Source organism: Panicum hallii, chromosome 5 (assembly GCF_002211085.1).
Source record: "Panicum hallii strain FIL2 chromosome 5, PHallii_v3.1, whole genome shotgun sequence".
Taxonomy (NCBI): Eukaryota; Viridiplantae; Streptophyta; class Magnoliopsida; order Poales; family Poaceae; genus Panicum; species Panicum hallii.
The window spans coordinates 43,042,049-43,113,410 of NC_038046.1; the positions used below are offsets into that span (position 1 = coordinate 43,042,049).

At 45.4% G+C, this 71,362-nt stretch overlaps 2 protein-coding genes and 1 long non-coding RNA gene across 28 annotated transcripts in view; all 3 read left to right on the forward strand.

The window, feature by feature from the left end:
• The first annotated feature begins 12,909 nt into the window (after positions 1-12,909).
• Positions 12,910-26,377, forward strand: LOC112895159 (tRNA (guanine(37)-N1)-methyltransferase 1). Of its 25 annotated transcripts, XM_025963062.1 has the most exons (17): positions 12,910-13,801; positions 14,340-14,438; positions 17,303-17,422; positions 17,505-17,671; positions 18,722-18,795; positions 19,554-19,696; positions 20,092-20,203; positions 20,728-20,840; positions 20,957-22,068; positions 22,194-22,398; positions 22,498-22,582; positions 23,247-23,290; positions 23,678-23,764; positions 23,975-24,093; positions 24,403-24,459; positions 24,803-24,868; positions 25,325-26,377. In XM_025963062.1, exons 1-9 carry the CDS (start codon positions 13,034-13,036, stop codon positions 21,101-21,103), a joined length of 1,743 nt encoding a protein of 580 aa, XP_025818847.1. In that variant the 5' UTR covers positions 12,910-13,033; the 3' UTR covers positions 21,104-22,068; positions 22,194-22,398; positions 22,498-22,582; positions 23,247-23,290; positions 23,678-23,764; positions 23,975-24,093; positions 24,403-24,459; positions 24,803-24,868; positions 25,325-26,377. The 25 variants fall into 25 exon arrangements, with proteins under 25 accessions (XP_025818847.1, XP_025818850.1, XP_025818828.1 ...); XM_025963065.1 differs by lacking the exon at positions 24,403-24,459 and adding an exon at positions 20,454-20,497 and having other exon boundaries at positions 24,803-26,377; XM_025963043.1 differs by lacking the exon at positions 24,403-24,459 and adding an exon at positions 22,967-23,131 and having other exon boundaries at positions 24,803-26,377.
• Positions 26,378-35,561: 9,184 nt separating this feature from the next.
• Positions 35,562-41,043, forward strand: LOC112895179 (G-protein coupled receptor 1). Of its 2 annotated transcripts, XM_025963087.1 has the most exons (9): positions 35,563-35,930; positions 36,801-36,832; positions 37,170-37,339; positions 37,750-37,844; positions 38,467-38,568; positions 38,704-38,760; positions 39,418-39,561; positions 40,328-40,398; positions 40,523-41,043. In XM_025963087.1, exons 1-9 carry the CDS (start codon positions 35,736-35,738, stop codon positions 40,620-40,622), a joined length of 966 nt encoding a protein of 321 aa, XP_025818872.1. In that variant the 5' UTR covers positions 35,563-35,735; the 3' UTR covers positions 40,623-41,043. The 2 variants fall into 2 exon arrangements, with proteins under 2 accessions (XP_025818873.1, XP_025818872.1); XM_025963088.1 differs by lacking the exons at positions 39,418-39,561; positions 40,328-40,398; positions 40,523-41,043 and adding an exon at positions 38,871-39,411 and having other exon boundaries at positions 35,562-35,930.
• Positions 41,044-71,056: 30,013 nt separating this feature from the next.
• Positions 71,057-71,362, forward strand: part of LOC112894167 — a 2,070-nt gene continuing 1,764 nt past the window's right edge. Inside the window, exon 1 of the long non-coding RNA XR_003228962.1 lies at positions 71,057-71,362. This exon is cut by the window's right edge and continues 742 nt beyond it. This is a non-coding gene — a long non-coding RNA (uncharacterized LOC112894167).

Genomic DNA, 71,362 nt, shown 5'->3' on the forward strand with positions numbered 1-71,362 from the left:
ACGCCACACAACAATCGCCCAAGCCACTTGATGCCTTCCACCTATCCTCTTGCCATCGCAGCAACAAGTGAGGAAGAGTAGGATGATGAAACTGACGATGATTGCCCCTTGTCTGAGGTGATCAAGGGCTAATCCATGAAGACCTCCCAGGAAAGCGCAAGCTCTCCTGGTGGTGCTTTCTTGCCAGATCACCCTAAGGGACCAAGGGCCACCACCCAAAAGCGCGGGGCTAGTGCTTCTCCAGGTAGCACTAAAGTGTGACGCCCTGAAAATCCACCAAATTAAGTCACGCACTAGAGTGCTTTGTTTAAAAGCCGTTCGACGTCGAAACCCTAGCCCTAACCCTTTCTGACCGGCACCGAACCTGACCGCTGTCCCATCCCGCACCGCTCGGCGGCCGACGACCACGCGCGACTGCTTTTCCGCGATCGGCGCCGGCGCGATTCTTTTCGTCTCGCGCAGCGCGCGTGGCCGACCGACCACGGTCGCCGCCGCGATCGGCGCCGACGCGACCCCCCCTTCCCTTTCTTTTCTCTCTTGCTCTCTCCTTTTTCCTTTCCCTTTTTCTCTCTCCCATTTCTTCTCCCTACTTTCTTTCCTTTTTCCTCTCTCTCTTTTTCTCCTCTCTTCTCCTCCCTTCCCTTCTCCCCTCCTCTGCTCCTGAGCGCCGCTCAGCCCGCGCCACCCCCCCTCTGGACAGGTATATAGAATTCGTCATCGACCTTGTCCCCGGAACCTCCCCTATAGCCAAGAGACCCTATAGGATGGCGGCCTCTGAGTTGACGGACTTAAAGAAGCAACTAGAAGAACTGCAACGAATTGGCTTCATCAGACCAAGCTCGTCGCTGTGGGGAGCTCCAGTTCTGTTTGTCAAGAAGAAAGATGGGAGTATGAGGTTGTGCGTGGATTACCGGGCATTGAATGAGGTCACCATCAAGAATAAGTACCCACTCCCCAGGATTGATGACCTTTTCGATCAGCTAAAAGGGGCCAAGTATTTTTCCAAGATCGACCTGAGGTCAGGATATTTTCAGCTCAAGATTAGAAAAAGTGACATCCCTAAGACAGCTTTTGTCACCCGTTATGGGCAGTTTGAGTTCACCGTAATGTCCTTCGGACTAACCAATGCCCCTGCCTATTTTATGAATCTCATGAACAAAGTATTTATGGACGAGCTGGATAAGTTTGTCGTAGTCTTTATCGACGACATACTTATCTACTCCAAGAGTATTCAGGAACATGAGCAACATCTGCGGGTAGTATTGGAAAAGCTGAGGACACATAGGCTATATGCCAAGTTTAGCAAGTGTGAATTCTGGCTGGAGAGAGTAGCTTTCCTTGGTCACATTCTGACCGCGGAAGGTGTAGCAGTGGACCCAGAGAAGGTTGAAGCAGTTTCCAACTGGCAGCGACCGACTAATGTTAGTGAAATCAGAAGTTTTCTTGGATTAGCTGGGTACTATTGAAGATTTATTGAGGGATTCTCTAAGATAGCCCGACCCATGATGGAACTTCTTAAGAAGGAGAAGAAGTTCGCCTGGACAGAATCTTGTGAAAGAAGTTTTCAAGAATTGAAGCAAAAGTTGACAACCGCCCCAGTGCTGACCCTACCGGACATTCATCGGGAATTTGTCATTTATTGTGACGCATCCCGACAAGGATTAGGGTGTGTGCTGATGCAAGACGGGAAGGTCGTTGCATATGCTTCCCGCCAACTCAGGACTCGTGAGCAGAATTATCCGACCCATGATTTGGAATTGGCAGCCGTAGTGCATGCCCTTAAGATTTGGAGACACTACCTGATTGGAAATAAGTGTGAGGTTTACACCGACCACAAGAGTCTGAAGTATATCTTCACCCAGCCGGATTTAAACCTAAGGCAAAGAAGATAGTTGGAGTTGGTCAAGGACTACAATTTGGAAATTCAGTATCCCCCGGGAAAGCAAACGTAGTAGCCGATGCCTTAAGTCGGAAATCCTATGGGCTCAAAAATGACCATCTGCGCGAGGAAATGGCACGATTAAATGTGCACATGGTTCCTCGAGGTTCCAGCCAAGTGCTAAATGTCCAATCGACACTAGAGGATAGGATTAGAGAGGCCCAAAGCTCGGATCAGGAGTTAATGAAGATCTGCAAACAAACTGGAGAAAACAAAGCACCGGGCTTCAGAGTAGACGATAAGGGAACGTTATGGTACGAGGATAGGATTTGTGTACCCCAGAATGGAGACTTCCAGCAGATAATCATGGACGAAGCCCATAATTTGGCCTACTCCATCCACCCAGGATCCACCAAAATGTATATGGACATAAGGCAAAAATATTGGTGGAATGGAATGAAAGCGGATATTGCACGATTCGTGGCACATTGTGATACGTGTCAAAGGATCAAGGCCGAACATCAAAAGCCAGCAGGGTTATTGCAACCCTTACCCATTCCGGTTTGGAAATGGGATGAGATAGGAATGGACTTTGTAGTGGGTCTACCTAGAACGCAGAAGGGACACGATTCCATATGGGTAATAGTAGACCGACTCACTAAATCGGCTCATTTCATACCCGTACGGACCACTTATGGTGGAGAAAAGCTGGCAAAGCTTTATGTGGAGAACATAGTAAAGTTACATGGAGTGCCTAGCAGAATTGTCTCAGATAGAGGAACCCAATTCACCTCTAAGTTTTGGAAAAGCCTGCATAAAGCCATGGGCACTAAGTTAGATTTCAGCTCCGCATACCACCCACAGACGGATGGTCAAACCGAAAGGGTAAACCAGGTCATGGAAGATATGCTGAGAGCATGCATCCTGACCTATGGGAATGATTGGGAGCAAAGCCTACCTTACGCAGAATTCTCATACAACAATAGCTACCAAGCCAGCTTGGGCATGTCGCCGTTCGAAGCCCTCTATGGGAGAAAGTGCAAAACTCCCCTAATGTGGTCGGAAGTTGGAGAACGTGCAGTAGTAGGACCGGCGCTCATAAAAGAAGCGGAAGAAAAAGTAGCAGAGATCCACGAGAAATTGAAAGCAGCTCAATCGCGACAAAAGAGCTACACAGACAAGAAGAGGCGGGAAATAAGTTTCAACCCCGGAGATTTTGTTTACCTCAAGGTCTCACCTATTCGTGGGACCCGAAGGTTTCAGGTACAAGGAAAGTTGGCCCCTCGATACATCGGACCATATCGGGTTCTAAAGAGAGTCGGAGCCGTGGCATACCAACTGGAGTTACCAGAAGAAATGTCAGATATACACCCAGTGTTTCATGTTTCGCAATTAAGAAGGTGTTTGAGAGTACCTGAGGGAGAACATGTGCCGGTGGAAACAATAGATCTACAGCCGGATCTGCGATACCAGGAAGTACCGGTCAAAATTCTGGACACTGTCACTAGAAGGACAAGAAACTCCGAGGTACGGATATGCAGAGTTCAATGGAGCAGACACGGAGTAGAGGAAGCAACCTGGGAACGCGAGGAGGCTTTAAAGAAGGAATTTCCCCATCTGTTTAGGAGCCAGCCAAATCTCGAGGACGAGATTCATTTAAGTGGGGTAGGTTTGTGACGCCCTGAAAATCCACCAAATTAAGTCACGCACTAGAGTGCTTTGTTTAAAAGCCGTTCGACGTCGAAACCCTAGCCCTAACCCTTTCTGACCGGCACCGAACCTGACCGCTGTCCCATCCCGCACCGCTCGGCGGCCGACAACCACGCGCAACCGCTTTTCCGTGATTGGCGCCGGCGCGATTCTTTTCATCTCGCGCAGCGCGCGTGGCCGACCGACCGCGGTCGCCACCGCGATCGGCGCCGACGCGACCCCCCTTCCCTTTCTTTTCTCTCTTGCTCTCTCCTTTTTCCTTTCCCTTTTTCTCTCTCCCATTTCTTCTCCCTTCTTTCTTTCCTTTTTCCTCTCTCTCTTTTTCTCCTCTCTTCTCCTCCCTTCCCTTCTCCCCTCCTCTGCTCCTAAGCGCCGCTCAGCCCGCGCCACCCCCCCTCTGCTTGGCTCCCGCACGCACGCAGCCTGGTCGCGCCTCGCCGCGACAGGCACTGGCCGCCTTCCCCCCCCCCCTCGCACGCACCGCGCTCCCGCGCTCGGCCACGCCCACGCGCACGCCCCGCGCGTGCACCACGCGCCGCACCGCCCGCCGTGCCGCCCGCGCACGACCGGACCGCGACGCCGCGCCGTCCGCCGCTGGCGCCCGGCCCAGCCACTGCTCCCACGTGCGCGCGCCGCGGTGTGCGCCGTCCCGCCCCCTGGCCCGCGCCTCACCGCACCGTGCGCGCACGCGCGCGTGGCTGTGCTGCCGCCACTACCGCACCCCTCCCTCGCCGCTCGCGCCATCACCTGTGCTTGCACAGCCCCCTTCCCCACGTGCTTGACGACGCCTCGACGACCCCGCCGCCCGCACGTCGCTCCGTGACGGCCGCAAGCGGCCGAAGCGCCATTAATGGCGCTCCGCACCGGCCACCGTCGCGGCCGCCTCCCCACCACCTCATTCCGCCTATAAATAGGCCCCCACCCCGCCTTCCCTTTCCCCACGGCCTCCACCGCCACCCCCAGCTTGCCTCGAGCCCGCAGCGCCGCCGCCGCCCGCAGCTCCACCGCCGCCCGTTGCCCATCGTGGGCGCGCCTCCTCGCTCCGCTCGGCCCCGAGGTGAGGCCGGGAACCGGTTCCCCTCGCGCTCCCCTCCCTTTTCCCCCACCCTCGGGGCCGCCATCGAGCCCGGGCCGCCGGGGACGGCCGGCGCCGGAGCTCCCCTCCCCTCTCCTCTGTTTTCCATGAGGGGAGGAGGAAGAAGGTGGCCCTTTGACGCAAAACCCCCTGGCCTTCCCCTTTTTCCCAAAAGAATCCCCTCCCTTGTGCCACTTTTAGCTGTAGGAACCCCTGCTCTTAGTTAATTAGAAAAATAACCCCCGCCGTGTAAACCTAATATCAAATAAACCCCTACACCTTCCTAACATACCCCAAAAATAGTTCGAGAAATTATAATCAAGTCCTTTCTATAGCACAACTGTTTACGAACGAGTCCCTGAACCCTGTTTAACCCCTGAAACCCCCTTCACCTCGTCATTTTATGCGCCAAACGACCTCCGATCGACCCGAAACTTTACCACGCCCTTTCTAGTATAGTTCCAACCATGCCATTACGAAACCACCCGAAAATATTAACCCTATCTCTGTAACTAAAGTATTTCCGATACAAGCTCAACGATAAAAGCTTTTAGTTCTTCCGATTGATTGTGTGCTTGCTTGTTTGTGCCGTAGGACCCGGAGTAAACGAGGAAGGTCCCGACTGTGACCAAGCGAGCGAGGACCAGCTCTGCGACCCCGAACCCGAGGGACGGTGCTTCGATCAGGACCTCCCGCAAGGCTTTAATGATGGCAAGTTTAATCCCGCCCTTTGATGCATGTTTTTGTCCTAGTTTTTATAAACACAACCCAGTGGCCTGTTTTATAAAATTGCATGGTTTTGCTTGCTGAAAACATGGTAGGATAGCCACCCTTGTTTATGATAACCATACCTTGACCACCTGGTTTTATAAAGAAATGTGTACGTGTGGGAAGGGATAAAACGTGGTTTTGAAAGACGAGTTAGACGGGATGAATGGCATTTCTATGTGAATTGCCGTTGGTGTGCTCGTACCTGTGTGGTTGAGCGAGGAAGGGAGATATCCATCTTGTCACTCCTAAGGACCGAGTTGATGTGTCGTCTCACCTAGCTTCCTGTCGTGCAAACCACTTGACTGTTGTATGGGCAACGGCTTAGCCTAACCCCACTAGTTAATCTGATAGCCATCAGGAGAGCTGGAAGCAACGGGTGATCAAGGAGACGGGATAAGCTCTGTGCGACTTATGCCCCGGTTAAACCTCGATGGTAGGTCGAATGACCCCTTGATAGATCCCGCGGTGGCTAGCCAGGTCTAGCTAAGGTGGGTAAGGGCTTTGATGGGATCTGCACCGGCACTAAGGTGTTCGTGCTGTGGTACCCCACCTGTGGGTAAAGTTGCACACCTCTGCAGAGTTAAAATCTATTCGAATAGCCGTGCCCACGGTATTGGGCAAGTTACGGTGTGGTCACATAACTAGTGTTTCTCTCTGGGAATGGTTGGACTGGTGTGGGTTGTTTGGGAAGTGTCCGGCAGTTGTGCCGTGTGCTACGGCGGACGGGGAGTCCGGTAGCAGTTTAAAACCTGGATCCTGTGTGGATCAACACCATGTGCTCCTTGATGCTTAACAACTTGTTTTGAGAATGTTTTAAACGAACCTTTGCATAAAATCGAGTTTTTCCGCAAATAAAACCATAACCTTATCCTTGGAATAACTTGTGCATTTATTTCTGTTATACCCCCTCCGCGGGTGTGATTGGACTTGCTGAGTACGTTCGTACTCACCCCGTTCTTACTTTTACAGTGCAAGATCCAGACTACATCCCCGAAGACGTCGAGTAGGGTTCCGTCCTGCACCCAGTCTTGCCTGTGGTTGAGGCCACCGTTGGAATCCCGCATGGCGCAAGACTCTGATGATCCTCTTTTCGTGGCTAGCGTAGTAGTGTGGGTTTTAGTTGTAATCCTCGCGATAGTGGCGCTTCACTGCCCATTACCGCGAAGAGTTGTACGGTGATGTACCATCAGATGTAATAAAAGTGTTATCAGACTCCTGGGACTGATAAAGTAACACTTTTAAGTCTTCCCTGATGGGGGACGCTTCATAAAGATGAATTACCCAAGTGAGAATTCTTTCCTTGACCTTGGCTAGTACTTTTGCACGATGTGCAGTTGATGAGTTTGGTTGAATTTTTACATTTTCTTGATTCCATTTGGTAGCTCCTCAAACCCCAAGCACTCAAAGCAAAGGGTTGAGGATGCAGCCGAGGATCATACTATGAGCGAGAAAAGCATGCCCTCCACCACAGTGGACCCGTCATCGTATTCTGCTGGGGCCGTGTCGGGGCAATCACTGCCTGCGGCTGGTTTAAGCTCAATGGTGACCATTGCGGTTGCCCCACCAAAGTAGACTCTGCCCTTGGTTGGTGAAGCCACGCTGGCGAGTGCTTTAGGTACTGTCCCAGCACATAGACAACTCAGAAAGAAGAAGTTAAGAATAAAGAAGTCCGCACTGTAAGTATCCGAGTGCTTTCACTTGTAAATTGTAGGTTTGTTGTTGTGAATGATAGAACATGTTGCTGCTTTTTGTATGTAGCCCTTCCTCTGCTCTGGCTTGGAGGAGCCTAGCAATGCCACGGAAACCCCAGCCCTCGAGCTAGAGAAGGAGTCGGATGTCGCAGCATTGAGTGCGGTACCGGCGACAACCATGCTCGTTGAGTCATTCGTGCTAGAGGAGCCCCTAGAATCTATCATCACAGAAGCTAGAAGGGCCGACCTTGGAGATGAAACAACGATAGGTGAGAAGACCGAAGTTGAAGAGGAGTCCCTAGAAATTCCCACAGGTAAGTTGATGAAGCCGCCCTCACCCATATGATCTTCTTTGCCTGAGTTCTGCTAATCACTACGGGTCACTACGAGTGAGGTGACAGAGATCCCGCAGCAGCAGCCTGCAGCTCAGGGACAAGGAGTTGCGAGTACTTCTTCGGGCGGCATATTGGTCACTCCGCTGAAGTGGCAGTATGCCATTCCACGTGAGCTGCTTGAAGACCCGATGCTTACATCGGCAACCCTGAAGCAATTCCAGCATACCTTCAAAGATCTGTATAAGTTTTCCACAGTAAGTGTCCTAGACTAGAGATGACTGCCTTTGCCAGCTAGCTTAATCCTTACGCGGGAATTGGCCAACCGCTCCAAGAAGAAGTCAGACAAGCTCCGAGCTGTCGAAGATGGATTCCACTAGTTGCAAGAGAAAGATCGCCAAATTGGCGAGCAAATTTACATGAATATCGAGTTGAGGAATCAACTCAACACCCTCAAACAAGAGCATACCTGAGAAGTCTGGTTGCTGAAGAAAGAAATTGAAGCCAAGACCCACTGAGGTAATACTGTGATGACTAGTTTATCTGATTTTTGAAATACGTGTAGAGTAGCATCTGAACTTGTACGGGTACTTCTTCATCTCCTTTTGCTTGCAAAACTTAATAATATCATAAGAAATAAGGATGACGAGATCACTGACTTGAAGAATCTTGTATACCGTCATTCAAATGATGTAGAGAAGCTGATCAAAGCGCTCCAAGATGCAGACATGCAACTCGTAGAGTGTGCGACATAGATTCGGGACATGGCTACTGAGAAGGAGCTGAAAGATAAAGAACTTGAAGAGCTCAAGAGTGCAGTGCAAAGTAGTCATAGACATGGTGGATCCTCCAGAAGGTGAAGTAATCAACGGGAGGACGACATTGTAGTGACTCCGTGAAGCCCCACATAAAGTTTCTGGGTACATCACGGAGACCACCAAAACTTATGTAGTGCACATTCTTGGGCTTGTAAAATCCTACTAGCCGAAGGCCAATCTGAGTCCACTAGCAGATGGCATGGCAGCCAACTGTTCTGAGGAGAAATTCTCAGAATTTGTCGAAGAAGCAAAGCCAGTGGCTCAAAGGTAGATAGATAGCTTGGAGCAGGAGTAAACATGATATGTAATCACTGAACAACCTTTCCGTGTATGTAAAACATGTATATGTGTTTTATTTTTTGTTGCCTATTGATGTGTTTGGTGTGCTTACTCGTAGAGCAATACCAAAAATCATAGGACTTAGATAAAGAAATATGGGACGCCCAACACAGAACCACTCAGAAGGCCATGCTTCTGGAGGTAGTCGATGACTTGGTGTCCAGCATAAAGTCCCATACAGGGAGAATAAGCAAATCAGAATTTACTCACACCGTGCGATACTCTAGATTGCTTTTATAGGCGTGGGAGCCTCTTTGACTTTTTCGCGGTGACTCATGCCATTGGTTCCTACAAACCATTAGGCTAGTACTCGAAGTAGTCGGATTTAGTCGCAACGAATCCTTGCGCTTCGGCCCGTAGGGCAAGTGTGGAAGTAGTCATTCAGAAAGGACTCATGGCGACAGCCCCCGAGTACTTCTGGTGACTAGGCGTAGTTAACGCGTTGTTAGTACTCGTGGCCGAAGTACTCATGGCCAAAGCCCCCGAGTTAAGTAGTCTAGCTTAGAGATAGAAAGTAGTCATTTGAAGAACAAACCCAATCTTTATTGATAACAGATGTTGTACTGCACCTGACAACTTTGGATGCAAGTTATCTAGGGATAGAAAAGTTGTAAGAGCTCGATATTCCAGGAGTTTGGGACCTCCTACCATCAAGGTATAGTAGTTGATACGACCCTAGTCTTGTAACTTTAGCGACGATGAAGGGCCCTTCCTATCGCGAGTTGAGCTTGGTGAAGCCCTATCTCGTCTTGGATGCGATAGAAGACTAAATCACTGATGCTGAATGACCTCCCCTGCACATTACGGTCGTGGTAGCATTGGATGCCTTGTAGATAGCGAGCTGACTGTAGCAGGGCGTTACATCTAACTTCTTCTACCGAGTCAAGCTCCAGATATCTTGTCTGATCGGCTTCGCCTTCTTCATACATCTCCAGTCTTTGAGATTTCCACATGATGTCCGCAGGGAGGATAGCTTCTGACCCAAAGATGAGAAAGAATGGCGATTGACCCGTGGCTTTGCTTGGTTGAGTGCGAAGCCCCCAGACAACTGAAGAGAGCTCATGAATACACTTGCCCCTTTTTTGCTATTCTCATCGTAGAGTCTTTTCTTCAGCCCATCGAGGATTAAGCAGATGGCACGCTCAACCTGGCCATTGGCCCGCGGGTGAGCAACTGACACGTATTTTACCTCAATGGCACTATTCTCGTAGAATTCCCAAAACTCATGTGAGTGGAAATTAGATCCCAGATCTATGATGGTAGTATTGGGAAAGCCAAAGTGGTGGAAGATGTCGCAAGTGAAACTGACTACTCGGTCCGCAGAGATCTTTGTAATCGGCTTGTACTCGATCCACTTTGTAAACTTGTGGATGGCTACCAACACATGGGTAAATCCTCCTGCAATCATAGTCAAAGCCCAATCATGTTCAGGCCCCAGCAAGCAAAAGCTTAGGATGGTGGTATGGTGATGAGGTTATATGCCGGAACATGGGCCTATCTGCCGAAGAACTGCAATTTGTACACCAACGAACGAGATCTTCGGCGTCGGCCAAAGCTGTTGGCCCATAATACTCAGACCTAAATGCTTTCCCGACTAGCGTCCTTGATGCTACATGATTGTCGCAGACTCCTTCATGAATTTCTTGTAGTATCTTTTTGCCTTCCTCGATTGGAACGCATTTCATAAGGATGCTTGATGCTGAACCACACTTGTACAATTTGTCGCCGACCAGAACATAACCCTTGCTTCGCCTGACGATGCGTGCAGCCTCGGCGCTTTTTGCATCAACTCCAGGGGGTAGCTTTTGATCTTTGATGAAATCGATGAATGGTGTCCGCCAGTCAGCCTCAATCATCATGTCCTCTCGGTCAGGCTCAGAAGAGCTCGGAATGATGGTGCTTTGATCTAGTGCCTTGATGGACGAATGATGTAACTCGTGAATGAATACTCCTGGTGGGACATTTGCTCGATCAGACCCTAGCTTCGAGAGCACATCCGCCCCAACGTTGTTGTCCCAAACCACATGATGGATCTCGAGTCTTGAGAACTTGTTCTCAAGCTTGCGTATTTCCATGACATATGCGTCCATGGTGTCCTTGTTGATGTCCCACTCCTTGTTGACTTGTTAGACCACCAGCAAGGAGTCGCCGTAGAAAAGTAATAGCTTGATGCCGAGGGAAACAGCCAGGCGTAGCCCGTACAGTAACGCCTCATACTCGGCTTTGTTGTTGGAGACCTCAAATAATATCCGGAACATATATTTGAGTTATTCACCCTTAGGTGAGATGAAAAAAACTCCTGCGCCACCGCCTCCGAGCTTGAGAGAATCGTCGAAGTACATAACCCAATGCTCTAGCATGTTGGCTGGAGCTGTAACTCTATTTTCTCGGCACTCTGCCATAAAATCGACTAGTGCTTGTGATTTGATAGCGATGCGCAGCTTGAAATCGATGCTGAGAGCTCCTAGTTCCACTGCCCACTTGGAGATACATCCAGTGTCGTCCTGATTGTGGAGTATATCTACCAATGGAAAATCAGTGACAACCGAGATCTTGTATTCATTGAAGTGGTGGCGAAGCTTCTTGGAAGTGATGAGTATAGCATAGAGAAATTTCTGAATTGACTGGTGATGAACCTTAGATTCAAAGAGCACTCCAAATGCTGGTCTTCCTCCGGGCGCTCCACCACGATGGTTGTACTAATGGCGTGAGTAGTCGCGGCGATGTAGAGCAGCAGGTTCTTGCCCGGCAATAGGGCGGTGAGGATAGGGGGCGACTAGAGATGATGCTTGAGACCTTCCAATGCCTATGCCTCCTTCTCTGTCCACTGGAACTTGTCTTGCCGCTTCAGAAGCTTGAAGAAAGGTAACCCTCTTTTCCCCAAGTCAGTAGATGAATCTATTAAGAGCTGCCATACACCCTGTGAGCTTCTGGACGTATTTGATCGTCTATGGGGCCCCCATGTCGGTGATGGCGATGATCTTCTCCGAGTTGGCTTCAATTTCCCGGTGGCTGACGATAAACCCGAGTAGTTTCCCTTGCAGTACGCTGAAGCCGTACTTGGTCGGGTTGAGCTTCCTCCGGAACTTGCGCAAGCTGTTGAAAGTTTCCTCGAGGTTAGAGATGAACTCATCGCGGTTTCTAGTCTTGATGACCACGTCATCCACGTAAGCTTCAACATTGTGGTGTAGCTGATCAGCGAGGCAAAGCTGGATGGCTCGCTGATTTGTAGCCCCTGCATTCTTCAGCCCGAAGGACATAGTTTTGTAAGCATATGCTTCAAATAGGGTGATGAACATTGTCTTCATCTGATCTTCTTCCTTGTAAGTGATCTGACGGTAGCCCGAGTAGCAGTCAAGGAAAGAGAGCGGGACGCAGCCAGCCGTTGAGTCGATGACTTGGTCGATGCGTGGGGAGGCCGAAAGGATCCTTCGGGTAGTGCCTATTGAGATCAGTATAATTCACGCATATTCTACATTCATTATTGTTATTTTTCGAAACAAGTACAGGATTAGCTAGCCACTCTGAATGGTAGACTTCTTTAATGAAACCAGCTGCAAGTAGTTTTGCTAACTTCTTTTTTATGGCCACTCTCTTGTCGGGAGAGAAACGACGCAGTCGTTGCTTCTTAGGGGTGGCTTTCGGATCAACTCCTTGAGTACCTGGCATATCTGCTAGTTTCCACGTAAATATATCTCGGTTAGCCCTAAGAAAGTCGACGAGCTACGGTTCCTATTTGTCGTCCAGCCCGGCACTGATGAGTGCTGTCTTAGACGAGTCGCCCTCTAGCAATTGGATGGTCTTCACGCCGACGTCGTTGGTATTGGGCTTCACCATTGACTAGCCCAGCTTCTTCTGTGGAGGTACGGTTGGAATCACCATCTCCGACTGGGAGAGCTGCTGTGCGGCCGCGAATACTTCAGATGAAGGTTCTGGCACGCGTCTAGTCGAGGCGTATTCGATTGCCTCCTGATCACGGTCGTAGGACTTCTTCAAGTCGCCACGAAAGGTGAGGACCTGTCTTGCCTGTCATCTTGAGGAGTATGTAGACGTAACGGGGTACGACCATGAATTTGGCCAGACCAGGTCCGCTGAGGATGGTACGGCATGAGGACTCAAACCTCAAATTTGATGTACTACGTACCATCGGGTGTAGCAGTATTTTCTGAAATAATGCCGTAAACTGAAGTTTTCTACCACACTTTAGATTCCTTCTGAGCATCTTACAGACAACAGATGTCTAGTCCCATCTTTTTTAAGAAGGTTGGGACTTTTTCGCCGAGGAAGCCCACCAATGAACAAAACAGACCAACCTCTTATCCCGTAATCCTCTAGAACGGTGCCCGCTTTCACCATTAGCCATGGCTGCACACTAGGTTGGGCTGCCGTCGCCGCTCGTCCTACGTCGCGCCTCACCCATGGTGCCGCCGCTCCTCCACCTCCGCATCCATCCCCATCCTCACTGCCTCCTCCTCCCCCGCATACGCCGCCACGCCCCCATCCGCCTCAGCCTCAAACCCCTCTGCTCCTCTTCATCGGATTCTCCAGCGCGGGCCCGGCCTCCCCTCCACGGCCCCTCGCTCCGCCGCGGCCGCGCCCCGCCGGACCACCCGGATCCCTTCGCCCGCGCCTTCGACCTCGCCGCGCTACGCGTCCCCGCCCCCGCATGCGCGCCCCTCGAGCGCCGCCTCCGGGGCCACCTCCTCAACTGGCCTCGCGTTCGCAACGTCGCCCGCCTCCCAAACGACCAGGGCCTCCTTGCCCTCGGCCTCTCCTTGCCATCTGCTCCCCCGCGCCACCCCGCCTCGGAGGAACCGGGCGGCCCCGCCCCGCCGGCCGCCGCGGTGGCGCGGCGGGAGAAGCTGGCCCGCCAGTTCAACGCCCGGGGCTTCCTGCGGTTCCCCAACCTCGCCCGCCTCTCGCGGCCCAGTCCCGCCGCGCGGAAAAGGAGGGAGAGGAAGGGAGACGGCGGCGACGAGGAGGCGACGCGGGAGCGCGACAGAGACAAGGTGTATGTGGTAGAGGTGGTCGGGGAGCGAACGGAGGACGACGACGACGAGTGGAAGGGGCTAGTCGGGGAGGAGGGCTTCGGGAGAGGCGCGTGGCGGATGGGCCCCACCCGGCTGCTGCTGCTGGACGAGAGTTACGCGGAGAGGAGGGTCGATGAGCTGCCGGAGGCTGTCAAGGTGCTGATTTCTTCTGGTGCATTCTCTGTAGTATCAGTTTTGTAAATTTAAAATGGCATCCAATGGAGGGTTCCCTGTTGAATGTTATTCTGGTTAATGTTCTCAGAACTTAATCTGACATTCCTAACTTCTAAAATGAGACACTGCATCTCTTCAAGATGAATCAGTAAAAGACCTTACAGTTGCAGTACTATGTTTCCGGTGAGGTTAAATACATGAATCATCGTACTTGTTTTGAACCAAAGATCTGATTATATTTTCCAAATCAACTTCAATGCTATAGGAAGCTCCACTGGAATGCTGTATCATGAGGGAGAGTTAAAAGAAATGATGAATATTTTACTTCTATGCCAGATTTCCTCTGAAAATTCTGGTGCATTTTTTCATGATGAGTAGAATTTCGATGACAGTTTTCTATTATCTGTAAGAATTTAATTCCGTCACGTAATTTACACCTATAATCTTCTCCCTCAGTAATAGTTCATCTTGCATTGTTCTTTTGGAGATTTGTTTATTGATTTATTCACTTCTTTTTCAGGATGTGTTAGACCATGAAACTCAACAGGATGGATCATCTACTTATGAGCTTATACGCTGTCAGCTAACCTTGTTCTATAGTTACTGGCCAATGAATGAGGTACCTTTAACTTTCCTGTGATCTAAGCACCATTTGCTTCCCATTTTATTTTACTGAATCCTGATAGATTGCTGGTTGTTTCATGCATTTCCTATTGAGGATACCATACAAGTTGCTTCCCTTTTCCCTGGAGAGCTCACTCATAACATCATGACCATCAAAGTGGACTCTGCAATATTAACTGAATAAACTAATTCAATCAGAAGTAGTAAATGATGACTCTCTTCTCTTATCTCTATGTTTGATTTAGGAAATCTTAAATGCTATTATATTGTGAGAACCTAATGTAAATTCCAACAATATAGTTTGTTCTAGATGGGAACCCTATTGTTGGTATTATTCCTGCCATTCCACAAGGTTTGTCTACGGCCTTGGGAGAAAATGTTCCACAATGTTTGTCCATTGAGGATGTAGTTATTGTACTATCACTACCCCTAATTAAATTCTCCACTAGAAAAGAAATTGTTGTATTATGACATTTTATAGGGTCATGGTTGTGTGTTGTACTCAGGGTTCTACTGTTTTATTCTTCTTTAATATAATGAGATGCAGCTCTCCTGCTTTTTCAAGAAAAAAAATAATAGGGTCATGGATGGTGATTTCACATTGAATTTTATTTAAACTAGTACTTCCTTGGTCTGCACATGGTGTACTATGGACAAATATAGTACAACGGAGGGAGTAAAACTAATGAAACCAGATCAAGAAAGCTGTTGCATCCCACTTCTCCACAGAGTTTGAAGGTTTTCAAGCCATGTGGGTTAAAACTGATAATCTTGCTCTACAGCAAATGGTTATACCCATGCAAAATTAGTTCGTGCATGCAGTACTTCCTTTCTTGTTTGTCGCAAGAAACATTTAGCCATTATTTTAGCTATTAAGATGGTAAGAAAGTTGACCTTGTGAACTACTTCTGTTCTAGAGTAAGATTTTCCTGTTCAATAAAGGTTAAAGGATGAATTCCGTTTTTGACCATTAAACCCAAGTCTGGTTTTAGCCGTTGAACTCCCATACCATATAACTTTCGCCCATCAAATGTTAAAATCAGATTTTTTTTTTGGCCATTCACTCAATACTTCCCAGTTTTAGGTGTAGATGTGGCAGTAGAGGCCACCCATCAGCTATCCTTTTGGTAAGCTTAGGCTGAGTGAGCACTAAAACAACTAAGAAAATACAATGGCCCACCTGTGATCCTATATCGTTTTTCTTTCTCTTCTGGCTCCGTTTCTCTCCCTTGGCATCTTGTCCATTATAGGCTACTACGGCATGGACACCAGCTTCCAAACGTTTTGCCAATTGAATCCACATGACCCCAAATCATGTTCCTTGCAGTCCAAATTGAGCTCACTGGTTGCGAATTGAGCCTACACACCAGCCAAATCGAGCTCCCACGCTACCAAATCAAGAAAAGGAAGGGGGTATGTGGTGTTCGGTGATACTGGAGCATGGAGGTTTTCCCAGCCATGGTGGCACTCAGCTTCCTCCTGCGGTTCATCATCATCTTGCTTGCTGGGGTTTTCCAAGTAGGCTGCCTGAAAGGGTTGATCTTTTTTTTTTCTTTTTTGTTCCTTTCCTTTCCTTTTCATTTTCTGTCGGTAGATTTGATCTGAGAATGTGTAGATGATTCCGCTCCTGCATCTGCGTTCAGCGGGAACCTTTAGGCAACCCAACGATTTATGCAAGGACAGAAGAGGGACGAAGGAGATGAGGCTGACAGACCTCGGACAGTTAGGCGTGCTCTCATTTTCTGTTGGAGCCTGGCATATCAGAGGTGCTGCTGCTGCTTGGAGTGGACCTGCCGTCGCTTAAGTTGTCCTCGAGGAGCAGGCATGGCATGTGTTCTTGCAGATGGCCACCACGTTCGTCTGCGTTTGCGGCAGCATGCTCTACTACATAGCTGAGTCAGCAGCAGTCAACTATGATGCCTCAGTCATTGTTAGTGTGGACAGGTGACATGGGAGAAAACAGGATGGTAACGGCGCAAGGGCTGATAATATCTGGTATGAACAGTTGGACGGACGGTCCAAATTGTCAGGCATTTGAGTGCAGTGGCAAAAATCAGACTCCAGCAATAGTTTGAAGGCCAAAATTGAGCTTCTTCCATTATAATGAAAATTGTTCTATGAAACTATGAATAGTGGGCACTTGGTTTCATAGACGTGACGGATACTTCATATTCTATAGGGTACATGGGTGTTACAGAAAAGGGAATGTAGAAATTAGATGTTGCTGGACATTACCTTTTTTTTCTAGTTTACTCTATTGATTTCAATTTATTGAAACGTTAGATTATTTTAGAACATCTTCAAACACCTGCTTTGGGAGATCTCTAATTTGTGTAAGTGTCTAACGCTTGCGCATTGTCCAATGTCCAGGTAACACTGCCTTTGCAAATTCAGGATTCAGACAAAAGGTTCAGTCTGTCCAGGTCAGATTGAATTGTCTCAACATCTGGTCTATCCTAGTTTTCTTGTAGACCGTCGATTAACTCTCGCTTCAAAGATGTGGCATGGAGAAAAATGCACTTTGATAGCTACCTGATCACACACTGACAACACACACCCATAAAGTGTTGATTTGCTAGCATTTAGTTCAATGCATGTCACAAGTTTGCAGTATTATTTTTCTTTCCAAAATGCTTTGTGATGGGTTAACTTAGGAACTTTTCTCTGGCAATGCAATTTGATTTTTGTGGAGGTAGGAATGCGTTAACATGTTATCACACCATTAGTTGTGCAGCCCATTAGATATGTGATGCCAAGTTGTCTAACTTACATCAGTTTGGAAAGTTATGGACAGCTTATACACTGGTATCTTTTTTATTTAATGTTTTTAACTATTTGATTCTTGCTAATCTTTTGTAGGTTTTAGAGGCATTACTCCCTGAAGGCATAATAATTCCTACAGGTTTTGAAACAGTAGGGCACATTGCACACTTGAACTTGCGGGATGAGCATCTACCTTACAAGAAACTTATCGCTCAGGTAATTGTGGTATGAGATATGTTGGTGTCCAACATTATTTTGAGTACGTTCATTCCATCCAGTACCTTGATTTGAATTGCAGGTGGTTCTGGACAAAAACAAGCCAAAAATCCAAACTGTTGTCAATAAGACAGATGCTATTCAAAATGACTATAGAACTATGCAGCTTGAAGTCTTAGCTGGTAATGATTCCCTTCGTACGATGGTCATTGAGAGCGGCCTCCGTTTTCAAGTTGATCTGGGTGCAGTGTATGTTCTTGTTCTCACCTGGCTCATATTTTGGATTCCTGGATGTTACTAAGATGATTCCATTTAGTAGCACCATAGGATGGCACAGTCGTAACGCTAATATCAAGCTTCAATATAGACAGGAAAGGTTAGAGAGCTGCACAATAATCCAAGGTGTTGATTCCCAAATAGATCAAATTTTCATTGTTTTATTGAGTTCTTCATTATAAAAGCAGCTACGCATATTTGCCCACTATAGGATAAATTGTTCATATTTATTATGGAAAATCCTTTTACAAAGAAGATATGTTAGTTGCATTTATATATCTGAAAAGCCAAGATCTACTGATATAAAGCAAGATCATAGCACACTTCTCCAGATTACATGTTTCTGTAAAATGAGCAAAAGAAATTGAAGATATATTTTCATTTATAGTTTGTGTGTGTGCGAGGCCTTGATACCCTGCTTTCTCCATAATGTTGTCCACCGAAAGGTCTGCCTGTATATTGTTTTCTTTTTCTTACATACATTTATCAATATAGTCATTTGTTCATCATATTTAGTGCCCCTGTATCATATGGCTTTAGGCACAGAAATCCTGTGCCTGCAGTCCCCATGGCACTGGATAGCTTGCAGGCTGATGTGTATATGATAGAAAATCGGACAAACCTTAGTGCCTCAGGGAAAACACACACAAAATCATAGGGTTTGGAGATGAAACTAACCACCTTTTTTATATTATTACATGGGAGAGAAATAGTATTCAATTGTATGAAGGGGTGTGATTATCAAAGTTTATGGATGGAACTGAAGTATCAACTCCCTTTTTGCTTATGGACTAAAAAGTTAAATTCCACTTTGCTTGAAGGGTGAATACAATGCTGCCTGAAAAAAAATATATCTTAACACATGATGATGCTCGAATGACTACTTTTTGTTGGTTTTTTATGCCCAGTTTCTAGAACTAAATAGATTACTCACTCTTTCTTAAGCATGCCTTATGTATATTTTCAAAATTTCACCTGTATGTTTGGTTTCCTATCCTAATACTCAATGATGATCTGGTGCAGCTATTGGAATTCTAGATTAGCCACAGAGAGGCAGAGGCTTATCAACAATATCTTTAGAGACTCTGATGTTGTTTGTAAGTTACAACCTTGCATGTTGTTTAGCACTGTAAGATTATTGCTGCTTGTAGAATCAGGCCCAGTCATATACTTTGCTGAAGTTGCGTTGTTGCATATATAATCAGGCCAACCATGAGCCCTACTCCTTTTGGTTGCTATTGGTCTTGTCCACTCCATAATAACAGTCTGACTAAGCAACGTCTTTGCTGAAAGTTTTGTAGGACAATGCCTTTTGTTGAAGTTGAAATATTGTATCTTTGCAGTGCTTTTCGTTAATTAATTTCTATTTTATTCAGTCTGAGAACTTGTCTAAACAATACTCAGTTATCATGCTATTCCTTCCTATGGTTCTTCTCCGCTGCATATGATAAGCCTATACAGCCGCCGTTGTCCTAGCTGTCCTAATCTGTCCGACACATATTTATTTGTCATATCCATCTTATGCAAACAGCGTTACATACCTGAAAGAACTAGCGCGCACAACAATTTCAGATGTGCTCTTGATAATCACATACATCAATATTGGTGTCTACTTACAGAAAATCATGGAATCTCATATCTTTAGTAATCCCTTGGGATTCCAGGCCATGGGATGTTAATGCATGCGTTACACCAAAATAAGGATCGGTGTCAGATGTGAATAACTGGAACATTTAAACTTACTCTGTTGTTTGTTTGAAATTTATTGGGCGTGGACTTGGAAGTGTGTACTTCACCCATACCCTTATCTTAATTCGTAACTAAACCAATTATTGATTTTCTCAACCTGATGCAGGTGATATGTTCTCTGGGATTGGCCCCCTAGCAATTTCAGCTGCAAAAAAGGTCAAATATGTCTATGCAAATGACATAAACCCTACTGCAGTGGAATACCTCGAGAGAAACATGGTTCTTAACAAACTTGAAAGGAAAATAGAGGTATTGACTCTGAGATATGCAAGAAAACATACCATCTATTTCTTTTTATTAATGTTTATCCTGTGGCTTCTAGCTTGAAGGGTAAATTGCATAAATAAATAAAATACTGGCAGCCTGTCATCAATATTGGTACTGTTACAGGCAAGAAAACCTTTGATTGAAGATGTTATGCTTGTACGGTGTATGTTTAATTACAGTGTAGTGCAGTTCCTAAAGCTTATTACTACTGTAAGATGCTTTTTAAAGTAATTACCTGTGGAAATATACCATTTCAATTTTCAATAATCTTGTTTTTATGTTTTGACCTTCATAGAACGTGTTGGATAAGTATAGTGTTCAGTTCATTTGCCAGCCATCTTCATGATATTTAGTGAATTTTTTTTTTTGCTGGATAGGTTTTTAACATGGATGCTAGAAGGTTTATCAGTTCAATATATTCAAGCCAGCATGTGCATCCAGTCACACAAATAGTAATGAATTTGCCCAATGATGCTGCCGAATTTTTAGGTGGGTATTTCCAAATTCCTTTTGTGAGTTGTCAATTGGAAAGTAGTAATTTTAATTGGTTTTTTCCTCTTTTCTCCTGAATGAAGCCTCCATTAATGCAACCGTTTAATTTTAGAAAGTACAGTACACTGAACTGTCCGAACGTATGCATGATTAGGCCTCCTCCCTTGCTTTATTTCCTTCTCATGGTCTTACTCTAGTCTGAGAATCATCAGATTTTATTGAAATTGTATTTTGTTTGGACTTTTAGAGGACATCCACATTTGCAAGAGTTCTCCGGATTCTGGAGGACAGGTAAATACAGATTGTAGTACTAGAGCATCACATGCAATTATCATTTGAGATTGTCCCAAGTTCAATTCATAGTGGACCTATCCTACAAAGTTTGTTTGATTTGAAATCAAAAGATTGCAAGTCAGTATTAGTATTTAAAGAACATTAACAACACCTTTTTAATATGTTTCCGTGTTGAATTGATTTTGAAAAACTCATTCACAAAGATATCATCGAAAGTTTTTCCCCAGATGTGTTTAGAGGGATCTTACGGAATAGTCAATCAGGACTGCGTTATGTCATGCCAATGATCCATGTTTATGGATTTTCCAAAGCAGAGGATCCTGAACATGACTTCAATGAGGTAAGCACCGAGTATTACCACAGCAACATTTTTCTTTTATGTTCAGATTCCTTTTTTCTATTGAATTTTTTCTACCACGTCACTTGGTTTATCAGTACCTACGCCTAAAATTGCAGAGGATAAATGTAGCATTGAGGGAGAACGTCGACAGTGTTGAAATGCACAGGGTACGGCTTGTTGCACCTGGGAAATGGATGATATGTGCATCTTTTACTCTTCCAGAATCAGTTGCAATTGCACAGCCGAATTACATTAGCTGTTGAATTTTTTACTCTTCTTACCTCCTCTCTTTGTATTATGTCCGCGAATTCTTCGAAGCAGATTATTGAGATGGTGTGTAGATCATTTGACTACATGGGACATAAAGAGAGAGCGTTGGACTGAATTGTGAATTTAATAGTCCACTGAACTACTGGCCGCACGGTCTGATAGAGGTATCCTTTCGTCGTCACTGCTGGAGTGCTGGTGTTTGGACCACCAATGGAAAATTTCCCGCTCGGACGCTACGATCTACAAGTCAGTTACTAGTTGACTCTGACAAATACTCCCAAGAGTAGAAGAAAAGAATAATGAAACAAACTGACAACGCTTCACTTTCTTCTGAATGCTCCAAGAGTACAAAAGAGAGAATTGAGCCATATAGGATTATGATTGAGGATCAAGCCGCCAGCCCAGGAGAAAAAGAGCAAGAATCTGCTTTCCTCGTAATCTCTACTACTAAAAAAGGCTAAGGGTCACTTTTTTTTCCTTCGTCTATCCCTGGTGCGACGGACGTCGGCTCTCCCTTCGTCCGTCCGCCTACGCCCGCGTGCCGTCTAATGCACCTGCTTTGCCGCTCGCTAAAACTAACCCTCTGATCGGCATCGCCCGCACCAGCAGCTCGGTCGGCCCCGCGATCCGCACGCCTCACCCTCCCCCCCTCCCCCGTCGCACGCCATCCCCTCCCCCTCCCCGACGGTCTGCTCCGTCCTCCTTGACGACCTGCTCGAACTTGCCTCGCCGGCGCCTCCCCGGCGCCTCGCTCCGGTCCCTCGGCCTCAAAATCAGCTGGTTCTACGACCTCGCCATCGCCCTCGACCGTCCTACGATCCGCCGCCCTCACCGTCGCGTCCTCCTCCGAGCTGGCGGCCTCCGCGACGAGGCGATCCAATCCAATCCGTCGACGTCCCGTCGTCTCGCGGCCCTGCGGTCGCGGGCGGCCTCGCCGTAGGTCCTGCGTCCTCCCCAGGTATCATCTACTCTTGTTTCTCCCCGGCCCCTCATGTCGTCGGTGTCGATGTTGACGCGCCATTGCGTCCCATCGATTGGATTGGGATTTGGACTCACGGTGCTGCGCATTGCTCACCGATGCAGGTGGATTTGGTGACGGAGACGGACAAGGCCTGCGAGGACTTCATCTTCAACCACCTCCGGAAGCACATCCCCCGATCGCCGACCACAAGATCATCGGGGAGGAGACGTCCGCGGCGCTCGGCGCCACCGCCGACCTCACAGACGAACCTACCTGGATCGTCGATCCCCTCGACCGCCTCGACGGTACCACCAATTTCGTCCATGGGTAAAGTTATACTTTTTGTATTTGTGTGGTAGGGTCCTGCACTGCACATTCTTTTTCCTCTTCTCATATCAAGTTTGTCTGCATTTTCTGAACTTGCAGCTTCCCAGTTGTGTGCGTCTCGATTGGTCTCACCATTGGGAAAATTCCCACCATCGGAGTCGTTTATAACCCAATCATGAATGAGGTATTGAATGGTTCGACACAGTGTTCATATCTGTACTCTGTAGTGTTGCATTTACTGGAAGATGCTATAGAATCCGTCCCTATATAGAATGTAATCATGTAGACTAAAAGAAAAGCGAGGTTGTTTTCTTGTAGTATCAGATTTATATTGTCATATAAACCTCTTACTTTAACAGTCTGTTATATTTTGTCACTGCATTTTGGAAAGATTGTTAGTCTAAAGTGTGAAACTAAAACAGAATGAATAATGAAAAAATCTCAAATGTGAATGTGTTCTGCAAATAAGCATCTCTTAGAAGACTATCCTTTTGATGACATGGCTTCTACTTTAGTAAGTAAGAAACCAAGGGCCATGTTGAACAAAGTGATCTTCTGCGATGTACAGCAATTCACTAGGTGTGCACGGATGCACGCTAACAATTGGCTTATTTGGAGAGCTGAAACCTCTGTTACCAGAAGAGTCTAAAGTCTAAACACTTGATGCTTGTTCCATTTAACTTTTCTGCGATTCGTGGAAAAGGTGCTTTTTTTAATGGCTCTCAAATCAAAGGTATACCCAGATTTGGTGTCAATCAATCAAAGCAATATCTTGGCCCTTGCAGTGCTTGCACACTGTTTTCCTCCAACTGACTGTTCTTATTTGAATATGTTCATTCCATATGCAGCATCATCTCAAGATGAGTTAGTGAAGGCTTTTCTGGTAACAGAGGTAGGCAACTTATTCCATGCAGCTTACACTCTTCAAGTTTGTTTAACTTGAGGATGATAAATTGATATGTAGAAACTATATTGCTGTTTGTCCTCTTTAAGTTTTCATGATTTTATCAGAACAATGTATTTTGAAAAGAAAAGTTACTTCTACAAAATGAGTAGGAACTACTTCTACATCACTGATGCAATGAAAAGCTAATGGTGCTAAGTAATATTCCTTAGTCTCTAACTCTCTGTGGCATTCACTCATGCCTAATGGCCATCACATCCACTTCGAATTTTATTCCTTACCCCGTATCAAACTAGAGTCGTGTAATTTGGCATGCTTCTCTTATCAGTACGTCACTGGTTTAAAAGGCGATACAATGAACTCTGATGTTTGCAGGTCTTAGATGTCTACGACAGATTCAACTATACTAATTTTATTTACTTACTTGGGGAGCAGTATCATCTGGTGACGTTCTAGCTGAAGGTAATAGTATATGTCTATGATAACTGATAGCCAATCCAATGTTTAGCTGTAGAGAAAAGGTGAATAAATGCCACTACTGAAGTTAGAGAATAGTTAAAAAGAAATAGAAAAATGCAGGGTTCATTTCTCATTAATCCATATATTGGGTTCTATTGTTCACATATTAGAGGTCATATGCTACTAATATAGCATAACTCGAATTTTTTCCAGCCATCAGGGAGTTACATCCGTCGAGAGCTGACGGTGTTTGCTGTTGTCCCTGCCCAGCCAGCCGCCACAAAGGAAGTGTCGGGCCTGTTTATCGTGCCATCGAGAGTAGCCATGACCAGGTCAGTACCCCACACAGTATCGCACGTTCCTGCAGCTACTGTTTGATTTGATCACCTCAGGAACCATGCATACTATGCGCTCAATGTTTTGTCTCTACGAGCTGAATTGACATGCAGTTGATAAACTGCACTGCATGGCTGACATCGAGTCCTTGATGAAAGAAGCACAAGAAAAGTAGAATAGAAAATGAACTGGATCATTAGCAAATTGCAATGAACCTGATAGGCTACTTCAATTCATATAGGGCAATAGGCCATCGAGCAGCGCTTGGGCACTCAGCCTCTGTCTCAAACTCTCAATTCATATAGGCCATGGAGCATGCAACATTGTGTGGAGGAAGCAAGGGAGGTTTAGTTCTGAAAAAGGTGAAGAATCTTTATAAAATCTTGTCATATTTGATCTGAAGAAGTTCCAGAAAAAGCTTGCATGGAAGAGCGACTCGTGAGTGGCAAGTGACATCCATCAGTTGGTTTATACCAAGAAATTGATATATTTGACCTCAGAAAATTGGATACCATCCTCTGAAGTTGAGCTATAATTATTTTATGCATCTAGCATGTTATTATTCTTGTCAAAATTCCTTAAACCTGCTATTGTAAGGAGTCCATCGGCCTCTACATTGATTACAAGCTATAACAGGAACTTACTTTTCAGTTACAAATGACAAATAGTATAGATCTCACCTACATCGTTGTTTTACCATGACAGGAAAGATGAGCTCAAAAGGACTTAGGCCTCATGAGGGAAGTCATCACAGGGATGGCCAATGAGCTGGTATACTTCCTATATCACCATCAATTGGCACGTTTATTACCTTTCAGAGCAGAGGGACAAACTTGACCCAACTTATATTGATGGTTCAATTACTGCATCTATTAATTCAAACTGATGTTGAATCTCATGTGTTGTCCTGATAAGTTACATGGGTTCTAATCTGAATAGATGCTTTATTCAGAAGTTAGACTGCCTTGCTGGCATATTTCGGTATAGCAACCTCCTCACTACTGTTATTGTTATTTGTTTGGATGATTTAGTGCAATTGTGCAAAAACCATCCTATTCTGTGTATCATAGTTCCAATAGCTTTGTTTATTGAAATCCAGATTTTTCCATGATAATTAGGTTGAATCATTCTTTAATTCATTTTAGCTATCCAACTTATCCAGCAAGAAGAAACTTAATGCAATTTAATAGTGCAAATATAATGTTGTTTGGGTATGGCCTTTTTCAGGTTGGAAAAAGTCTGTATAACCCCCTAATGTTTGCCTGGTGGTCTACTTCACACCCTCACCTACAAAACCAGATGTTGTACACCCTGAGCTACCCAAAACCATTTCATCTCCCCCCTAACTGGTTTTGCCTTGTTGGCACATGGTGGGGCCCACATATCAGGGCTTGACTGCATTACTATAACTTAAAACCATTATAGGGGGTTATTTGCAAAAGTGTGAAGACATAAGAAATATATGAATATTTATAGGGTTATATGAGGGTCTTTCTGAAAAAAGTTTTCTTCTTCCTTGGACTGGCTGACTGGTTCACTTGGCCGAGGCTTGCCGGCGTTCGGCGGCGAGGTCTGCGACCAGCGGGCAGCAGCGCGGCGGGCGGGGGTGAGGCCCGTGGCTGGGCGGGCAGCGGCGTACGGGTGGAGCGAGGCCAATGGCTGGTGCGGGCGAGGCCCACGGCCGGGCAGGCAGCAGCGCGACAAGCGTGAGCAAGGCCAGCGGCCGGGCGGGCAAAGCCGCGGCGGATGGGGGCGAGACCCGCTGCTGGGCGGCAGCGGCGAGGCCTGTGGCGGCCACGCAGGGCAGCGGCAAGGCCGCCACGCCGGGCTGCAGCGCGATGACCGGTCGGGGAAGCCTATCACCGTGGACGCGTCGAGCACAATAGATGAAGAAGGGGAGTGTTGAAGAAAGATCTGACAAGTGGGCCTATGCCAGCATGGTATGCTATGGTGGCAAAACCGCCCAGCAAAACCACCACAAGGGATCATTTAAATGGTATTGCATAGTTTAAGCTGTACAAAATCCAGTTTCATAGTTGGAGGGATGGAATACTCCACTTGCTATAGGTTAGGGGTTATGTAGACTTTTTCCTTTCAGGTTCCGATAGGTCTGTATGGTCAGGCTTGTTCAGTTCAGCTTTGGTCTCACATTTTTCTTTTCCTAAGGACAAGGATTACAACATTTTACTTCAATGTACTACATTTCAAATGGGCTTGTGAATCAAATTGTCCATAACCTGTACGTTTTACCTTATCTCCATAGAATAACACTTGATTTCACTTCTTCAGTTCACATAGTTTCTGCCATTCTAGGCAGTTCCAGTTCCTTGCAGCGGGTTACCAAAAACATTTGGTTACATCGGCATCTTCATGGAGGCAATGGACAAACTCCTAGCCGGGCCGACAGATGCACAAACCATCAGTTAGGACTGAGATATCTTGATGCAGCATGTGGATGAGGTGGCCGATGGCGATGCAGATGGCACGGACACACTCCCCATGGAAGATCAGATGGTTCATGTAACTTTACGTAGTCTGGTCCTAAAATTGTTTTGGTTCCCTTAGGTTTCAAATAAAATGGAAGGAGAATTGCATGGGGATTTAGAGGAATAGCACCTGAATTGATAGTTTCAGATTCGTGCCGATGCTTTGATCTACGTGCTACCCATGAAGTTCAGAGTCCAGGAGTTGCCTCTCTGTACTTGTTAATCTTTGTTATGCACTTGTTTATATGTGCGACTAATATTCCTACATACACTAGGGAACCGTGGTTCTGCATACTTGCTTAATGATCTAAACCGTACATGCTTGGAGTTACTGATGTTTGAAGGTACCAAATAGCTCATATAGTCTTCTCACTCGTTTCTAATTTTTTTAAGCAAACTAATCAATTTCATTTTCACTCATTTCTTGATTGCTTCACTTTTTCCTGTGGCCTTCCGTAGTAGTGACCATGTCACTTGAAGCTTTCCGCTTAATTTTTGGAAGGACTCCTGGCTGGCTGAATGCCCACTAACAAGGGTACAATTTCCAATTTCGGTGCTTTTTTACGGTTCTCTTATTGCATTGAATTTTTTTTAAGCACGGGTAAACACCTAGTTAAATTTAAAAAAGCACCGAGAGCAAAGTGGAGAATCCATCTCCACCCCACCAAATGGGAGAGGCGAGTGGTTGGTCCGGCGCCCTCTACTTGGTTTAGGCTAGGTGTATTGGCGCGGTCTACATGATGGGTTGTTTTTTAATCTCGTATTAATATTACATCCTTTAACTTATGGATAAAATAAAATATTATGAGGTGTATGGTAACGATAACCTATACAATGATTGTAGAGTAGTCTCATAATTCTAAATTTTAACTTATGATTTGGTTGTTTCGCGAAATAATTTTTTCTCTCATTTTTCTCTCTCTTCCACATTATGAAAATAGTTAAGTCACTATATAAGATGACTGTTGTGATGCAGCATTGCTGAGATTTGAGGTTGGTCAAGCTGACCAACTGAAAATATAAATCTCTACCTATTTCTAAAGCATGTGACGTTTCCACTAAAATTTTGATTTGATCCAATATGTATCAACGACGGGTGGATCCGAAACGTATATAATAAGAACCGAACAACCACACTATATTAGAACCTAAACGGACCACACTATATTAGAACGTGAAAAACACACAGCAAAATTCATGTCGAAGAAAACCCATTAAAAAATGCAACTGCTACCCACGCGCCGGTCCTTCCTTTAATAGCACCACATGTCAACGACATAACAGTATCAAGGACTGACCAGAGGTATGGTCACATAACGAAAGGCGCTAGGCGCTCTGTAGGCGGTGACACTCCGCCTAGAGCCTAGGTGTGCTTAGGCGAGCCTAAGCTTTATTAGGCGGTCCTTCATATATACATATTCTAAAAAAGAGAGAAGAAAACCAAAGATCAGTAGGCCAAGCATGAGATAGAATGGCCCATTTAAGCAGTCCAACTGCCCAAGCCCAATTCAAGGTCGCCAGCACCCACCCACCTTATCCAATTCGCACCCATCGATCACCCTCACCCCTCTACCCCCGACCTCATCACCTACATCCTCTCCTCCAGTCTTGCCCCCGCCGCTGCCCGACATCGCCTCCCCATCAGCTACCGCTCTTCTCCCTCGCCGGCGCCCAACATCCTCTTCTCCGTCGCCAACGCCCAACGTCCCACGCCCCCACGCATCCTCCAGCGCGAGTTGAACCCGGACCTACTAGATGCTAGTCAGATGCCCTAACCACTAGGTTAGATACCGTTTTGCGAAGCTATGGCTAAGCATCTCGCGCCAGCGGCAAAGTCACTGTACAAGAAGAAAAAAAACTTGGCAAAATTGGATCTATACCATCAAAAGAATCAATCTTTAGATATATACCATTAAAAGAATCATCTTTAGATATATACCATTGAAAGATGAAAATATTATAGATATTTACCATTCCGGTTGTTTCCGGTACTACCACTGTTAGTTTCTTTTCTTTTGGCCTATCCAGTATTTATCAAGTTCCATTTTTACCCTTGGATCGAAAACACAAACCTGCTCAGCATTCTGACTGAACAGACGAACACACGAAGCCGAAGAAGCATCAAGCATGCGACCATCGGCAAGCTCCCCGGCGGCAGGTCGCGTGTCTCCCCTGCAGCCTCCCCTGATGGCGTGCTCCCTGTTGCAGCTGCCTACTCGTCCCTCCCCTGCACCATCACCTCACACCCTTTGCCTGTCGCCGCCGCCTCCGAGCAGGCGTTCCCCCGCTCAGCGCCTCACCTTCTTATGGAGGTATGGAGCGGCTGGTACTCCTCCCTCTCCCCTCCCCCGTAATAAAGTGAGGTGGCAGCAGTCAGTGCATTTGCTAGATGGAACAAGAAGATGAATCAGTAGCTGTGGTGGAGACGGAGCAATAGGCAGAAGCTCAGATGTTTTTCTTTATGTCATGAAGTGCAAACAGTTCGAGGATTTCAGTTACACACGCGCAAGAAGGAACTCAGCAAGGGTAACATGGTCATATTTAACTTGAAGTTCACAGATGTGCTAAGATGCTAATAAATACAATCTTTTGATGGTATATATCTAAAGATGGTTCTTTTGATGGTATATATCTAAAAATGGTTTGTTTTGATGGTATGGATCTAATTTTACCAAAAAACTTCCATAGTAAAGCTGGACATTTCCAAAGCCTTCGGCATTGTAGCTTGGACATTCCTGCTACGAGTTCTGCGGGGTTTGGCAATGGAGGGCGCTGGTGTGATTCGATAACCGCTCTGGTCTCCACGGCCTCGAGCCCTCGACCAGAGTACTCAATGGAAACCAGGGCAAATTGATTCACAACGCACGTGGCCTTTGACAAGGGCCCCCCTCTCGCAGATGCTCTTCATCCTGTTCATGGAGATCCTGCACTAGCTATTCAAACATGCCGCATAACGTGGCATCCTTGCACCACCTGCAAACTCAGCGATACATCATCAATGCTCAACCTATGCAACGTAATGCTGTTCATTGTACCAAAAGAGCAGGATCTGATCACAACCAGGGAGGTACTGTTCTTTGGTGATGTCTCGGGGTCGTGCACCAACTTCACCAAGAGCATAATCGCTTCGAGTGCCTGCACTAGCAAGGAGGTCGATAGAGTCAGACACATCTTCTGAGTGTAAATAGCAGAGTTCCAGAAACAGTACCTCATCTTTCCTTTCACGGTCGAACGGTTGTGGTAAGCACACCTAGAACCACTAGTGGAAAAGGTGATGGCCACTATGCCGATGTGGAAAGCACAACTAATGAACAAGCCAGGCCACCTCAACACGGTCAAAGTAAACACGAGCTCAAAGTGCATGTACACTATAATCTCTCTCAAAACAGTTTTCTAGGAGATTGACACGAGACTTAGAGGCTTCCTACGGGCTGGAGAGAGGAAGCACTACTAGAAATTTAGGTTTTTGCAACACTAAGTAATTATGACAATAAGGGTCAACTCATGGTAATATATTTCAATTGCCACGACATGACAGTCGTTGGCAGCCGTGGCAAGTACTTGCGCGGTTAAAATTTTGGGTCATATTTTTTTATTGCAATAGCTATGGTATTTACCACATAATGAAGCATTGCATTAGATAGTAGTTGCAATGGCCGATATCATGGCAATAGTATGTTGATATTGTAACAACAAGTGGTAACAATTACAACAAACATGATTGTGGTAATAAAAGTGTTATAACCACAATATGTTTGTAAATGGTGGCAATAAAGTATTCTTGCAATGATATATTTTTATGGAGAAAATAATTAGAAGTAAAAAATATAAAAATTGCTACTAATTGATCTAAAGGATTACAAACCTTTACCACTACACTACAACAATTTTTGTTGTATATTTTGCTAATAGTCTACTCTTATCTTCACGATTTACCATGAGAATGAATAAAAAACGTTGCAATAGTTAGAAAACGTGGCAATAATATTCATATATTGCAACGCTACTTCATTCGAAGCAATAATAACTTTCTTGTTGCAACCATTTTTTAAAATATTACCACACTAGTTTAGCGTGGCAAAACAATCATCTTAATGTAACAACATAAGCTAATATTGCAGTAGATGTTAACTAGTTGCTGGCAATGTGAAAGTGCATCTAGACCTCTAGTGGGTATTGGTGAATTGAATAATACCACGATTAAAGAACTAATTATCTTGTTGAGCATATGAGTAGGAATTTTTTATCATACTAATGGAATATTTGTGATGAAAGATATTGAAAGTAAAGATAAAAGACTCATATGACAAGACTTGTGACTAGGCTATGATTAAAAGTGATGATATTGTCAAGCAGTAAGTATTATATGGATTGAGTCACATGTTTGATGACAACCATCTATTCTCATACCCGAATGAAGCTCGTTGGCAAGGTCATAGCACGAGAAGGGAATTTCTTGTGAAGAAATGAATAATCTATCAATAGAAGATATAAGTTGCAAAGAATTATGAAGAATTGATTTCATAGATGATTTAATCGTGATACAAACTTCTATGGAGGCCTATGTGACGCAAGGGTTGGAATCCGGGATAGTGTTTCGAGGGACTAAGCTTAGAGAATGGCAATGGTTGTACCGAGAAACCAACGCTAGGGTGAAGAAACTTTCTTTGGTTCAACTTAAAGAATTTTGGTCATATATGGTGTTCATATTAGCAAGTATCAATCTTTGGTAAATCGCTTTGTGAAGGTGGTGATTTGAACTAGAAATAAACTATATTCAAAGGTAAAGATTGAAGTCACCAGCTCGAAAAAATTGCGCTCAAGTCATAGAAACCAAGTTTAATGCACTCCTCGAATTGTGAATGATCAAGGCACGATAGGATATAAATTTACCGGTATGAGGGACCGGTCTAAGTGCTAACGGCTAGTTTGGTTTGAAATCCAGTCTGGCAGGTTGGTCACACCAATCTGACCGGTTGGCCACTAACAGAGCAACGAATAGTTTTGGAAAGTTGGGTATTTATATCTTTTGGCCCTCTCCTTTTGTGTGTTGCTGGTTCATTCTGCATTCTGAGCTTCCCAAAGCCTTTTTTTTGACCAACAAGCTCTCCCCAACCTCTCTTTGATTGCAAATCTTTAAGTTGGGTTGAGAGATTAAGTGTATGAGAGCACTAGAGAGCATTCCTTAGGTTGAGCACTTATTGTGAATTCAAGAAACTCGTGAAACATTTGTTACTCTTGGAGGTCTTGCCTCCTAGATGGTTAGAGGTTTCTCGGCGAGCTTCCAATCGTGTGGTGAGCCACGGGAAGTTTGTGCAGGTTGTACTTTGCCTCCGCAAGGGAACAAGTAAGCTTAGTGAAGCGGGGAAGTGGTTGGAAGAAGACCCGACTCATTGGAAGGGAGTTGAAATAGACTCGTAACCTAAAAAGTTTCTCAACAGAGAACAGAGAGTAGGATTCACTGAGCTTGTGTAGCACATGCAGTGAATCCAAACTTTGATCAAACAAATCCTTGTATCTTCATTTTGGTTTGCCTTGCATATTTCTTTCTAGCAACTATTTTGTTCTTCCGCTTCGATCTACTTGGTTGTGCTTTTTCTATGTGCAGTGCCTTGTTGAAAACACTACAAATCATCTACAGGAGCACTTCACCAAGTTAGTTTGAGTTAGAATTTAAGGAGGGAATCTTCACTTGATTTCTTGTGCTTTCTGCTTTGGACTGGTCTGTCCAACCGGTCTGAACCGGTTGGTGGTGCTGACAGTTGCAATTAGTTTTGTGATTTGCAGAAACGCCTATTCGGCCCCCTCTAGATGACATCAAGGTCCTTTCACAATGCAATAAAATTCATGGCAATACAACAGATATATTGCCACTAAATTTTAAATTGTGGCAATATCACCTACTTATTGCAATAATTTATATGTTATTGCAATACTTTTTATGGCAATAGCCTATTTTTCTAGTAGTGAAAGCTAATGGCGCTTAATGCCTCATGGCGTGCCTAGCCGTATGCATGCCACCTAAGCTTGGTGGGCTCGGGATCATGGATCTATGCGATTAAAGTGGCTATGGTTTAAGGTACAAACACAGAGCGACCATGGAAGCACCTTGACCTCGGCTTCAGCAATCCCATCATCTAGAGGATGTTCAATGAATCTATCGAGGTGAAGCTAGTAGAGGACGACAATCTCGCTTGGCCTATTCTAAATCGATCAGTGAAATGGGTTGCAGTTGCTATTCATCATCGCCCTTGAGCTCTGCAAGCTCATCCGGCACCGTATACAAAAGAAGCAGATGGTGGAGGGTGCTATATATCTAACAAGCAATGGATACACGATATTGCCTAATACCTAGAGCTTTGCCAAGTCATGCGAGATGTCCAACTCCAGCTGTCCCCTGATCGTGATCTCTTGGAAATTGACATCAACGGGTTTATCCCCGTTCTGTAGTAATGTGAAGACGTGATCTCTTGGAAATGGACGCCAACGGGCACCTACACCTCGCACTTGATATATTCTTCCAATGAGCGACACGATTCATCGGAGCACGACCGATTTGGAAGGTGTGGGCACCACTTAGGGTGAAATTGTACATGTGGCTTGCGGTTCACCAGCCGCAGTGCACAACGGATCGCAAACATGGATGAGGCCTACAAGATGCATCCATGTGTGTCCTTTGCTACCAAGAGCTAGAGATGGCAGACCACCTATTTTGTTGGCCGCTCCGACATACACACAAAGTATTGTATGTGAAAGGATCAAGATGTTGCCTAGAGGAAGAGGTAAATAGGCAAATTCTTAAGTTTTATAAACTTAAACACACTGTCAATACACTACCTTTTTTAAAAAAAACAACAACAAGAGTAAAACAACCCCAAACCAATTTGAAGATATACTTCTGCAACAGATATGGAACAAGTTTACAAAATCCCTGCACACAAGAAAAGCATACCCAAGTAGATTGAAGTGGAAGCATGATTAATTGCTAGAAATGAACAAGTGAGATAATCCTAATCAAAGATACTAGGATTTGTTTTACTCAAGTTCAGATTTAACTTGTGAATTCTAGCTCGAGGGTACGAGTTTTTTTCAACTCTCTCCTTTGAGTCAAGTTTTCTTGAACCACGTTCCTCAAATTCACTAATGATCTTTTTTCTTACAGAGGGAAGATCACGGCCTTCATAAACTTGCACCCCAAGGTTGGAGGTAGCTGGTGATGCCTAGCTGTCTGGGAGGCTTCACCTAAAAGAGTAATAAATGCCTCATTCAGCGACAAGTGCTCAAACTATAAACTGCTCGCTAAAGATATCATAATTTGGTTGAACCTACATAAAACTCGATTGAACCAAGTTACATGGAGTTAGCACAACTAAGGGTTTCTCTCAAAGTTATCTTACTTGGGTTGACCTATGATCACTTATGGTGTTGTTAAACAATCAATGTTTGTATGACCATGCCATACTCGATCAATCTCATCTGTATTGTAGAGATTTCAACCTAGCACGTACTCTACCTAGCATTTCTTGAACTTGAAACAGAAATGAGCAACTTTTTTTCTAGCTGCTTCATCACTGCATCATGGATCGGGGTGGGCAAATTTAACCGAGAACCGAAAACCGAACTGAAAGAACCGAACCGAAACCGAAGTATTTCGATTCCTAGTTTCTAAGAACCGAAATTAGTCTGGTTATTTTGGTTCTTGATCTCAGCTAACCAAAATATCAAAGAAGCCCAGCAGCACATTTGGGCCAAGCCTAATAATATACCAAACCCTAAATTTTCCTTCCACTACCTCACCCTCCAGTCCCAGCCGCCCCCTACGCCCCTACCTCACCCTCCCAGCCTCCGCCCTCAGCCCACCTGGCCACCCATCCAGCCACCGGCGGGTGGCGGCACGGAGGCGCCCAGCAGCCCACCTGCGTGGCCAGCCTCCATCTCTCCCGGAGCGGCGGCGCCACGCTCGGCCACCGTCTCCCTCCCTTCCTCCTGGCGGCAGTACGCGGCCGCAGGATGGGGTGGTGGTGGCAGCGTGTGGCCGCGGGTGGGCGCGGCGGCGGCGGATCGACGGCGCGCGGCCAGCAGCACCACCGCTATTTTTCTTTTTTTCATTCTTTCTTCTTTTTTTTCTTGGCTTGGTAAACCTGTATAGGGACTCGGTTAGTTCGATTGTAACCGAAACCGGACCGAAATAACCAAAATCAAATTTTCTCGGTTCTCATTTCTGAAAAGAACCGATCGATCCCTGATTCCTAAGAACCGAACTTGCATAGAAATCGGAAACCGAACCGATCGGTTCGGTTAGAACTGAATGCCCAGGCCTAATCATGGAAACCAAACTCTTGCTGCGTTCAGGATCTGGATCAGCCAACACAGGAGCGACTCGGTGCAGGCACCAGATTGAGAGAAGTAAAGAACCCATTTGGAAGGGCTCTAGCCGGCTGCGGCTCCTCCTACCAAAGTATTATCTATCAAAATTTGTTTTCTCTCTCCTCTCCCCTTCCTCTTATAGAGGTTGGAGGAGCCGGTAGAGCCACTAATTAGCTGGCTGAAACCCTCCCAAATAGGCTCTAAGGTGCTGTTTGGATCCAAGGGCAAATGGCAAAAGGGCAAATGGCAAAATTTTTACTCCTGTCACATCAGATGTTTGGACGCTAATTAGAAGTATTAAATATAGTTTAATTAAAAAACTAATTACATAGATGAGGACTAAATGGCGAGACGAATCTATTAAGCCTAATTAATCCATAATTAGCAAAATTACGGTAGCATTTGCCCTTTTGCACTTTTGGGTGTTTGGATCCAAAAGCGCAAAAAAAGTACAAAAGAGCAAAACTTTTACACTTTCTCTTTCTCTTTCCATTGGATCCAAACAGGCCTAAGTAGCTCCACGAGCTCAGGGGAAGGAGAGAAGGAACCGGCTTCACTTGTTTTGTTTTGTCAGACTAAGCGAAGCCGGCCGGAGCTGTCCGGACAGTTAATTGGGAAGCGCACATTCGCATCGCACGCCTGGCCTGCGAGTGCCAAGTGCGGTTGCGCCCGTGCCAGCCCCGGATCCCGAGCCCGCCCGTCACCCACCTTGCCGCGCCCCACAATGGCCGCGCGGCCCCACACCCACTCCACCGCCACCGTATAGATCGCCGCCGGTGACGGCGATGGCCCCGGCCGTGGCAGCCGCTGCGTCGGCGGCGGTGAGCCAGGCCCTGCGGGAGCGCCAGATCCTCGACGCTGTGGGAACCGGCGCCGCGGCGCTCTCGCTGGTGGGCTCCTCCTTCATCGTGCTCTGCTATCTCCTCTTCCGCGAGCTCCGCAAGTTCTCCTTCAAGCTTGTCTTCTACCTCGCCGTCTCGGTGAGTGGCCTGCTCGGATCTCGTAACTCTTTGGGGCTTTTGGTTTGAGGTTCTAGTCGTGCGATATGTCTCGGTTGCTTTTTGAAATCAGGAGCTCGTGGTGCGATCTGTACGCTGTGGTTTGTTAATTTGCGTGCTAACTGTCCGAATTTGGTGGTTCTTGTTCTAAGTTTGAGTACTAGGGTGCTTTACTTTTATGCATATGAGCTGAAGTAGTTCTTGAGAATCGGGTGCCAGGCAGTACAGTCGGTATCTGGATCTTCAGAAATGCGTACATAACCGCCAATTTCTGGAAGTTGGAGCCATATACTCTCTCAACCTTTTCACTAATTGTGTGATTACGTGTTGGCAATAGCATATATATGTACATAGTTTCTCACTTGTTTCTGCCTTAAAGAATGAACTATGAAGTCTGTAGAAAAAGAATCCCCTCATGTGGCTCTATCCAATTGGAGGTGGAGCAAACCCTGTGGGCCGTTGCAACTTTTCATCCAGATTCATGATCTTAAACATCATACCGTAGCTACTGGAATTTGAATGGTATTTCAAAATAATCCAGAATCAGGAAGGATTGGAGAGGGTTAATTCCCCAACAGACTTGTAGGGGAATAAATACCCCTCAATCCCTTCCGATTGGGAAGGGGATAACCGAACAATGCCTGATACACAAGTAGCTGGTGTTCGTATAGTTTATTTTGTTGAATCATGAAACCATTGGGGATGATGGACACCTACTTGGAAAAAGAAATGATACTAATGTCTACATGCTTAGCTGAAACTGGTGCAAGTATTAGCTGAAACTAGGTCTGTTCATTCCTGTGATTGTCCTAACTGTTGTATGTTTTCTGATAATTTTGTCCTGAATTGCAGGATATGTTTTGCAGCTTATTCACTATACTTGGGTATGTTGCCATTTGCATTTTATAAATAAGTTATATCTTCTGCTACACATAATTGTTTCTCTTAAGTGTTAATTTACTTTTGCTAGCAACAGTTTGCCAGAATGAACTTATGCAGAATCAGCTCATTATTCAAATCATAACTGTGTAACTTGACATGGCAACTTTGCATTCTGCTTACTGTGAAATATTAATGCCAGGATTCAAAAAATATAATTTTCTTGTTTAAGAAAAATAAATCAGACTATTCTTTTTCCCAAAACTCTTTATATCTGACTGCTTAGATTCGTTATGTGCTTGTGGTAAAATATTTCAGTGACTGTTTTTTTTTATGTTGCAGGGGGCCATCGAATGCATTTTACTGCTTTGCACATGACTACAGTGCTCATTTCTTCTGTGTGGCTTCTTTTCTATGGACAACCACTATAGCATTCACTCTGCATCGCACAGTTGTCAAACACAAAACTGATGTTGAAGAATTTGGATCTATTTTCCACTTATATGTCTGGGGTATGCAAACTGTTGATCACCTCCCTGCCTTTCTTTGAAGTTATATGTTCCGAATTAAGCAAATCGTTGGACAACTTAGCAGAAACTTTTCGAGAGACCATGTGTCAGAAGATACTAACAATTTTGTATCCATATCAACTATATGAATCAATGTGCTTGACAAAAGACAAAATGGTCCACACTGTATAGCTATGTTTGATGCATTGTGCTGTATCTGTTAGCTAAACTTAGGTTATTATATATACCTATTTTTGCTGATTTTTTTTTGCTTTTTTTTGGCCTTTTCTGCCTTGTAGGCATATGCCCTCCGTTTTTAGCAGCAGATCATTATTTTACCGAGTTACTATGGAAGTCTTGTGTCAGCTTTTAAAATCAGTTCAAAGGTTTCAATTATTTATTTATTTCTCCAGGAACTTCACTAGCTACCACCGTATTACGTTCGATAGGAAGTGACTATGGAAGGCCAGGTTCCTGGTGCTGGATCCAGCAAGGAAGCATGGCAAAGGCATGTGACCTTTTGTCTCTTCATGAGTTTTTCCATAGATTATTGCACATCCATTAGTAATGTGTATTACTTCTCTAAGACGTATGCTAGTGAATGAAGTAACGTTTACAAGTGAATTTTGGCACATTTGGTTAAAGAGAACTTTTGTATAAACCCATCTACTCCCTCCGTTCCAAATTGTAGGCCGTTTTGGCAAATTTAGATACATAGTTTTTTGCTATTTATCTAGATATAGTGTTTATCTAGGTGCATAGGAAAAACTATGTATCTGGATTTGCCAAAACGACCTACAATTTGGAACGGAGGGAGTATGTTTTAATCCTTCATAGATCATCCATGATATTCAACAATCCAAATAGTACTGATGTACAATTGCTACTGCTTTCTTTACCACTTGAATGCTGTCAACATCTGCTCAAGGGTGTCAAACCAAAATGCACCTAATCGAAAAATTACTGTTTATATCGAATTCGCAACATATCTTTCTTGGACTATGAAACATTATTGTTCTCAGCTAGATAGTTATTTAATCTGAAATTCTCAATTTCCAACATATTAGTAATTCTTTTCTCACTTTGTCAGCATATTAGCAATTTTTTCTTTAAAATGCCCTTACTTGCAGGTTCTGCACTTGATAACTTTTTATCTTCCACTTTGGGGTGCCATTCTGTACAATGGGTTCACGTACTATGAAGTAAATCGCATGCTGAACAATGCAACACGGGTAAGCACACTTTCTCTCAACAGTTCTCCCTTGTATATTGGAGGTTATCAAAACCTCCATTGTAACTCTTTGGCAAATTCTGATATTTTTCCCTGTATGCTCTGAATTTTGAGAATCTCATGGAATTTTTTGTAGATGGCTGCTGGCATAAGTGATAGATCAAATCAATCTGACATTAGGGCAGACAGAAAGGTACAAAATTCTCTACAATTGTTTGCCATTGTTTCTGCTTCAGTGCTTCTGCTCGAGACTTTTTCCTCCTTTCCTATTATAAAAAAAAAACGGCTGTGCTTTGAACCCAGAGTTCAATGGGCTCCCACACCTTGACTTCCACAACCCCCTCCTCCAGCACCGCATGCTGCCCTCCCTCCTCCACGCTGGTGACACCGGGTCAACGGCGAACCTTCTCACCTTGCCCATGCACCTCCTTCGGCTATAATCTACGCAGCTCACCCCCCACGAACCAGCCCCCTGACACCGGTCCACCACAAGGAGCTTGGCTTTTTTCCCCCTTTCTTATTGCACCACTTCATTGTTACTTATGTCATTTACTTCCAAACATAGCTAATTTTTCCTTTCCTATTGCACTGCTTTATTGTTAATATTTACTTCCAAAGCTAGCTACCTTTGTCTTGTAAATATTTATAGATCGATTGTAGAAAAACTGAGAAGAAACAATCTGAAAGTTGTTCTTTTGATGAAAATGTTGTCGAGTGTTCCACTTTTTATATATATTCCCTTTCTGCTATACTTTAACTCTGTACAGCTGTTTGTTGTAGAGTACAGAAACAGATGGTTAAAAATTTATTTGAGCACACAAATGATAAATTGATTTGTTGTGTTCTGCAGGCATTTAATCGATGGGGTTATTACCCTCTAATTTTAATCGGTTCATGGGCTTTTGCAACCATCAATCGACTTTACGACTTTACCAATCCAGGACACAAGATATTTTGGCTGTCCTTTCTTGATGTTGGGTTTGCTGGACTTATGGTGAGTATCTTAATGCTTGTTTATTTGATCCTAGATGTTACTAAAATACTGTGACAGTAACATAGGAAATTTGTGCATAGCTAAATCTACTCACATATTGTGGTCATAATTCATCATAATGGGGCTTGAGTAAGAGGCTCGCAGATGGCTTCATTCACTTTTTCGTTAGTCCCCATAAGTAATTAGCTCTAGATGGGAGAGCTGCGCTCTTCTCTTCTCGCCTGGAGTTGTCACCTTGCTGGATTGTCCAGTAGTTTATAGCAGCAGTACTAGGTCTTGCTTTCTCGTGGCCTCCTATTTTTGGATGCTGGCTGTTGCCATGCCTCTTATGTACTTTTAGTTTTAGTTCTAGTGTCCTGTTTGTTTATTTCTTTCTGTTACCTGCTCCTTTCAAATATCTTTTTGCAATAAAAGTTCAGGCGGCCTAAGGCCAATGTAGTTGCTCTCTTAAAAAGAGGGAGAGTGGGAGTTCTGTGACCGCTTATGGAAATCCGCACATGAATAGATTTGTGACTTCTATCCTTCATTATCATAAGGTAGAATAAAAAATATCACCATGCAATCTGGACCTCTTCTGTGCATCTATGGCTTACGTATTCTTCATGAAGTTTAGTTAACTTGAACTTTGTGTTCATTTATTTCCCTATAGATTTTGAAGTTTTGCATAGAAGTATTTTATTTGATTGAAACTCTAGTGTATTCCTTCTTTTGCTTACTTCTCTCTTCTTTTTTCTGTGGATATTCTGATGCTTCCCATTTTATCTAGGGCCTTTTCAATTCCATTGCTTACGGGCTCAACTCTTCTGTACGCCGAGCTATTTCAGAAAGAATTGACACGTAAGTTATACGTTGCAGCTTAATTTTTGCAACCAAATGTTCCTCCAGTGCTTCACATTTATTTAGGCCACAACTCAGAAAATAATTTGGAACCATAAAGGATTTTGTTTCCTAAACATTCCAGGTTCCTACCTGAGAGAATTAAAAGGAGCCTCCCTACATTGTCAAGATTGAGAAGTCAACAGGAAAATGAACTGACTTCTCTCATCGTCGAGGGAAACTGATATGACTATGCGAGCAATACTTACGAGTTTGAAGCGTACTAAGTTTGTCAATATCTTTTGGGTTCTACAATCTTTAAGATCGATTAGGAGCAATTGTTCAGCATTGAGAATTCGGTTCAGGTACATTTAGAGTCAGTTCCATTGGGCTCATTGTTGAGGTTGTTTTTAACACTGTTTGTGTGCCAAAGTTCCATTGTTGCATAGCCTATAGGAGGTTATGAGATAGAAACACTCGGTAGATATTCTGATGTTCATCTGTAGCGTATAGACAAGCTTGTCAGATTGGCATTCTTTCACTCCCCCCTCCCTGATGTATTTCTTCAGAATTTGTTTCTTCAGTAAGCAAGCATGTGTAACCACCTCTGGACAATTCAATGACATTGTTAAAAGAGTTATTCAGTTGCATCTTTTTTGCCCCGAAGCATCTGTTCTTGTTCATTAGTTTGGTAATCGCACTTTTCTTTTGGCGATGGGCGTCATCCTGGTAATCTTTTCGACTGATGATGAAGTCTCGAGTGCTTCCTGGAGAGGGTTGGGTTGCCTGCTGCGCGTGTACCAAGACCATGGGAGGATTGGAGGCAATGAGGTGCCGACTCATTTGTGGCTCGTTTGAGCCGCCTCCCCGTTTAAATTTTGTTTAACCCTTTTTCATTGGATAAGCTACCAACAAATATCTTATGTGAAAAACTGTGACTGCAACATCAAAACCCAATATTTGAGACAGGGGAAAACAACACTTAATAGCTTGCTGCTGCATCCAATTCTATGAAGAAAATTCCCTCTCCAACGTCACGTGTTGCATGCAACATTTTTTTGGTCACAATTCACACGACTGAGTCCGTGCAAATGATTGTCAATGAAGCTCAACTCTTCGACTAATCTCACAGACAAACAAAAAACATCATGCGAAGGATTTCAAATGATACACATCTTAATTTATCTATTTTAACATCTCTAATCACCTATTACATTTACAACATCTGAAACCGTCACTTGCAACACTTAACACATGTCACCACATCGAGAAAAGCTCATTGCAACATCATAAATCACTGCAACAAACTTCCCCAAAATCAGGCTCCGTTTGGATCACCTAGGACTAAAGTTTAGTCCGGTTGACTAAATATTAGGTAACTAAATTTTAGTCAATGCTTGTTTGGATCTATGGACTGAACTAAGGTGGGAAACTATTTCATGTAAGCATAAAACAACCATTTGCGGAAGCATTACGAAATCAGATTAGCACAAAATTGATTCAACCAAATAAAGAAACAACAATCATTCATGTGTGCGTCGCACATCTTATCCGTTCATGTGCAATATGCACAAACCTACCTTGCGGCATATTGGCTCGTTGCATCTTGGAAGATTATCTCTCCACTCTTCCTTCCTCCTTTCTTGTTCTTTTGATGATCGGAGAACTACTACTTTCATTGGTGTGTTTTCTTTCTGTGTTCAAGTCACCTTGATCATTCATAGGCCTCATCTATTTATACACTTGTGCTGGTGCTGCCCACCGATGCATGCAATTCATGCCATAATATCTGGTGCAGCCGTTTCATCCATTAAGCAAAACATTGCAGCGTATGTTATGAGGTGTTAGTGCTGGGCTATTAATTAATCAAACACTATGCATGTATGTCAAGCACTCAAACCTTTTCATGCTTGTAAATGCATAATGCTGCCTTTAAGTAATAGCACTAGCACACGGCACTTCTCAGAACTGCATGCATGTACCAATTATATTTTGTTCACTCAGACATATAGCACACGGGTATAGTTGTATAAAAGAAACACTTTTGTAACATACCATTAGCATATGTGCCATGCAACCTTTGGGTCTAATCATAATAATGCACATATAAATTTGATAGGAAAAGAGAGGAGAGCGTATTCCAATCCATAATTCTTATTCTTCAAGAGTCTCTTTGGTACACCTTCTTAAACAGCTTAAAAAGAGTTTCACATGAAGCTATGCTAAACGGGTATTTTTCCAGCAGCTTCATCCATGAAGCACCTGGTGAAGCTGTTTGTAGCTTACACTGGAGTAGCTTCGTTCAGCTTCTCCCGCGGGTCCATGTTTTGTCAAACAATTTTAAAAACAACTTCTGCTTCATCAGAGAAGCTGGAAGCTGCTTCAAAAGCTGTTTTAGGAGAAGCTGAAGCTATGCCAAACACAGGTCTTAAGTCCAGCAACCATCACACTAAGACCTTTTACAATAAAAATTAATTACACTAATTACATGGGCCATATTTTAGTTAATATAATTTAATATTTGAAATAAATAAATGGGTGAAATTAAACTTTAGCTCAAATTACATGGATTCTATGGACTAATAATAGATTAAAGGATGAAACTAAACTTTAGTCCAAAGTTTAGTCCACATGTTTGGATCACCTAATACACTAAATTTTAGGTCTAAACTTTAGTCCATGGATCCAACGAGGCCTCACTTGTTTGAGAAATCCCAGCAAACTATAATCACGGTACTCGCAAATTTGTGGATCCAAATCAATGTTTTCTGCCACTAGGATTGAGTCCTAGCTAACTGAATCGACGATGTGCCAGCGGGATCGAACTCTTGGTTGCGCACTGTCTTCAGGATCGAGCTTCTCATCACTCGAATCAATGCCTTGCGACTGCATGAAATCCAACTTCCCGAGAATCACTTGCTAGAGCGTGTGACGAGGGTTTCTTTTTTCCCTTGGATGAGGACGGTCCACACACACTGCGTTTTTTCCCCTTCACATGGTTGTGCGCCTGCACACTGTGTCCTATTTTTGTTCATGAAGGACGGAAGGCAAGGAACATTTCTGCTTTTATTTGTTTGATTGACGTTTTCCCTTTTTCTTTTGTTAGAGCATAAAAACAGTCTTTTGTAAGCAGAGAGGAAATCCGAATCGACTAAGCTGCGGAACTTGCCTCTGATTTGGTCTCGGGACCGCGTCAGAGATGAGATGTCATCGAGTGCCTTTTGTTGCACAGGATGGTTTTTCCCCCTTTATGTTTCAATAATCAATTCCACAAGAAATATTTTAGCATCACCAGAAAAACATCCCTACATGAAAAATTGTCTACAGATGTACATACCTTAAAGTATGAATTTGCAAAAACAAAATTGAAGTCACATTAAGAGGTTGATCTAGATGTTCGATGTGGTTTAAAAGTGTAAATTAAAGTCGCATGTATTATATGAAGTTGCTGGGAACGACTATATAAAAAATCCAAAATCTTGCTAATCAATTTTGGATTCTACGAGCTGACCACAAAGAATCATTTTATTTTTGCCCACGGCGATAGTAAAAAATTAAAATATCCTCTCTTGGTTAGCCGCTGCTTTAGGCCATGTTTGTTTAATCCCTAACTGAGAGGGATTGAGGGGATTAGATTCCCTACGAGTCAGTTGGGGATCTAATCCCCTCGATCTCCTCCAATCCCTTCCATCTCAGAAATGACCCAACAAAATCTTAAGTGAGACCTTACTTGAAGTGGGAACTATATCTATCATCCAGAGCTAGTGTCACCTGCCACTATGCATGGTGATAGACCCAATCACCTAAATCCAACTTTGCTACAGAACTTGGCGTCGACGACTCCTGAGCTCACTAAGAAAACTGAAGTTCGGTCTCAAGAAAATCAAGATTAAAAACACAAAAACATTTTAGTTGAAGGTTGTATAGAAATTCAAGGATGGTGGAAAAATTCTTAAGCATTTTTCAGCTTTAACTGCTTCCACTTGTCAACACTTTTTGAGAAGAAGGCTTCTACACGGAGGGAGCTCTCCCGATAAGCATCGGGTTTTTAAAAGAAGCTTGCTCCCCATGGCCTCAGAGGATTTTACGAGTACGCTCACACAGCACACCACGTCACCCAAAGAGGCCCTCCTATTCCCGCGCCGCGCGCGGCCGTCTGCCTCAGCGGGGCCCCGCAACTCGCACACCCGTCGAAGAGTTGGTGATGTCGCCGGATGATTGGACGTGAGGGGTGAGGGATAAGAGCAAGAACAATAGTTTAGCCCGCTGCCGACTACAAGAATTTGCTATGTCATCTAAAGTTAATATTGTAGTCAACAAATATAATAGATTGGCTATTATGTTGGCTAAAAGAGTGTTGCGTAATTAATATTAGACCCCACTTGCATACTCTCATTCTCTCACCTCAGTCTGGGAATTTGTGATATAGCCAGTTATGAGCTGGCTACTATCTTACAGCCAGCTCCTTCTCTCTCTTCTCTCTTCTCTCCTCCACCTCAGCATAAATATAATAAAATAAGGCTTATAGCCAGCTGACTGGACCTTATTGTACCTGCTCTAATATGGAGGTGAGAGAATATGTGGGATCCACTAACAACAATTATTTACTTTTTCTCTACCTCCCCACCTTCCCACGCTCACCCTCTCTCCTCGTCTCTTCAGCCATCCAAGCACCCATCGCACGCCCGCCAGCGTCCTTCTCACTGCCGGCCGCTGCCTCGCCTGCGTGCTTGCCGGGCGCTCCGCAATCGACCGCAGTTCCGCCTGCGCGTCGCCGTGGACGAGCCTCCGCTACCGCCCATCCACTACGCTGCGGCCTCGCCGACACCCAGCACTCCAGCAGCCGTGGTGCGCCACCGTCTGCGAGCTGCTCCACCGCGGGCGCGACTGCCAACCGCTTAGCCACCGCGAGCTCGAACTCCCTCTCACGGAGGCATTCTTCTTGGCTTTGGGAATAGAACAGAGAAGTGGTGGGATGAAGGACAGGGGCTCACATGGTGGGACCATGTATGGCAGGGGCGGAGCTAGGGGGTGGTTCGGGTGGGCCATGGACCACCTTGAGAATCCAGTCCAAGCCACATTACCCCCTTGTTTAGCAATCTAGATCGATCCATTCCGAAAAAAGAAGATATCGTATCCGTCGCTGTGGCAGAACCGCCTGAATTATTCCGGCTCAAGTGCGCTAATGATCACCGTACAACTGCAATCGGCTCAACGCACTTCAAACGGAACAATTTCTTGGTCTGTCGGGTCTCCGCCCGATACAACTACGGTTCAACAGGATCGAAGCAGGTTTACGTCGCACGAAGGCGAGTTCACATCTCAGAATAGCTCATCAACTTTTAATTTACAGACATTCATACATTATTACAAACCGGGTTCAAACATAAGTAAATTTATACAAACCGTGTCCAAACTGACAAGCATAATGGCTTGTCCAAACTCTCAGCGGAAGGAAAAGTTTACGCGACTACACACGTCGCGAAGGCGGACACCAAACTTAGCCCAGTGCCTGGTGTCACTCCGGAGGGTCACTGCCGGCCGGGGACGGGTCCCACTCCACGGACCAGCCATAAGGAACGGACGTTGTCCACATAAGTTTGTCCGTGGGATTCTCGAAGGTCATACCTGAAACAGATATTGGCAAGGCTGAGTATCCTAATACTCAGTAAGGCTTACCCGGGTTTTGGGTATACTTAAGCCTGTAACTAGACTCATGAAGGTACTATATGGGGCTCTGAGTTTATTTTCAGCTGAAAAGCAACAGAGAGTATAGACTATTTTCAAGTTTTAGCTTTCAGATTCTAGCTTGATTAGCCATTCTAGGTAAGCACCTATACTAAACAAGCAAGATATAGATTATCATCCATCAAGATTATTCCATCAACAATTATACTTTTTACTCGATGTGGCAAAAGGGATAATCAGTCTCAATCCTCGTGAGAGGCGGACGATCCGAATCGAATTTAACCTTGCAAGGTAAACCTAACACACACGTTTGGAATACCAACAGGGCGTTCCGAAGCAACCGTTTCCCTCATATTCCGGGTTATGGATCGGGGCCACCACAAGCGACTGCAGGACCGTACGCACATCACTCGTGCAGGGCATACGTCTGTAGCGCGACTACAAAACCCGTATTTCTGTCTGCCATGCAGAACGTACTCCCACACGTCGGTGCGTGTATACATAAAATAAAAGTCGAGTGGTGGAGACGCGTTCCATTCGCCGGGCCAATCGGGTACTAGGCTTACCGCTTACCATATTTCGCGGCATGTGGCTAGTACTTTCAAAAGCTTAGCCACCACTACCACACATTTCAACCTTAAAACTTTTATCAAAATAGACAGGGTAATCCTCAGGTCATGATACAGCACATGACCCTGTCCATCATCCTTATAGTGGTTGCTGAATTGTAAACATGCAACTCCTATATCGCGCGAGTGACAGAAAATCACCCGACTTTTACCGGTCCTATTTAGCAGAGCATCTAAGCGATAAGGACTCGGGAGCAATACATTGGATTCCTAAGATCTCATGCAACTAGGGTTTCACTTCAACTCCTAGACTTAATGCAAGATATAATATAAATAGACGTAGATTGTAGTGTAAATAAAGTAATGGGATATGTCCGGGGCTTGCCCTCTTGAGTGAGGTTGGGGGTAGGAGTGTCAGAGGCTTCCGAACTTGGGTTCGGGGCTTCAGTTAGTCCCTCGACGACTTGCGCTGGGTCTTCTGAAAAGCCTTGGTCTTGTCCTAAGACCAACTCGTAGTCCCCGTCGTCGAGCGTCGTTGATTCTATATGAGATGCAATAAATTAAGTAAGGTAAGGTTTAAATTTAAAATCTTATATTTCAAATGTTATAATTCACCAAGTTATCACACAAAAGCTCATAAAATAAAGAGGGTTTAGGTTTGAAACGCTAGTTATAAAGGAATCATAAAGGTATTGCTGAATTTGTTGCAAACAAGAACTGAAATATTTAAATTTGAATTTGAATTTAAACCCAAACTTAATTTTAAAACTTTAAGTAAAATATCATAAGGTTTTGAAAATTTCATTTTACACTAATCATTAACATATTAGAGAATGACAATAGATCTTAATTAGAAAGGGTTATACAACATGTTTAGATAATATTTCAAATTCGAAATGCCTAAATCAAAGAAGTTAAGTTTAAAACAAATTTGAGTTTGAAATCCTAATACAGGGTTACATATAGCTTAAAGAACACACATGCCAAACATTCAAAAGCAACAAGCAAGAAATGTAGAGGTTAAGTTCAAACTACTCTTTAATCTTAGATTTAAAATAGAGATAAAAGTATTTTGTTTCAAACTAAACTTCATTAGCAAAAGTTATAGGGTTTGAAATCTAGTTTCCAATAAAACTAATTTTGCCACTTTTGGATTTTTCTGTGAATTGCTACGAATTTTGCAAGACAGAACATGCACACACATGAAATAACAACTATTCCTATTACAAACCAGCCCTTAGTTTTAACAGATAACCCCCTGGAAAGAAAAGGGTTCACGCAATTGGGTCCAAGGCCATGGCCGGCGGTGAGGGGCTCGGGTCCGGCCAAATTCCGGCCATGGGGGTCGCCGGCGGTGAGGGGCAAGGGGAGGGAGAGCACGAGGGGATCTCAGGCTACCCACCGGTGGTCTTGGGCGGGCTTGAGATGGCCGGAGGAGGGCTGTCCACGGGAGACCGAGCCGGCGGCCGAGGGTGAGCGGCGGCGGCGGCGCTCCGGCGTCCGGGGGAAGGAGGGGCCGGCTGGGGAGGTGCAGTGGGGGCCGGGGAAGGTGGATGCGCTACCAAATTGGGGAGGGAGCGGGCGGAGGGGGTAGTCCCGCGGTGGACCGAGCTCGACGGCGCTAATGGAAGGGCGGCGGCAGTGGGGCACGCGCGCGGAAGGGGGCAGCCTTTTATAGGCAATTGGGAAGAGAGGAGGGAAGCAAGGGTGAGCAAAGTCTCGGCCTTGAGCTGCTACGGGGGAGAGCGGTCGGAGGATCACGGCGGCCACAGAAATGCCGGCGAGCGGCGCTGGCAACACGCGAGCGGCGTGGCGCTCGGGCGGAGCGCCAGCAGAGGAGTTAGGGCGGTGAAGGGACGGTGGGGTGACACGTGGGCGAGGGAGGAGCGGGAGGTGGAGGGCGGCGGCCAGGAGCGGCGCACTGCGCCGGCGGCAGAGGCGCCAGACGAGCAGCGGCGCAGAGCAGAGGAGCAGGGGCTCAGGGAGGAAGAAGGGGAAGAATGGAGCCGAGGACCGATTTGCAAAACCAAAGAAACATAGGGACTTCACTGTAAAGAGCTTGTAACTTTTAAACCAGTGCTCAAATGGAGATGGTCCAAAAAGCAAAAGTGCATAGTTTTTCAAACTCTACAACTTCTCTTTAAGGTTCATCTGCAGTTGAGCAACAATTTTGAAGATACTATAAACTTAGTAATATTTTCAAACTTTATGTAAATCCTATAGATAAAACTACTTTTACACGTATACCCAAGGGTAATTTCTCATATTTTTGCAATTTAACCACAAGTTACCATCTTTTGCAAAACAACCCTCATGCTTTTAAACTTTTCCCTCCATATCCACCCATTTTGCATAAAAAGACCCCTAGTTAAATTTAATTACATAAATAGCACTTTTTCCTTAACATTGCACACATTAAGCACACCTTTGCCATACTTTGCACATAAAAGCATACCAAAACTCTAGGGTGTGACCAAGTTATTTACCTGAATGTCATAGTCTTCCCCCTAAAAAGAATCTCGTCCCGAGATTCCGGAACAGAAAGGAATGGAATAATCAAGCTTGGAGGTTGGCTTGGAAGAAGTCGAGGAAGTTATGCTGAAGATAGGATTCGGTTTCCCATGTTGCTTCTTCTTCCGTATGATGGTTCCACTGAATCTTGTACATTCTGATGGTTTCTCTTCTGGTGCTTCTCTCTTTAGTGTCTAGTATCTTGATCGGATGCTCTGTATAGGTCAGATCTGGTTCGATTTCAACAGCTTGAGATTCGATGATTTCGGTAGGAATCTTAACACACTTCTTGAGTTGAGATACATGGAAGATGTTATGAATGGCTGCTAATTGAGGAGGAAGTTGAAGACGATAAGCTACAGGTCCATAGACTTCAAGGACTTCAAAGGGCCTGATGTATCGAGGAGCAAGTTTCCCTTTTTACACCGAATCTTTGAACACCTCGGGTAGGAGAGACTCGAAGATATACGAAGTCTCCAACTTGAAATTGTAAGGGTTTCCTTCGTACATCAGCATAGCTTTTCTGTCGAGATTGTGCCATCTTGAGATTTGCCTGTATAATTCTTATTTTCTCTTCTGCCTCACTAACAAGATCAGGTCCAAAGACTTTACGCTCGCCGATTTGTGACCAATTCAAAGGAGTTCTACAACGGCGACCGTACAAGGCTTCGAATGGGGCCATTTTGAGACTGGCCTGATAGCTGTTATTGTATGAGAATTCTGCCAACGGCAAGCATTTTTCCCAATTCTTGTCGTATTGGAGGACACAGGCTCTGAGCATATCCTCCAAAACCTGATTTACTCTTTCCGTCTGTCCATCTGTCTAAGGATGATACGCCGAGCTTCGAATTAACTTAGTCCCAAAAGCACCTTGAAGTTGCTCCCAAAATCGCGCGAAGAATAACGTCCCACGATCAGAAATGATTGTTTTAGGTATGCCATGAAGTCGAACAATTTGGTCCAAATAGATCTCGGCATATCTTTTGGCCAGATACGTAGTATGCACGGGAAGAAAGTGTGCGGTTTTGGTTAATCGATCTACGATTACCCAAATAGAGTCATGTTTCCAAGAAGTATTAGGTAGTCCAACAATAAAATCCATACTGATGTCTTCCCATTTCCAAGAAGGAATGCTTAAAAGTTGGAGGGTACCCTCAGTCTTCAGATGACTAGCTTTGACTCTTTGGCAGATATCACACTCTAAGACATACTTGGCAATTTCTCGTCTCATACGGGTCCACCAAAAGCTTTGTTTCAGATCTTGATACATCTTTGTACTGCCCGGATGTATAGAAAATTTGGACAAGTGAGCCTCGTCCATTATTCGCTTCCGGAGTTTATGGTCCTTAGGTACCACAAGACGTTTGTTGAACCACAAAACTCCTTCGGAATCCACCTGGAAACATTTGTACTTTCTCTCTCCCTATATCAACTTCCGCTTAATAATTCTAACTCCCTCACTACGCTGCTGAGCTAGAACAATGTCATCCCTAAGCGTGGCTTCAACCAAGAGATGGTTTAAGTCACCTTGGGGAATGATTTCTAGATTGAGCTTTCCCATTTCCCAACAAAGAGTTTCGTTGAAAGCTTTGACAGATAGGCAGGAACAATGTGCCTTGCGACTGAGGGCATCTGCAACGACATTGGCCTTGCCAGGATGATAGTGTACCTCTAGACCATAATCCTTGATTAGTTCTAGCCAGCGTCTTTGCCTCATATTCAAATCTGCTTGGGTAAAGATATATTTGAGGCTTTTGTGGTCAGTATAGATATGACACTTGGCACCCATTAGATGATGTCTCCAAATTTTCAAGGCATGAATGACAGCTGCTAGTTCAAGGTCGTGTGTAGCATAGTTCTGTTCGTGAACTTTGAGTGCCCGTGATGCATATGCAATTACTCGGTGACTTTGCATAAGGACACAACCAAGTCCAGTTCCAGATGCATCGCAATAGATGTCAAAGGGTTGTAACACATCAGGTTGAGCCAAGACTGGAGCAGTGGTAAGATGATCTCTGAGAGCATGGAATGTATCATCACATTTTTTATCCCAAGAGAATTTGACACCTTTCTTTAATAGCTCGGTCATAGGTTTGGCTATTCTGGAGAAATCCGGTATGAATCGACGATAATAGCCTGCTAGACCAAGAAAACTACGGATCTGATGGACTGAGGTTGGGGGTTTCCAATCCATCACTTCTTGTACTTTACTGGGGTCGACAGATATTCCGTCACCAGAGATGGTATGGCCCAGAAATTTTATTGTATCCAACCAAAATTCATACTTGGAGAATTTGGCGTATAGGTGGTGGTCTCTTAATCATTGAACGATGACATGAAGATGTTGAGCATGATCTTTTGGGTTTTTGGAGTAGATCAAAATGTCATCAATGAAGACCACAACAAACTTGTCGAGTTCTTGCATGAAGACAGAATTCATGAGGTACATGAAATAGGCTGGAGCATTAGTGAGACCAAACGACATGACAAGATACTCGTATAGACCTTATCGAGTATAGAAGGCTGTTTTTGGAACATCACTGGGCCGAATCTTAATTTGATGATAGCCGGAACGAAGATCAATTTTAGAGAATACTTTAGCTCCGGCTAGTTGATCGAAGAGAATGTCAATGCGGGGTAAGGGATACTTATTTTTGATAGTCACCGCATTGAGAGGACGGTAATCAACACACAGCCTTAAGCTATTGTCTTTCTTTTTTACAAACAGGGCTGGACAACCCCAGGGTGATGCATTGGGACGAATGAAACCTTTATCCAAGAGGTCCTGGAGTTGGATTTTCAATTCAGCCAACTCGTTAGGAGGCATGCGATAAGACTTCTTGGAGATAGGGCTGTACCAGGTTGGAGTTCTATGATGAACTCGATATCTCTGTCTGGGGGCATTCCAGGTAAGTCATCCGGAAAAACATCTGGATATTCACGGATGACTGGAATATCCTCTAGCTTGACCCCAGATATAGCATAGGTGCAAGAGTCGAAGGACTTTGGTGGTGGAAGATAAAGAAGAGTAGGCTCATTTTCCGGTGAACCTATCTCCACCATGCGAGAAGGGATATCTATAGATACATGGTACTGGGTCATCCAATTCATTCCTAAAAGAACATCCATTCCTTTTAGGTCTAACAGTAATAAATCTGCCCTCATCAGATTATTACCCATTTGAATTGGTACGCCTCTATAGACGTGATTTGAGGAGATACTACCACCAGGAGTTGTTATTATATACATCCCACTAATAGGATAAATTTCCAGGCCTATCTTAGTCCCAAACTTTGTATTGATAAAACTATGGGTAGCACCGGTATCAAAAAGAACAGTAACGGGATAATGGTTGACAGAAAATGTACCCGTCATTATTGGTGTCCTCTCAGGAAGTTCGGAGAGCGTGGTAAGATTCACCCTCCCTTGTCGGACTTGCACCACTTGTCTTCTGCCTTTTCCCTGGTGGTTCGGATTAGATGCCTACCATTGAAAAGATTTCCTAGATTGAGGGCAATCTTTGATGAAGTGGGACGGGCTTCCACAATTGAAACAACGATAATTGTTGTTTCCCGGAGTAGCTGGTGGAAAGCTCGGTCGTGGACCTTGCCGTGGTTATTGCTGACTTTGTGGCAGCGGTGGTCGGCTGAATTGGGCCTGCTGAGGAGGTCGAGCTACCCATCTGCCAGGCAAATTGCCTCGAGGCGGAGCTCGTGGGGCATTACTCGGAATCAACCGATACCTTGGCGACTGTGAAGTTGTAGGCCCTGTAGGTGCTTTCCGTCTCTTTTCTGCTCTGTGGGCGGCAATACAATCCTCTTGAGTAATGGCCATATTGACCAACTCATTAAAATTATCGGCCTTTACTAAATTCAGCCATTCCTTAAGTTTGGTGTTTAGGCCCCGGCGAAAGCGGTCACATTTGCGGGCATCAGTGTCCGCATGAGATCCAGCATACTGACACAGGTGATTGAAAACCTGTGCATACTGCGTAACAGTGCGGGTACCTTGGGTTAAATTCAAAAATTCATTGAGCTTCCGCTCAATGAGTCCCGCTGGTATGTGATGTGCTCGAAACGCAGTTCGAAACTCGTCCCAGGTAACGACGTGATCGGCAGGTTGCATCGCATGAAACTGATCCCACCAAAGACAAGCAGTGCTCCGGAGTTGCTGGGCTGCAAAGGCTCATCGGCCTTATGGAATAATGGCGGTTGAGTGCTGAGGAAATCCTGGTAACTGGCCGACAGGGGTTCACCTCGGCCTCGAGGTTGCTGCTGAAAGTGGCCCATTTGAGCTTGCACAAGTTGATTAAGAAGCTCAGTTTGCCGGGCCATAACCTCAGCCAGGTTTGGAGGTGGCGGCGGTGGTTGCTGAGAACTACTAGGCTGACCTGCCCGGAATCCTTCCGGGGTTCCTTGAGTAGCTCCAACCATCTGAAATAGAGGAGATATCCATTATCAACCATAATCTTACTCCAATTTCAGATAATATGCAATTACCAAACGGAAATGTAATGCATATGCTCCATTCAATCCACTTATAACAGATACAAAGATATTGAACCAGATAACCTAACACAGGATTTAGATTACTATACAGATACTGATATCCTTACATCTCATATTAACACACTCAAACCATTACAAACTTTGGCCTAACAGCACATGCCAGATATACAACAAGTGGCCCTCTGTCTAGATAAACTACACACCACCTATGTTACACATTTTTACACCAGTTACAACTAGACTATTACCCACTTAACCACAACTAAAAGTCATCAAAGTTTCCTACTGATGACTGACTACCAGAAGAGGAATGATGGGGACTGATGACAGGATCCCCGTGCTCAGAATCTAGTTCTGAGACTCCTTCAATCTCCTCTGGATCCTCTTCTTCAGCCTCAGGTACTGCAGGTGCAACGGGAGGGATCGGAGGCTGCTGTAGTTCTTCAATATGAGCTTGAGCATCATCAACCGCAAGGATCAAATCTTGGACTTGTGCTTGTAGAAATTCAATAATAGTATCACGCTGAGTGATTATGTGATCACTCTCATTGATCTGATCTTCCCGATGGTGGATGGTCTCATCCCGTGCTGCGATAATCTCATCCTTTTGAGTCACTAAAGCTTGAAGCTGATCCACTTGAGTATTTTGTCTATCAGCTTCTCTGTAATGACCTCGAGCAATATAGATTGCTCAGCCCAACTGTCACACCCGATTTATAAGAACATAAATCGAGCAATCATATATGCGCCAGGATCAAGTCACGCATATATACAACAGACTATCAAGATATCACAACACATGTCACGAATAAAAGCGTATAAATTATAAAATGAATATCTTTATTACAACTGAATCAAGAATCAGTTCAAGAAATGCGGAAGCGTAAAATGGATACATGAAAAGCTGGGCGCCATAGGGACGTCGACTGGGAGACAAACGCCTAGAAGTCGTCGAAGCCGCTGACGTAATCCTCCACGTTGCCGGGCACTGAGCAGCAGTCGAAGATATCCAAGATAGAACAGAAGAGTAGAGAGACAAGTGTGAGTACAAACTAGTACTCAACAAGTATAACACGGGTATGAGGCTCTAAGGTTAGCTGACTCAACTGCATTAGCTTTTAATCTTGGCAAATTTTATTAAAGCTAATTACTACAAGTGGATGAGTTACCATAACCCAAATTGCTTAAGAAATTAATCAATATTATTTAAAAACTACTGAGAACCATCCAAACCAAAACCACCCGGGGAAATCTCCCTCGCCAAAGGTTGATAACCCCACTAATCAAAAGGAGGATCTGGGCCGCTCATGACTGTGAGCACAGCTGATATATCAGTTTTACACTCTCGAGAGGTTGCACAACTTTACCCACAAGTCGTGAGCTACGCTAGTTATTCATCACACTTCCTTAGGTGAGATGGCTAGCAAGCACACTACGAGACCGTTACAAAGAATCACGTTGGTAAGGTGTAACCGCTAAGGATTCTGGATCAGCGACGATGGGGCCCACCTCCGGGGGTACAAGACACACAGCACAGACCAAGCCGGAGGAGCAGGGACCATAGAAGCTTACCACCCCTCTTGCCCACGCAGGTAAGTTACTCCCGAACCAACACGACCTAATTAGTAAGTCAAGACCGTCCCATTCCAGTCTTGTGGTTGCGCGGTTGTCCCAGGTTATCGCTCTATGAACCGGTCCTTATGGAGAGTGGCCAACCAAGCACTAAGCACCGTGCTGGCCCCCTAAACTATGTTTCTAACAAAAACATCTTTTAAGGACGCACAAACCACTCAAGCACACAGCACAGAGGGTCGGCTCCAGAATTAAGTTGCATAGGACCATTAATCCAATTAATTAAAAAGGACCAAGATTTGTTATAGCGTAGCAACCTAGCACAACTAACCAAAATGCAACCCAAAGGATATATGTAAAGGATATAAAGGTGGCTAGGAAATCCTTATAGGTATACAGAATTAAAATGCAGTATGAAATTGTATTTACAAGTGATAGGAGGTTCATGTTATACTTGCCTTCCTCGTACTCTCCCGGCTGCTGCTCAAACTGCTCGGAAGATGGTTGCTCCTGGTACTGCTCCGGTGGCTCGACGTCTACTCACGATCATAACAGCAATACATGGGCCACACATGCACACACATGCAAACAATAGCAAAACATAAGAAACAGTACATCAATACAATGGAACAGCACATAAAACTGGCCTAGAACTATTCTACGCGTTACAACGATCGCGTGGATATAAAGAACGCTTAAAACGGAGCTAAAACGCGAAAACTACACTTAAAATAAGACCTAGGGGCCTATCTGCAAGAAAAACTGGACTACAGGGGGGTTCTGGGCAAAAACTAGGGGCCTAAACATAATTAAAGCATAGACTCGGGGTTAGCACGTGAAAACACAGGGCATGGACGGCGGGTTCAAAAACTGGAAAGCTCAGGGGCTTCGGTGCGAAAAACAGGACCTAGCTAGAATTTCTTCTGAACGAAGGTGGACTGCGGGTTGATTCCAAGGAAGTTCAGGGGCTCTTTAACAAAACTGCCACAGTTGAAGGGGTACGCGGCCTCTAATCTGGGCGGTTGGATCTAAATCGAACGGTTCCGACGCACTCCGGTTCGGACGGTCCGATCTAACTGCTGTTTACGGACGGTCCGATCTGACTGCCGTTTACGGACGGTCCGATCTGTCCGAGGGGGTCCGGCCCACTGGATCTTGATCGGAGGGCTGGGATAGAAGAGGTACGCGGGATCTAATCCCGACCACTGACTTCGGATCGGACGGCTCGGTTTGGGTCGGGGAGCACAGGCGGCGGCAAGAGACGCCGGCGATCAAGCCCGCGGCGGCGCGGCTCGGGAGCTCGCCGGAGACACGCGATCACGCGTTCCCGGGGACATTTCACGACGAGATCAAACCCAGGAGGTAGAGCACAATGCGGGGAACCTAGCTGGGCACTTGTGGAGGTGGATTCGAGCTCGGTTAGGGTGGAACGACAGCGAGAGCGGCTCGGCACGACCAACCACGCCGGCGTGCGCGCGGTCTAGGCTCTGCGGCTAGCTAAGGATCATGACTCCTAGTACAAAAGAACCAGGGCGCGAAGGGGAAGCTCACCGAGGGGTGTGGAGGTCGGAGACGCGACGGAGTGAGGAAGACGACGACGTCCGGCGGCGGAGAGGATCGGGCTTCCGCGGGGAGGGGTGATGCCGAGGTGACCGGGGTCCTTGGCTGGCGTAGATTGGCTCCGGGGACCCCTGTGGAGGTGGTCAGAGGGTCAAAATGGGTCGGGATGCAACGACTGCGAGGAATTCCGATGTCGGAGCAGCTCACCGGAGAAGGTTTCCTCGGAAAATTCGGTCGATGCCGAGGCGTAGAGCTTCGATGCTGGCCTCTTGGAGCTTCGGGATGGCGAGGGGAAGCTTTTGCGAGTGACGTGGGGGTCCGGGGTGCAACGGAATGGCCGGTCGACGGTGAGGCCGAGGCGTCTGCGTGGCGGAGGAAAAAGGGCGGCGGCGCTGGGGTCTCCGGGGTTGCAAGGCTGGGGTTAGGGTTCTGGGTACCAGGGCGCAGGGGGGTTCCCTTTTGTAGGGCGGCGGCGCTGCCCTGGGCGCGCGGGCCCGGATAAGGAAGCTCGCCGGAGATCTCGGGGGAAGTTGAGCGCCGGAGAAGAAGGAGGAGAGGGGGAAGGGGCCGATAGGTGGGGTCAGGCTGAGGGAATGACTGAGAAAGGCAAGGAACGACTGAGAAAGGAAAGGAATGACTGAGAAAGGAAAGGAATTACTGAGAAAGGAAGGAATGACAGAGAAAAGAAAGGAATTACTGAGAAAGGAAGGAATGACTGAGAATAGAGAGACTACGGGAGTGACTGAGAAAAGAGAAAATCACTGACTCACTTTCCTGTTTCCACTCAAATCTATTGGAATTCAGTTCGAATTTGAATTCAACTTGTATGCACTCAACCAAATAAAACTTATGCACCAGCATGAATGCACAAACATGTTGACCTTATAATAAATTTTATTTTCCCGTGTTATAAATTTCTTTTAAATGCAGGATAAATTAGAAAAACCTTGAAAATTTTATTTGAGCCAAAATAAATTCCTTAAAATTTGGGAAAATTACATTAGGGTGTTACAAACCTACCCCCCTTACAGGAATCTCGTCCCGAGATTCGGATAGGCTAGCTAGCAAGGAGATCGGGATATGTCTTCCTTAGCTCGTCTTATCGCTCCCAAGTAGCCTCATCCTCCGTGTGGTGACTCCACTGAACACGGCACATCTTGATCCTCTTGTTTCTGGTAACTCTCTCAGATGTCTCCAGAATCTTCACTGGATGCTCGGTGTAGGTCAGATCCTCCTGCACCTCCAACCCTTCTATCGGTGCTTGCTCTTCTGGCACCCTCAAGCACTTCTTCAGCTGAGACACGTGGAACACATCGTGCACCCCTGAGAGATTGAGTGGCAACTCCAAACAATATGCCACCTCACTCTTCCGTTCCAACACCTTGAACGGACCAATGTACCGAGGTGCTAGCTTCCCTCGTACATTAAACCTGCGGATCCCTCTCATCGGCGAGACCTTCAAATACACATGATCACCCACTGCGAAGGTCAATTCTCGACGACGAACATCCGCGTAGCTCTTCTGACGAGTCTGAGCGACCCTCAGGTTCTCTCGCACCTGCTGTACCAGCTGTTCTGCCTCCTCAACAATATCCGGACCAAATACCTGCCTCTCGCCAATCTGATCCCAATACAATGGGGTCCTGCACTTCCGACCATACAGAGCCACGAAAGGAGACTTCTTCAGACTGGCTTGATAGCTGTTATTATAAGAAAACTCTGCATACGGCAGGCATTTATCCCAGCTGGTACCATACTGAATAGCACAGGCTCGAAGCATATCCTCCAACACTTGGTTGGTCCTTTCTGTCTGCCCATCTGTCTGAGGATGATAAGCAGTACTGAAGCGCAGCTTCGTATCCAACGAATCATGCAACTGCTCCCAGAACCGTGAGGTGAACTGAGATCCTCGATCAGATATAATCTTCTTAGGAACACCATGCAGACAGACAATCCTGGAGATGTACAACTCTGCGAGTCTAGTACCGGAGTAAGTAGTGTTCACCGGAATGAAGTCAGCAACCTTCGTCAACCGATCCACTACTACCCATATGGAGTTGTACCCTTTCTGAGTACGAGGCAAGCCAACAATGAAGTCCATAGTGATTTCCTCCCATTTCCACTCTGGAATCTTCAACGGCTGCAATAATCCTGCTGGCCTCTGATGCTCTGCCTTGACGCGCTGACAAGTGTCACAGATAGCCACGTACTCCGCAACGGAACGCTTCATTCCATACCACCAGAATCGTTCCTTTAGATCGTAATACATCTTCGTGCTGCCAGGGTGGATAGAATACGCTGTATCATGAGCCTCACTCAGAATCAGCTTCCTGAGATCATTCACATCCGGCACACATATACGACCCTTGTACCACAGGGTACCCTGATCATCCTCTCTGAAATGAGGAGCCTTGCCAATCTTGAGCAACTCACGAATCTCCTGCAGCTTCTTATCTTCCTTCTGATGCTGCCTGATCTCTGCCTCTAGAGTGGGTTCTGCCTCGAATGATGTACCCGAGGTATGATGCAAGAAACCCAGACTCAACTGCTCGAATTCCTCGCATAACTCCTGAGGCATCTGAAAAGCCACGGCCATGTTAACATAGCTCTTCCTGCTCAGAGCATCTGCTACAACATTGGCCTTGCCCGGATGATAGTGAATCTCCAGGTCGTAATCCTTGACCAACTCTAGCCATCTTCTCTGCCGCATATTCAGCTCACTCTGAGTGAAAATATACTTGAGGCTCTTGTGATCGGTGTAAATATCACACCTCTACCCAAACAAGTAATGCCTCCATATCTTCAGAGCATGCACAACTGCGGCTAACTCCAGATCATGAGTGGGATAATTCAGCTCGTGCCGGCGCAACTGCCGCGAAGCATAAGCTATCACTCTGCCTTCCTGCATCAGAATGCAACCAAGACCATCCCTCGAAGCATCACAATACACTGTGAACCTCTTGCTCTGGTCAGGCAGAGTAAGGACTGGCGCCGTGGTCAACCTTTTCTTCAGCTCCTCGAAGACACTCTGACGCTCATCAGTCCAAGAGAAATCCACACCCTTCTCCAGCAGGGAAGTCAAAGGCTTCGCAATCTTGGAGAAATTCTCAATGAACCTCCGATAATAACCTGCTAAGCCCAGAAAAGAGCGGACTTCCTTCACCGTCTGCGGTACAACCCAGTCAAGCACATCCTTCACCTTTCCGGGGTCCACAGCAATACCTCCCTTGGAGATAACATGACCGAGGAACGGAACCTCGTCAATCCAGAACTCGCACTTGCTGAGCTTGGCATACAGCTTGTGCTCTCTGAGCCTCTGCAACACAAGCCTCAGATGCTTCTCATGCTCCGCTTCTGACTTGGAATATATCAGGATATCATCAATAAATATCACCACAAAGGTGTCCAGATAATCCATGAAAACCTTGTTCATCAGATGCATGAAGAAAGCCGGAGCATTGGTCAAGCCAAAGAACATGACCGTATACTCATATAACCCATACTTGCAGGTGAATGCCGTCTTCGGGATATCCTCAGGACGAATCTTCAGCTGATGATACCCAGAACGCAGATCAATCTTCGAGAATACACAAGCACCCTGAAACTGATCAAAGAGGTCTTCAATACGGGGCAATGGATGCTTGTTCTTTATAGTGACTGCATTCAGATCCCGATAATCGACGCACATCCTCTTCGCGCCATCCTTCTTCTCTACAAGCAATACAGGAAAAGCCCAAGGAGAGAAACTGCGACGGATATAACCCTTAGCTAGCAACTCGTCGACAGTCTTCTTAACCTCCTCATGCTCGACAGGAGCCATACGATAGGGCCTCTTAGCAATAGGAGCTGTGCCAGGCAAGAGATCAACAGAAAACTCAATGTCGCGATCAGGCGGCATACTTGGCAAATCATCCGGAAAGACATCCGGGAATTCAGACACCACGCGAATACCATCCGTGGGTCTAGCCTCCATCTGATGAAGAAATCCAGAAGGCTCTGTGGCACCAACAGTGACTTCCTGACCATCTGGTGCTGACAGAAAAACCGTCCTCTAAGCACAATCTATCCGGACTCCCCACTTGGCAAGAGTCTCCATCCCAAGGATCACATCAATGCCCTTGGAGTCTAGCACCATCAGATTTGCACTGAAATCTACCCCCCTTATAGCCACACTGACTCTGAGACAGAAGACATGAGACCTCAACTGTCCTCCCGGTGAAGATACTAACATGCACCTCTTTAATGTGCTAGTAGGAATACCATGATGCTCAACAAAAGACTGGGTGATGAAAGAATGTGTAGCACCAGTATCAAAAAGCACGGTAGCAGGATGGGCATTAACCATGAACGTACCAATGACCACGTTAGGAGCCTCGGCCGCTGACTCGGCCGTCACGTGGTTCACCCTGCCCTGAGCTAGGGCCTTGGGCTGAGCTGCACGGCCCTGCTGTCCTGCCTGCGCCTTCCGAGGGCAGACGTTGGCGTAGTGCCCCGGCTCGCCGCAGTGGAAGCACACTCGCGGAAATGCAGCGGCTTGCTGCCCGGCAGGAGGAGTGGGTGCTCCCTGCCTCTGAGCTGGTGGAGCCGGAGGCGCTGGAAGCCTCTGACCCTGCCCTGCCTGCTGCTGCTGCTGAGGACGAGGCGGAAACTACTGCCGCTGCTGGTACTGCTGGGGCGGCCTCTGCTGCTGCTGTGGTGGATGCTGATAGCGGGGACGAGTGTTGCTGCCCGAAGAGGATGGAGCCAACTTCCTCTTCTTATCCTCAATCTCCCGGCGCTTGCGCTCGGTGTTGAGAGCCGCATCAACCAGCTGGTTGAAGTTGTCGAAGCTGTGGTTCAGCAGCGCATACTGGATGTGATCATCCAGTCCCTCCTTGAAGTACTCCTGCTTATCGCTATCACGAGCGATGTCAGCAGGGGCATAACGGGCCAGCTGAAGGAAACGGTCACGGTACTCCGTCACCGTCATCGATCCCTGAAATAACGAACACAGATAACAAGGATAGAAGTCGCTCGATATGGTCAGGTTTACGAAAGAGATCAAGGATAGATCAAGCTCAAAGAGATTGCGGAGAATTCCATTCAAATTTACCTGCTTAAGGGCACGGAACTCCTTCTGCTTCATCTTCATTATGCCCTCAGGAATGTGATGGTTCCTGAAACGCTCACGGAACTGGTCCCAGGTGAGAGAGTCGTGGTCCTGAGCTGGGTAGGACTCCCACCAGTCAAGAGCGGAGCCTCGCAGCTGCCCTGCTGCGTACAAAACCCGCTCTCGGTCGTCGCATTGCGCAACAACCAACTGGCGCTCTACCGAACGAAGCCAGTCGTCCGCCTGGAGTGGGTCCGTGGCGTGAGAGAAAGTCGGAGGGTGACCTCTCAGGAAATCCGCACACCTGTCACGGGGCTGAGGCGGCGGTGGAGGCGGTGGCTGAGCATGGATCTGCTGCAGAGCCTGAACAGTATTGTTCAGGGTCGCCATCATCTGCATCTGGAGCTGGAAGAACTGCTCCGGGGTCAGTGGTGGAGGCATCGGTAACGGCTGACCAGTACTCTGGTTGTTCTGCTCCTGCGGGTCAGAACCGGAACCGGTGCGCCTGGTGTTCACCATCTGATTGCAACAACGAAATTTTTATGAGAGTAAGATATCGTGCAGCTGCGGAAATGAAACTTCAGAAAGATATGACAGAAAGAAAGGAATATAGGTTTTTTTACCCCCAACGTTCTAACTAAATTTTATTATTTAGCTCAAGTTGGGTTGGGTCGATTTGCATGAACAAGTTTAACACCACTAGCCTATGCAATCAACCAAAAATCCAAATCAAACATTTGCACAATAACAAACATTCAATATTCACAACTTAGTCGAGTTTTCCACACTACTCGACTAACACCCTCGTTCTAGCGTATTTTTATCGGGACAACCTAAACTTATAAATTACAGGATTAGGCGACTCAGGCCAACGTCTATGGAAAGTTCAAGCTATTTCTCAGAAAAGACAGGAGAGATAGCAAATCTAGGGCTTAAGACTCAAGGAATAGAAGCAGAAACAATGATGGTTGAAGATCTGCGGGGGCAAGGCAAGAGGAAAGAAGTCCTAAACTCGACCAATTCTACCTAGGCTTTGTCCTACAGTCGACACGGCTCTGATACCAATCTGTCACACCCGATTTATAAGTTTTAGGCGTAGAATAGTTTTAGGCCAGTTTTATGTGCTGTTCCATTGTATTGGTGTACTGTTTCTTATAATTTGCTATTGTTTGCACGTGTGTGCATGTGTGGCCCATGTGTTGCTGTTACGATCGTGAGTAGACGTCGAGCCACCGGAGCAGTACCAGGAGCAGCCATCTTCCGAGCAGTTCGAGCAGCAGCCGGGAGAGTACGAGGAAGGCAAGTATAACATGAATCTCCTATCACTTTTAAATACAATTTCATACTGCATTTAATTCTGTGCGCCTATAAGGATTTCCTAGCCACCTTTATATCCTTTATATATATCCTTTGGGTTGCATTTTGGTTAGTTGTGCTAGGTTGCTGCGCTATAACAAATCTCGGTCCTTTGTAATTAATTTGATTAATGGTCTTATGCAACTTAATTCTGGAGCCGACCCTCTGTGCTGTGTGCTTGAGTGGTTTGTGCGTCCTTAAAAATATGTTTTTGTAGAAACATGGTTTAGGGGGCCAGCACGGTGCTTAGTGCTTGGTTGGCCACTCTCCATAAGGACCGGTTCATAGAGCGACAACCTGGGACAACCGCGCAACCACAAGACTGGAATGGGACGGTCTTGACTTACTAATTAGGTCATTTTGGTTCGGGGGTAACTTACCTGCGTGGGCAAGAGGGGTGGTAAGCTTCAATGGTCCCTGCTCCTCCGGCTTGGTCTGTGCTGTGTGTCTTGTACCCCCGGAGGTGGGCCCCATCGTCGCTGATCCAGAATCCTTAGCGGTTACACCTTACCAACGTGATTCTTTGTAACGGTCTCGTAGTGTGCTTGCTAGCCATCTCACCTAAGGAAGTGTGATGAACAACTAGTGTAGCTCACGACTTGTGGGTAAAGTTGTGCAACCTCTCGAGAGTGTAAAACTGATATATCAGCTGTGCTCACAGTAATGAGCGGCCCAGATCCTCCGTCTGATTAGTGGGGTTATCAACCTTTGATTAGGGAGATTCCCCGGGTGGTTTTGGTTGGGATGGTTCTCAGTAGTTCTTAATTAATATTGATTAATTTTATGCAATTTGGGTTATGGTAACTCATCCACTTGTAGTAATTAGTTTTAATAAAATTTGCCAAGATTAAAAGCTAATGCAGTTGAGTCAGCTAACCTTAGAGCCTCGTACTCGTGTTATACTTGTTGAGTACTAGTTTGTACTCACACTTGCCTCTCTACTCTTCTGTTCTATTTTGGATATCTTCGACTGCTGCTCAGTGTCCGGCAACGTGGAGGATTACGTCAGCGGCTTCGACGACTTCTAGGTGTTTGTCTCCCAGTCGACGTCCCTGTGGCGCCCAGCTCTTCATGTATTCCTTTTACGCTTCCGCAACTCTTGAACCGATTCTTGATTCGGTTGTAATAAAATAATTCATTCATGATTCGTTTACGATTTATATTAATGTTATTCCTGACATGTGTTGTGATATCTTGATAATCTGTTGTATATATGCGTGACTTGATCCTGGCGCATATATGATTGCTTGATTTATGTTCTTATAAATCGGGTGTGACACCAACTCACGACGCAGAAGTAGATGATAATGGTATTGCACATTCATAAACCGCATCATTCCTTGGAGTGCTTCCTCCGGTGGGCCATCCAATCTATGACTCTCTGGAACGATTCTAAGATTCCATTCTGGCTCATCGGGATTCATTGTTGAGAATAACCCGATGGGCTTCCCTGCAACTTCTTTCGGATGCTGAAGGCAGAAACGATAGATTGCCTCTAATGCCGCTGCTTCAACAGTATCCACGATACGATAACCTATCACGTTAACTTCGATGGGCGGCCATTGGGAGCGAAATGGATGCGGTGGAATGATCATTCTGACATGAGCTCTATGAATTCCATCCTCCACAAATTCGACAGCATCATACTGAGGAGGCTCCGTATAAAGAAAAGACTGTAAGGATTCCCAGAGCAGACGAGGGAAACATTCCCAATGGAGGGCATTAGTATGAAGATGCCCTTCCGGATCCCAGAAAACTTTAGAAGGGGCTGCCATCTGCAACAAGAATGCAAATGGTGAAACCTTATACCTTGCTTGAGAAAGTACCAGATAAATAGAATGAGATAATCAATTCTGATAACAGCAAAGGCTGGAAATCAGATGGATGTCTAAAGTACCTTAAGATACCCAACTTAAATCTATCATGAGAATCCCTATCAACTCCTTCTAAAGATAAATAACACACTATTAATCCTTAACAGGTTTTAAACAAACATTACATTCGTTTGTTCCGTGATGAATTATGCATGCACGTACTACTCGTCCTCACAACCAAAACAACTGCCGAGTATCCTCGGACTTACGTGGTTAATTCCGGTGGCATAACCATACGTCTCTCACTATATAACTAATCGATAAACCCTACGCGTCCTAGTTTCGTAAGCGTGGTTAGTGTACCTGCAGAAGAATACACACATATATATATATATATATATATATATCTCATGAACCTTTCATGGCAGCACGACATGAAAGCATCCCCAAACAGTACTGTTCACTATAGAAAGAACATCTGTACAATTTCCGCCGTACAGACAACGTTAACATACGCTATCGAAACAACGTATTCACGGGGGTACCACAAAATGCGGGGGTATGAACAGCGATCGCCATACCCTGCGCCGAACCATATACTTCCAATATAATCAACCTAACTTGGTATATTGGCAGCATCTTAAGTAGGCCACTGCTTGAGAAACAGCGTTCGGTTCGCATCACCGACAGGAACGCCAAGCTCCCTCAGTTGGCTGAGGATCCTTACCTTCTTACCTCACGATCGTAGATGTCGTTACGGAAAGTAAGGTTGAATTATACAAGAATTTAAATTTTGACAGAAAGTAGTGCTGCAAGTCAGAACTATCTATACATATATAGATACTAATTGCCACCTGATACCTTCCCCATATAAATCCCTAGGGCTTTACGTTCTAAACATCAACCTTGACGAATCCAACGTGCTTAGAAAACTCATTTGTAAAGGTAAACCTACAGCTCTGATACCAGCTGTGGCAGAACCGCCTGAATTATTCCGGCTCAAGTGCGCTAATTATCGCCGTACAACTGCAATCGGCTCAACGCACTTCAAACGGAACAATTTCTTGGTCTGTCGGGTCTCCGCCCGATACAACCACGGTTCAACAGGATCGAAGCAGGTTTACCTCGCACGAAGGCGAGTTCACATCTCAGAATAGCTCATCAACTTTTAATTTACAGACATTCATACATTATTACAAACCGGGTTCAAACATAAGTAAATTTATACAAACCGTTTCCAAACTGACAAGCATAATGGCTTGTCCAAACTCTCAGCGGAAGGAAAAGTTTACGCGACTACACACGTCGCGAAGGCGGACACCAAACTTAGCCCAGTGCCTGGTGTCACTCCGGAGGGTCACTGCCGGCCGGGGACGGGTCCCACTCCACGGACCAGCCATAAGGAACGGACGTTGTCCACACAAGTTTGTCCGTGGGATTCTCGAAAGTCATACCTGAAATAGATATTGGTAAGGCTGAGTATCCTAATACTCAGTAAGGCTTACCCGGGTTTTGGGTATACTTAAGCCTGTAACTAGACTCATGAAGGTACTATATGGGGCTCTAAGTTTATTTTCAGCTGAAAAGCAACAGAGAGTATAGACTATTTTCAAGTTTTAGCTTTCAGATTCTAGCTTGATTAGCCATTCTAGGCAAGCACCTATACTAAACAAGCAAGATATAGATTATCATCCATCAAGATTATTCCATTAATAATTATACTTTTTACTCGATGTGGCAAAAGGGATAATCAGTCTCAATCCTCGTGAGAGGCGGACGATCCGAATCGAATTTAACCTTGCAAGGTAAACCTAACACACACGCTTGGAATACCAACAGGGCGTTCCGAAGCAACCGTTTCCCTCATATTCCGGGTTATGGATCGGGGCCACCACAAGCGACTGCAGGACCGTACGCACATCACTCGTGCAGGGCATACGTCTGTAGCGCGACTACAAAACCCGTATTCCTGTCTGCCACACGTCGGTGCGTGTATACATAAAATAAAAGTCGAGTGGTGGAGACGCGTTCCATTCGCCGGGCCAATCGGGTACTAGGCTTACCGCTTACCATATTTCGCGGCATGTAGCTAGTACTTTCAAAAGTTTAGCCACCACTACCACATATTTCAACCTTAAAACTTTTATCAAAACAGACAGGGTAATCCTCAGGTCATGATACAGCACATGACCCTGTCCATCATCCTTATAGTGGTTGCTGAATTGTAAACATGCAACTCCTATATCGCGCGAGTGACAGAAAATCACCCGACTTTTACCGGTCCTATTTAGCAGAGCATCTAAGCGATAAGGACTCGGGAGCAATACATTGGATTCCTAAGATCTCATGCAACTAGGGTTTCACTTCAACTCCTAGACTTAATGCAAGATATAATATAAATAGACGTAGATTGTAGTGTAAATAAAGTAATGGGATATGTCCGGGGCTTGCCTTCTTGAGTGAGGTTGGGGGTAGGAGTGTCAGAGGCTTCCGAACTTGGGTTCGGGGCTTCAGTTAGTCCCTCGACGACTTGCGCTGGGTCTTCTGAAAAGCCTTGGTCTTGTCCTAAGACCAACTCGTAGTCCCCGTCGTCGAGCGTCGTTGATTCTATATGAGATGCAATAAATTAAGTAAGGTAAGGTTTAAATTTAAAATCTTATATTTCAAATGTTATAATTCACCAAGTTATCACACAAAAGCTCATAAAATAAAGAGGGTTTAGGTTTGAAACGCTAGTTATAAAGGAATCATAAAGGTATTGCTGAATTTGTTGCAAACAAGAACTGAAATATTTAAATTTGAATTTGAATTTAAACCCAAACTTAATTTTAAAACTTTAAGTAAAAGATCATAAGGTTTTGAAAATTTCATTTTACACTAATCATTAACATATTAGAGAATGACAATAGATCTTAATTAGAAAGGGTTATACAACATGTTTAGATAATATTTCAAATTCGAAATGCCTAAATCAAAGAAGTTAAGTTTAAAACAAATTTGAGTTTGAAATCCTAATACAGGGTTACATATAGCTTAAAGAACACACATGCCAAACATTCAAAAGCAACAAGCAAGAAATGTAGAGGTTAAGTTCAAACTACTCTTTAATCTTAGATTTAAAATAGAGATAAAAGTATTTTGTTTCAAACTAAACTTCATTAGCAAAAGTTATAGGGTTTGAAATCTAGTTTCCAATAAAACTAATTTTGCCATTTTTGGATTTTTCTATGAATTGCTACGAATTTTGCAAGACAGAACATGCACACACATGAAATAACAACTATTCCTATTACAAACCAGCCCTTAGTTTTAACAGATAACCCCCTGGAAAGAAAAGGGTTCACGCAATAGGGTCCAAGGCCATGGCCGGCAGTGAGGGGCTCGGGTCCGGCCAAATTCCGGCCCTGGGGGTCGCCGGCGGTGAGGGGCAAGGGGAGGGAGAGCACGAGGGGATCTCAGGCTACCCACCGGTGGTCTTGGGCGGGCTTGAGACGGCCGGAGGAGGGCTGTCCACGGGAGACCGAGCCGGCGGCCGAGGGTGAGCGGCGGCGGCGGTGCTCCGGCATCCGGGGGAAGGAGGGGCCGGGCTGGGGAGGTGCAGTGGGGGCCAGGGAAGGTGGATGCGCTACCAAATTGGGGAGGGAGCGGGCGGAGGGGGTAGTCCCGCGGTGGACCGAGCTCGATGGCGCTAATGGAAGGGCGGCGGCAGTGGGGCGCGCGGGCGGAAGGGGGCAGCCTTTTATAGGCAATTGGGAAGAGAGGAGGGAAGCAAGGGTGAGCAAAGTCTCGGCCTTGAGCTGCTACGGGGGAGAGCGGTCGGAGGATCACGGCGGCCACAGAAATGCCGGCGAGCGGCGCTGGCAACACGCGAGCGGCGTGGCGCTCGGGCGGAGCGCCAGCAGAGGAGTTAGGGCGGTGAAGGGACGGTGGGGTGACACGTGGGCGAGGGAGGAGCGGGAGGTGGAGGGCGGCGGCCAGGAGCGGCGCACTGCGCCGGCGGCAGAGGCGCCAGACGAGCAGCGGCGCAGAGCAGAGGAGCAGGGGCTCAGGGAGGAAGAAGGGGAAGAATGGAGCCGAGGACCAATTTGCAAAACCAAAGAAATATAGGGACTTCACTGTAAAGAGCTTGTAACTTTTAAACCAGTGCTCAAATGGAGATGGTCCAAAAAGCAAAAGTGCATAGTTTTTCAAACTCTACAACTTCTCTTTAAGGTTCATCTGCAGTTGAGCAACAATTTTGAAGATACTATAAACTTAGTAATATTTTCAAACTTTATGTAAATCCTATAGATAAAACTACTTTTACACGTATACCCAAGGGTAATTTCTCATATTTTTGCAATTTAACCACAAGTTACCATCTTTTGCAAAACAACCCTCATGCTTTTAAACTTTTCCCTCCATATCCACCCATTTTGCATAAAAAGACCCCTAGTTAAATTTAATTACATAAATAACACTTTTTCCTTAACATTGCACACATTAAGCACACCTTTGCCATACTTTGCACATAAAAGCATACCAAAACTCTAGGGTGTGACCAAGTTATTTACCTGAATGTCACAGTCGCCTCCTTTCACTGAGGCATTGTTGTGCGTTCAGTTTTTCCCTCGAGACAACTGTGCGGCATTGACTGAAATTATTGCACGGAACGTCAGGCCGTTGAGCAAGAACAGCGCTGCAGCAGCTAGCATCGGCAAATACTTTGGTACTAGGCAGCTAGACCTTGCTGGCGGCAAGCACAACACCACGGCAGGGACTACCGGAGTCCGGAGACCTGCGAGCCACGACGCCATTGCACGTATGCACGCTTGTACTTTATGGTTGTGTCGACTGCATTAAGCAAATTTCAAAAATGTTTATTTTAGAATGTTGGTTTCAATAAGTTCTTATTTATATATTGTTATTAAAAATTCATATTTCAAAAATGTTTATTTTAGAATGTTGGTTTCAATAAGTTCTTATTTATATATTGTTATTAAAAATTCATATTAAGTTGCATTGGACCACCCTAGACTGAAATCCTAGCTACGCCACTGATGTATGAGCCGCGCGATTTCGATTGCCTCTTGTTTCGCTGCTAGCGCTGAGGTTTTGCGGATTTCTCTCCCCTCCACGATGACAGAATTCCTACATCAGCTAGCTTAGAGCTGGCCAACGTGGTATCATTGGAGGAGATCTGAGATGAAGACTCCAAACCCAGGTATAGGCATAGGCCTGTACGTCCGTCGGCCACTCAGCCCATCCGACTGTTAGGTACTCATGTCTTTTGAAGATCAGTCGTCGAACCAATTTTTAGTAAAAATCGGATGATAAGTTAATAATAAAATACTCGAATCATGGTGTAGATAGTGACTTGTCGTTGCTCCTTCTCAAAGATTAAAAAAATAAAAACATATGAGATGTTGGTTAATTAGTGATTAGATTAATCAACAATGGCTTGAAATGTTTTATTTTTTCTATAATCCGATAACTGTCCATGTATTTTTCTTTGGTTTATAAAACAGGAAGAAGTTTGTTTCCTCATTCGGTCAATCCTCATCATGTCTACCAAAATTAGAAAGCTTTTCTAAAATGCATAAGAAGAGACAAAGACTACAAGCACCAGCTCAATCTTAGTTATATTACACAAAATATCTTTTAAAAATTTTAGGGCACCAATTTGCATTTCGCACTGGGGCTTAAATTTCTGGAGACGGCCCTGGCAGCTCGTGTCCCACGCCGTAAAAAGCGTCCATGATGACCAGCTGCGGGAGCAGCGGAATTTCCTGGTCCGGTCAATAGCTCTGCTAGAGGGTAGAAAAATACTGCCTGACCGATGGACCATGAAATAGAAGTCATGCTAAATTAGAGATTCCTAGTATAATTTTTTACATAATTTTTAAATAAAATTTTAAGTATTTACTTTTTAATTATCATTTATATTGTTAGAGTCATGGTAGTCATGATACGGCGTGCAAAGCGCGCCTGACGTTCTAGTTAGGTGAAAGCCCCCTCCCGCGCGCCTTATCCACTCGCGTCCGTCCACCTGCCTCCGCCTCCCCGTTATCCTTGCGGAAAAAAAAAACGAATCCATCTTCTTCCTCCCGCCGTCCGCCATCGACTCCTTCCATCCTCCCACCCCACGCCGCCCCGCCGGCGAGCACCGCCCTCTCTCCTCCTTCCCCTCCCCCTCCCCCTCCCATTCATTCTCTTCCCTTTGGCCAAATCTGCATGGGTGCTCACGCCCCGCCGCCAGCTCCCACATCGCCAGCATCGCCTGGACCGCCCTTTCCTCCCCTCCCCCACCCCGTCTGCCTCCACCAGTTGCCCCCTGCT

Excerpts from the sequence above, each read along its gene's own strand:
- LOC112895159 (XM_025963043.1), top strand. The coding sequence starts at position 13,034 with ATGGTGCCGCCGCTCCTCCACCTCCGCATCCATCCCCATCCTCACTGC. Across the intron at positions 17,672-18,721 it reads CAAGTTGATCTGGGTGCAGT|CTATTGGAATTCTAGATTAG; the intron begins GTATGTTCTTGT and ends GATCTGGTGCAG. Across the intron at positions 19,697-20,091 it reads AACTTGAAAGGAAAATAGAG|GTTTTTAACATGGATGCTAG; the intron begins GTATTGACTCTG and ends TTTGCTGGATAG.
- LOC112895179 (XM_025963087.1), top strand. The coding sequence starts at position 35,736 with ATGGCCCCGGCCGTGGCAGCCGCTGCGTCGGCGGCGGTGAGCCAGGCC. Across the intron at positions 35,931-36,800 it reads TCTTCTACCTCGCCGTCTCG|GATATGTTTTGCAGCTTATT; the intron begins GTGAGTGGCCTG and ends CCTGAATTGCAG. Across the intron at positions 37,340-37,749 it reads TTTCCACTTATATGTCTGGG|GAACTTCACTAGCTACCACC; the intron begins GTATGCAAACTG and ends TTATTTCTCCAG.